Source organism: Macaca nemestrina, chromosome 15 (assembly GCF_043159975.1).
Source record: "Macaca nemestrina isolate mMacNem1 chromosome 15, mMacNem.hap1, whole genome shotgun sequence".
Taxonomy (NCBI): Eukaryota; Metazoa; Chordata; class Mammalia; order Primates; family Cercopithecidae; genus Macaca; species Macaca nemestrina.
This window is the reverse complement of record NC_092139.1, coordinates 45691611-45763699: the sequence shown is the minus strand read 5'-3', so window position 1 is coordinate 45763699 and position 72089 is coordinate 45691611. Positions and strand designations below refer to the sequence as shown.

Below are 72089 nucleotides of genomic sequence, written 5' to 3'. Positions count from 1 at the left end.
AACACTAATATTGCATCCTTCAATCCTATCAAGCTGACATTCAGTATTAACCATCACAATCATCTTACTAGTTTTTGGTCTGTTCAAATTTTCTATATTTTCATGAGTCAGTCTTGGTAGATTGTATGTTTCTAGGAATTTATCAATTTTTTCTGGGTTATAAAATGTATTACTGTGTCATTATTCATAGTAGTCTCTTCTGATCTTTTTCATTTCTGTGGTATCATTTGTATTATCTCTTTTATTCTGACCTTATTTATTTAAATTGTCTCTTTTTTAATCTAGCTAAAGTTGTATCAATTTTATCTTTTCAAAACCCTTATTCTTTTTTCTATTGTTTTCTGTATTTTATTTCATTTATTTGCTCTGATCTTTATTATTTGTTTCCTTCTGATAACTTTGGGCTTAGTTTGTTCTTCTTTTTCTAGTGCCTTGGAGTAAGAGGTTTGTTTGTTTGAGATCTCTCCCATATTTTAATGTAGGCACTTATCACTATAAAAATTCTCTTAGTAAAGATTTTGCTGCATCCTGTAAGTTTTTATATGTTGGGTTTTCGTTTTTGTTCCAAAATATTTTCTAATTTTCTCGTTATTTTCTTTGACCCATTGATTGTGCAAGAATATGTTGTTAAATGTCTGCATATTTGTGAATTTTCGATCTTTCCTTCTGACATTGATTTCTAGTTTCATTTCATTGTGATCAGAAGAGACACTTGGCATGGTTTTGATCTTCATGAATTTGTTAGGACTTGTTTGGGTAATCTATCCAGGGAAATGTTGTATGTGTGTTTGGAAGAACATATTATGCTGCTATTGAGCGGAATGTTCTGTATATGTCTGCTGGATCCATTTGGTCTACAATATTTTTCAAGTCTGCTGTTGCCATATTGATTTTCCATCTGAATGCTCTATCCATTTTTAAACATAAGGTGCTGAAGTCTCCTAGTATTATTATATTGCTGTCTATTTTTTCCTTCAGTTCTGCAGATGTTTGCTATAAGTTTAGGTGCTCTGATGTTGGATTCATATATATTTATAATTGCTATTTTTTGTTAAATTGACCTGTTTATTATTATATGTCCTTCTTTGTCTCTTGTAACTTTTTTTTACTTAAAGTTTATTTTGTGTGATATAAAATAGCCAACCCCATTCTCTTTTGGTTACCATTTGCATAGACTATGTTTTTCCATTCTATTAACAATTACATAATATGTAAATGAATTAGACTCCTCAATCAAACTACATAGAGTAGCTGAGTGAATAAAAATCAAGATCCAATTATATGCTGTTTAAAGAGAGTTACTTTAGATGTAAGGACAGACATGGGCTGAAATTAAAGACACTGCTACTATTATTAATTTTTCAAAATGGAGAAGGTATTCCAACACCTATATATTTACTAAAAACTTCTTAAAGACATAATTCATACACAACTGAATCAAGTCCTCTTCCATTCTTCTTTCCTCTCTTCTTCTCTTCCTCTTTTTTCCTACCTTCCCAGAGGTAACCACATAAATTGGTAGGTGTTTCTTTTACTGCATATGTTTCTATAAACAAAGAATCTCTTTTGCATGTAGGTGTGTTTTCTTTATTTTAATTCTTATAAATAATATCATTTTCTAAATATCCTTTCTCAACTTGCTTTCTTGTACTTAAGATTTCAGTTTGAAGATTCATGTCTTGTATTAGTCATAGTTCCAGTTCATTCATTTTCTCTCTACCATGGCATTTGTCACACGACTTTATCACATTTTTAACTCTTCTTTTGGTAAACATTTAGTACCTTTTCAAATATTTTTTTCTCAATTAAAAACAATACCACAATCAACAAACCTATAAATATCTCCTTGACTCAGAGATTTTATGAATGAGATCACTGGGTCATAGAATACGTAAATCTTCCATGCTACTTAATGAATTAGACAGGCCCCAGTTAATGGCCTCCCTTCCTCCATGCGGTTTTCCCTATAACAATGTAACCCTCCTGTACTCTGAGTCTGAGTTTGGCCATATGACTTACTTTGGCCAGTTGGTTGGTAGCAAATGTTATCCAGGTACAGGCATGAAAACTGTGCATTTCTACTTGCTTCTTTGCATAATTAAACTTCCTCATGTTTGTTTATCTAAAATTGTCAAAAATATATCTAGCCTAAAAGGGTATAACAGATACATGTAAGAAACAGGTGGAGGAGAGTCCACGTGTATCAGTGGCCATCCTAGACCAGCTTTCAGCTGGTCAAAACTCAATCACATGACTTACCTAAACTTGTTAGACATGTCTAGCTAACAGTAGATACTACAGTGAGCCTATCAGTAGCAATAAATAATTCTTATTTTGAGACATTAAATTTTAGGGTGGTTTGTTGCACAGTATTATTGCATGTAAAAGATAACTGATATGCTTGATATTACTGAATATTGCCCTGAAGGAGTTGAACCAATTTACACTTTCACCAAAAGTGCTTTCCCACATCTCGCTAACACTCAATATTATCAGATTTAAATATCTTTGCCAATAAGATGTTATGAAACTATACCTTACTATAGTTGTAATTTTTCCTCCATAATTACTAATGAGCATAAGTGTATTTTCACATGCTTTTTGGCCATCCATCTCTTGCATTTTGTACTTTTCTTTTGTCTCAGCATGAATTGCATGAATTAACAAGAGTTGGAACTACTCCAAGGTCTTTAGAAAATTAATTTGTGATAAAATATAGAAATATAACAAATAGAAATGATTCTCCCAAAGTAAGACCCACTGGATTTTCCTGTATTATCCTGACCAATTGTTACAGAATTTTTAAAAAATAGGACATCATTATGGTACCCAATTTAAGTGTGAAGTGACATTGCTGGCTTTCCCATAAAACAATACTAACAACATTTTGTTTACCTTAGGCAAACAATCACAGGCTGAGTCCACTTATTTCAACATTCTTATTTTTTAATTGCAATACCTGAAGTAATATGCCCAGCTAGTTAACAAAAACACTAAATCTTCCCTATCCAGAACCAGGGACCTTTTTATGAATGTTAAGGATCCCCTTCACCTACTCATTAATTGGCCAATTTTAATAATTCCATATAAAATAATTTTCCAGATATGATTATCACCCATTTAGACACAAAGGCTTCCTGTTTTACATTTAATATATTAAAATAAATATACATTTTTTAAAGTCACATATACATTACTGCTTTTTTTGGATGTACAATTTAAAAAAGAAAAAAGAAAAAGAAAGCTTTTTCCAGATAACCCAGGGCCCCTTTACTAAATAACAGAGTTTTTTTTTGGTTTTTTTGTTTTGTTTTGATTTTGTGACTCTGAAAGTATACAGACATTTTGTTCCCTCACTGGAACCATAAAGCATTGTTCATTCATTTTCTTTCTATGGCACACATCTTGTGTAGTGCTTGACATTTATTGGACGTTCAAAAAATGGCAGTAAAAGTACCAATAATATTAGAAGTCATGGTAACAGAAAGGGGAGGAAGGAAAAATAATAACACTTATAATCTTAGTTTTACAAGTTTTTTTTTTGTTTTTTTTTTTTGTACACCAATAGCTGTCACCTCTATTATCTATCATGTATGCCTTCCGCAGAAAGTCTTTGGTGTGGCTCCATCTTTCTGGCAGAACAGCATGCACATGTTTTTGACTGAAGTAATATGCCCAGCTAGTTAATAAAACCACTAAATCTTCTCTATCCAGAACCAGGGACCTTTTTATGAATGTGAAGGATCCCCTTCACCTACTCATTAATTGGCCAATTTATTTGTGCTCCAAAGTCTCAAATTTCTGACCCTGCTTTTTTTTTCAAAGATTCGGGAATTTTGTTGTGCAATTAATTGGAGAGCTTGTGCATTTCAATGAGACAAACGTTGCTTAGTAAAAGGTAAAGACAACTGGGAACCCCGAGAAGCATGGCATGAGATGGTCATAGTCAGAAGCTCCGTCAAATGGCAAACACTTTTAAATCTCTAATATGTGGTAGGTACTTTTCTAAGAGTTTTACATGAAATATCTCATGTAATCTTCACCAAAATAAATAAAGTAGACACTGCCATTATTAACATTGTATAGACAAGGAAATGGAGACACAGAGAAACTTTCCAAGCTAAAAATGATGGAACCAGTACCCAGGAAAGAAAAGCCCAGTACCCCTTTTTAATGACTGTCTGTGTTTCATGGCATGTTTTTCCCAAATGTCTCCTTGATTTTGATGCTTCATCCAAATTCTCTCTCCTGGGCCAGTGTACCATTCCCCAGCTGCTATGAGAGTTGACTATAAACTGCTCACAGCTGTCTTTTCCAGAGAATTGTCCCTGACCAATGGGGATCACCTTGGGCAAGAATGCCTAGGAGTTATGCTGCTTCTTCCCACTTCAGATGGGAGGGTAGCAGCCTGTAACTACTGATAGACTGAAAGGGGAGCACAAAGGCCTGTTACTCAAGGTGACCAGTGCTACAGTGCATGTATACACCAGAACTCTCCATGGGATCAGCCTGAGGCATAGAGTTCAGCTGAAGCTACAGTTTTGTTTAACTCCTTCCTCTGTCCCGTCTTGCTTCTCTTAGTCCCTTTCTTCTGAATGTCCTTCCCCAATCACTCACTTGAACAAGAATCTGCATCGCAGGCTCTGCTTCTAGGGACTCTGAGCTAAGATAGACCTTATCTCGCCTTTTAGGGTTTACACTCAGTATCACTTCTCCAGTTTTGCTATTTTTTTTTTCCATTTTAATTACAGTTCAGAATCCCCTTGGCTTCACCTCCTTTAGCTTTAAATTAAGATATCCCACATGGTCCAACCCAAGCATCAGAATGCCTTACCTCCATGAATATCACCTACCTGAAGAATTTAATAAACACTTATGGACCAAAAGAAGAGTATCAAATTCAACCAGTCACATATTGTAATAACAATAATAACAGCAGCAGAAAGTGCCTCCTTGAGACTAGCTGAACTTATCAAATAAGAAAATGCTGGCCTGGGAACCACGACTTATACCTACAACCCTAGCACTTTGAGAGGCCAGCCCAGGAGGATTGCTTAAGGCCAGGAGTTCAAGACCAACCTGGGCAACATAGAAAAAATTAGCCCAGTGTGGTGGTGTGTGTCTGTAATTTCAACTACTTGTGAGGTAGGAAGATTGCTTGAACTTACGAGTTTGAGGCTGCAGTGAGCTATGATTCTAAAGCTGCACTCCAACCTGGGCAAGAGAGTGGGACACTGTCTCAAAAAAAAAAAAAAAAAAGGAAAAGGAAAATATAAATCAAATGCTGGAGTCATCAGAGAGAACATACAGTCAACTTATAAGGATTAATTATTAACTTATGCCTTCAAAAGCTCGTGTTAGGTCCAGTGACGGAAAAAGTCACTAGTCTCTGAGTCTACTGGGTGATCTCCAACTCATCCTTAAAGACTTGGATCAATACCTTTTTTTTCTGTGAATCCCAACATAAGCTCCTCTCCCATCCCACCAAGACTGAGCTGACTGGATCTCCTTTACAGAAGACAGCACCTGGTACCCAGTATAATGTCTTTTATATTGCTTGTCACACTGTACAACAATTTTGTTGGCACCTTTTTCCTCCTTGCTTATCTGTGAGCCCTTGAGGCCAGCAGCCATGTTCACTTATTGCTCTATCTCTACCCCATCAAGCATGCAACCCATAAAAAATAACAAATACCTATTTGTAAAATGAGTGAATGATAGTGGAGAACAAGCAGGACTGGAACCAGTCCAGAATTACACGAAGGTTGATATCATCTCTCTCTTTTTCTTGACTTATTTGTTTTATATTTTATTTTTAATTTCAACTTTTATTTTAGATACAGGGGGCACATGCGCAGGTTTGTTACATGGGTATATTGCGTGATGCTGGGGTCTGGGGTTTGGATCCCGTCACCTAGGTAGTGAGCATAGTACCTAACAGGTAGCTTTTCCAACCATTCTCCCCTCTCTTCCTCTCCCTTCCAGTAATTACCACTGTCTATTGTTCCCATGTCTATGTCCATGTGTGCTCAATGTTTAGCTCCCACTTATAAGTGAGAACATGGGTTTTCGGCTTTCTGCTCCTGCATTAATTCACTTAGGATTATGCCCTCCAGCCACATCCATGTTACCACAAAGCACATCAGCTCTCTTGATCATGAAGCAAAGAATGTTTTTTTTAGATTCAAAGGAAGAGAAAGGATCTTCCTTCTATTTCTAATATTATCAGTATATGCCAATCTATGCCCCCATTCCTACTTTAAACCAGGACCTTTTCTTGAACTCAGAAGATACAGTACAAATTGCCATTGCGTTCTTCCCTTGAGGAACTCTTCCTATTTTGCCACACAAGATTTTGCCACCTAAAATGCTGTCTTTCTCATCTACACAAGTCCTACTAGTTCTTCATGTCCAATCCAGATTCTCTTCTGTCCCTGAGGATACTTGAGGACTCCAATTTTGCCTGAGAAGATTTTATTTTCCATCCTGTACTGTAACAGCACTTATTTGGCCTTTACCATCTTGCATTGCTCTAGTATTGTTCCTTGAAGTCTTTCAAGCTCAAATCTGTACACTCGGAGACTGTACCTAAAAGTCTGCTGAGAAAAGCAATTATTATTGCCTTCAACCCGAAGAAAGCCTTCATACTCATCTTTCTTCATCTGCAGAATTCCCCTGTTTTGGTCATTTCTATATCGGAAGAATCAAACGTCTGCACACACAGACATTCCTTCCAGCTGCTGCTGACAATGGAAAAGCTTTGCTGGGATGTCTGATGCTTGCTGTGGAGCAGTGATTTTCCACTTAGCTTCTAAACCTTCAGCTAGCCAATTGGATTAGTTACCTATTGCTGTAATAACACTGCCATGCAAATAAGCATAAAACTTTGGTGGTATACAATCATATGTTCACTGCACTCATAACTGAGTTCAGATGGGTGTTGCCTACGTGGTTTTGCTGATCTTGGTTCTGATTTCTCACATGTCTCAGGGCTGGCTAATTATCAGCAGGAACTACCAGGACAACAGAGCTCAGCTTCATGTGTCTCATCTTTCAACGTGCTAGCATGGCATGTTCTCATGAGATGGCAGAGGCGATAGAGAGCAAGCAGAAATATTCAAGTCTTCTTGAGGCCTGGGCTGGGAGCTAGCAGAGAATTCCATTGTAACTCCCTCAGACTTGGTCAAGTTGGATGCAGGATACCAGTGGGTCCATGCTCTGGAGTGCCTTTCTCAAATTTTCCAAATCCCCTCCAGTGCCTGGGACCAGCTGGAGTCAGCAGTGTAATCTGGAAGGACACGTGCTCAACCCTGAACCTGTTTTCATGTGGGTTCCGGTCTTCTAAGGCACTTATTGTGACTTTTTCTAAATCCCTCTCTGGTGGCTGGGACCAGCTGGAGCTGGTTGTGCAATCTAAGCAGGGCATGCAAAGCCCAGAGTGGGATCCGTGTGGGGCTTGGTCACTGTTTCTCCCTTCAGCACACTTTCTGACCATTTATCCCATGCACGGAGTTGACCAGATGCCCCAAAGATCTCCAGGACTCCTGCCTATGCAGTTGTTCTGGGGTTCCAGGAGGGTGGCAGAGTGAGCAGATTGCACTGACTGGCCAGCAGAATATTTCTTCTTTTATGAGGTTACATGAAATTGAGCCAGCAAGACAGTGCTGACTTGCTACTTTGTGGTGACTCACCTCACATCAGACATGGGACAAAATAAGGAGGTTCTGGGCTACTGATGATCTATAGCCCATCCTTGGGCTTGATTGGAGCTTATCCATTTTGCATTCTGATCATGGTGCCTCCATGAGTCTACAATACCTGAAGGCAATGAGTGTGACAGAAGCATCCTTTACTCTGAGCTTCTGCACTGCTTCCCAGAGTTGTCACACTGTCTCTTTTTCAGACCCCATGCCCATGTCAAGAAATTATCTGGAGTCGGCTGTTCCTGCCTTCTCCAAGGGTTTAGTGACCACTGGTCTCCAATGCCACTAGACCCTTCCAGTTGATGTAACGAAGTAATGGTTTCCCGAATCAGTCTTAACCACGCCTCACAAGAGATTCCTTGCTCTTGTGGAACCTCTCTACTTGCTCCATCTAAGAGCCCCTCACCTACTCTTCCTGCTGGTGTTGAGAAAAAGACAGGAATGAGATCAACATTAAGAAATCACCCTCTAGGATAGTTATTATAGCATAAGAATTCAAGATAAAAAGTGATTGGAAGGTGTGTTGTTCTATTTTTATTCTATAAAAATCCAAATGGTACAAATATGACCAGAAAACAATTACACCTATTTTCCTGCATAGTTTGGTCAAGATTTACAATTGTGATGCTCTTCAACAACCTTCAAGAGAGTCACTAGAAAACAGGACTTATGGTGGCATAGTGGGGGATGCACCATCATGAGTAATAAACTCATCAGCAGTAAATATGTGGTATTAAGGAACTGCAGTCAAAAAAGTTCTATATCATTTCAAGTTATTAGCATACAAACAGATTCTGAATGGCCTGTAATAATCTCAGTAATAACAGGGTTGTTACCTGTTTTATCTTGTTGTTGTTTGTTCTTTTACATTGTTGTTGTTGTTTGAGACAGAGTCTCACTTTGTCACCCAGGCTGGAGTACAGTGGTGTGATCTCAGCTCACTGCAACCTCCCCCTCCCAGGTTCAAGCAATCCTCCTGCCTCAGCCTCCAGACTGGCTGAGATTACAGGTGTGTGCCACCACACCTGGCTAATTCTTATATCTTCATCAATGTATCACTGTATTCTCACATAGGCTCATAAATTTTGTAACACATTTTTTAAAATCTCATTATCAATATAAACTGAGGTCCCCCACAGAAGAATTGCCAGAATCACACACACATTCATTGTGTCTCTGAACTATCACTTTATTAGCCAAAGGAAAGCAGATGGCTGAGCCCATATCAAGGAATGGAACAAATCACTCACCTCATGGTCTAGAGAACACTGCAAAGTTGTCTGGCAAAGGAATGGATACAGAGAGGAGTGAAGAATCTAGATAATTATATTGCAATCCTCCACATCTTATACTGACAGTTGATTTGCTTTCTTCCTAATTAACATCTCAGGACTTTGACATCTTCAAGTCGCTTCACTTGTTTTGAGCACTTCTTTACAATGCAGTGGGTGTAGTACTGCCCTCATGGGACTGAGCTTCTGGCATATTTGTTTCAGAAGTTCTCTTTTTCTCCTTCTCCTCCCCTCCCCCCCTCCTCCCTTCTTTCTTCTCCCACATCTCCCCACTCCCATTTTAATCATACCTATTTCTATTTCCAATTTCAACAACTATTTGTTAGGTTCCTATTTATGCCGACACTGTTCACATACTGGAGACACAGCAGTGAAGAGGTGAGCCATAGCTGCTTCTCTCATGCCTAGCACAGGAGAAAGACATCTGAAGATGACTGCAGCCCTCTTGGGGGTGACGTTAGCTATCTATTATTAGCCTATACCTGAAGTCACAATTATACAGTTGATGTTTTAGATTGAGTGCCTTGGAACTTAAATTAAAGCATGACCCACATATTTAAGATGCTATATTTAAAGTTAAGATTGGTTTCTGTTCTTAGTCTGCAGTCAATCACATTTTCTCAATTTTCATTCTCTCTGTAGTAAAGAAGACACACGTTCACACACACATCAAAAAGAATACATTTAATTATGAATATGAACACAATGTCACATTCATTTCAATCTTGTTGAAAACCTGCTTAAACCTCCCAGAGGATCCCTCTTTGTGTCACAACATCATCTTCCCTGTGACAGATTTCACATTTTTTTTATATCACGGGGTAATGACTAAATTGCTGCTCAGGGAAACAGTATTTGGCTAAAGGAAAAAAAAAAGTTATTGGTGCAGGGGAAAGATTTGTGCCAGTATGAATGCCTAGGCCAATTTCTGATCTGAGTAATAGAATACAAATTATGTAATGAATCAATATATTCTCCACACCTTGGCAGAAAAGAAAAGGGACTGCAGCTATCCCAAATGTAATACGTGGCAGAATAGAATACGACATCAACTCATGGAAATTTTCTACTACATGTGTCCCATGCAAAAAAAGGGAAAGTGCCTTTTATGCCAAACATATATATCAGATAATGACATATAATGAAACGCACACATCTTCTGGGGGAAAAAGAAGCTATTACATTCTATTGAGAGATATAATGTATCAAAGAACTAAAAGGCTCCCTTCAACGCCATAATTTTCTTCAAAAAGTATTCTGGAAGCATTACACCACTGTAAAATACACCCATTAGGACTAATATTATCTACAATGATGTGAAAGACTATACACCTTTCGCAGATTAAACTTTAATGCAATCCTTCACATATGTTCCCTTGCACAATGATAAGGAGAGAATAACAAATTTGGTGTGCCATAGTCCATACTGCCAGAACTTTCTAATAGTTCCACATTTCTCTACAGAAGCTTCATGACTTTTTTTAATCCATCCACTCATTGCTATTGAACAAATATACATTAAACAACTACTATATGCCACGCATTCTTTCGGGATTGAAGGTAAACTGGTGAAATATGAAATCTCAGGCCTCATTGACCTAGAGCTTTTAAACGTATAAACAAATACATTCAGAGAGCAACTAAGTGCACTACAGAAAATAAAACAGGGCAATAGTGTAGAGAGTAGTGGGTAGAGACAGACCTGAATTAGATACGGGGGCCATGGAAGGCCTTTTTGAAGAGGTCTTCAGACATGAAGGATGAAGAAGATAGCTGTACACCTGTACATATGCACCTGCAGCTTCCTTCAGAGGTCTTCTCTTGGGTTCCTGGAGCCACTTGGGGCACGGAGTTAGAAGTTTATGTCTCCTAAGGGGAGCCAAACCCAGTGACTGACTGATAATGATATATGAAAACTCAGCTCCTTGAACCCAGAAAGAAAGAGCTCTGCAGTGCCGCTTGCACTCTTGAGAGTCTCATGGGATCAAGCCAAGGCTGAAACTTTGCCTGAACTCATATCCTTGGTTGGTCCTTCTTCTTTCTTGAACTGCTGCTTCTGTAACCTCACTGGTTTCAAGCATAGTTTAAATAAACCACCTTCACTCCAATCCTCATTGCAGGATATGCTTCTGGAAGCAGCCCCAGGATGTCCTCCACACCAACATGAGTCATAGAAAACCCGTAAGGGTCCGGGTGTGATGACTCACACCTGTAATCCCAGCACTTTGGGAAGCCGAGGCAGGAGGATCACCTGAGGTCAGGATTCAAGACCAGCTTGACCAATATGGTGAAACCCTGTCTCTACTAAAAATACAAAAATTAGCCAGGCATGGTGGCGCGCTACTTGGGAGACTGAGACAGGGGAATCGCTTGAATGAGGGAGGCAGAAGCTGCAGTGAGCCGAGACTGTGCCACTGCACTCCAGCCTGGGCAACAGAGTGAGACTCCATCTCAAAAAAGAACACACAGAAAGAAAACCTGCCAAACATGTAATGTGCCTTGTCCTGACATTCTTGAGTGGTGGCAGAGTCATGGGGAAAAGCACAGATGATGATGGGCTGTGGTCCTGGGTTTTCTACAATGTGATTGTGTAGCCCTAGACAAAGTCACAGCTCTGGGCTTCAGCACCTCATTTATAAAATGGGGAAATGGGGATTGTGGTGATTTCAGGGAACTTTTCCTAATCTAAAATAACATATTACACGTATGCATGTGTATGAATGAGGTATTAATACATATTCACATATGCTACACGGCTCTAGAAAGATAGCGGTGTTATAACCTATGGAGCTGTTGGGGAAGACTTTTCTAGGAAGTGGTTTTTGCTTGGTTACTGCTATGAGAAGAAATGCAGAACTGGTTAAGGACAAAGGCAATGATCAGAGGTCAGGAGTTAGAAGGGTTGTGATGCAATTATGGTGGTTCCACGTTAGATCTGAGTATGATTGAAAGGCAGACAACTCAATTAATGAAGGAAGAGAATGAGGACTGAAGTGAGAACACACTTTAAAAATGTGTGTTTTCTACATTTTTCTGGAAGTAGAATCTGGGAGAAACCATAAGATAAAAGGCCACATCGCGATGTTACTGAGCCCCCTCACTTGAACACAGTAATTCTGGATGCTCCATACCTAGAAAGCATCTTTTCATTTTTTAACCATCATTTTAAAAAAATTTAACTAGATATGTTTTTAATTGACATATAGTAATTGTACCTATTTATGAGGCACATAGTGATGTTTACATACATGTAAGATTCAGTGATCAGATCAGGGTAATTAGCATATCCATCATATCAAACATGTATCATATCTTTGTGACAGGAACATTCAATATCCTCCTTTAAGCTGTTTTGAAAATATATAATATATTATTTTTAACTATAATCATCCTAAAATGGTATAAACACTGAAACTTAACCCTCCTATCTAGTTGTAATTTTATATCGTTTAACAAATCTCTCCCAATCTCTCCCTCCCACCCACTTCCCCTTGCCCTTTCTTTCCCAGCCTCTAGTACCTTTTAAAGCTGAAAAAGGGGAAAAACTGAGAACAAGTAAAAAGAAACTGAACCTTATACTATGCAGAGGACATAACTCTTCATAAACAGATGCTTAGAACGTATTATTTAATGTTACCTTAACAACCATTACAGTTACAAAATATACATATATAATTAGCTGTACGATATCAGTGACAGAGTCTGGTCAATAGTGAGCTGCAGATTTCCAATTCTTCGACGTGGAGAAAATAAATTTCAAAGGGATGCAGTGAGGTTATAGAGCAGAAAAATAGTTGGCACAGGAAGCAACACAGCATGTAATGCTTTAGCATTGAACAGTTGGGTTTGAGCCTCAGCTCCCATCCCTTGCTGGCCGTGTGACCTCAGACAAGTTATCTAACTTCAAATCTGGTTTCCTCAAATGGAAGATGGGACATTGTCCATACTTCATGTAATTGTTAAAAGGTAAGCACTATTTCATGTTTTATAATATATGTGCCCAATCAAGATCAATTCTCTTTGGCCACCTTTTCCAGCCAAACTTTCTGGAATACATAGATCAACGAGCACCCCATCTGGCATTTACTGAGCTCCTTCTCCCTTCTTCTGCCTTTTTTCTTCTTATCCTATGGCTAGCTCTGTCCTCACTATTCACCTGGTGACCCCCAACTCCTTGAGAAACTACCAATCTTGATAAGTTGTCTTTTTAAGTTTATTTTCTGCACTTTTCCTTAGAGCATATTCTGGCATTCCGTCCTCGCTGAACACACGGTGGTCACTCAACACTGCCACTCTGGTCTCAGGGACTCAGCCAGGCATACCCATGTTGGAGAGGGCTGCCTGGCATCTATTTCCCAGCCCCTGCATCTACTTCAAGTGAAAATCATAACATAGTTCTTTTTTCTTGTGCTTCTTGCAAGCTTCTTGGTATAATTTCACCTAGGATTAAAACGCAGACACACACATCTTTATATCCCCAGGCATTTTGTGTTCTTATCTAAAATTAGTGCAGTTGCTGCTATACTATTTTAGGAAATACAGGCTACCCTTCACTCTTTACATCCACCAGCTTAGCCGGCTGAGTATCCCTGTGCAGCATGGGGTATATGGATTCACTACCAAATCCTGAAACCACCAAGCTGCTCCTTCTATTCCAGTTGATCAGCATAGCAAATGTGTGATTGGTTGGGTGCAAGAGCCAATAGAAAAGACAAAGATGATGTGGATGTGAAGATGCAGATGAGACACTAAGAAGAGGGTGTCTGAGGTCTGGTTCCTTAAAAGCAGAGCCTGAGATGGGGATGCTTGGCAAGTGGTGGGGTACTCTCAGGAGGGGCCTGCTGAGGAGGGAGAAAAAGCAGAACAGGACAGGGAAAGAAGGTAAGCAAATATTAGCTTTAGATCAAATCTAGGCTCATCCTGGTCCCACAGGGAGTTTTAAAGTGTGAATGGCACCAGGATCACTCTGTGATTGTTTGAAAGCTGCCTCAAGGGAAGGGCACAAACTATAGACACTTGCAGCAGCCTCCTGGAAGCTGAAGGTAATTGCTTCAGAAAACGAGGAAGCTGTGAGTCAACACCCAACACACAGCAGCTGGGAGGAGACAGGTCTCCATCTTGGCTAAGGGGACTTGTACAGGACACCACCCCTGGTGTGAAAAATAACAGGCACATTAGAGCAATAATAATAATAATAAAAGCTATAGAATGACTATAGAATGCATAGAATTCAGGGATTATATTTATACATTTGTTCAATTTTCCACCAATAGTATTGGTTCTTAGGTGAAATATGTGCTCAATAAATGATTAAACTAAATAGAAATTATAGTATTATAAAGTGAGCTGGAGAAAAAATGGTTATTAACTTAAAAAGGGGATCATCTGAGTTAATACCACATGGAGATTTTGAGTTCCACAGCAGTGGAAAAGTATACCTTGTCAACTGGTAGAATTCTGTCTTGTTTCACCTTCTTTAACCACCAGCAGCAGATATACTATGTGGTAAGGAAGAAAGGTTTTGGACTTGGTATAAAAAAGAAGGGAGCTGTAATCTCATCTTGGTCACCTACTAACTTTATCTCAGTGGATTAGACTCAAATGAACAGAGTCTCAGTTAATTCAACTTAAAAATTAATATTTAATAACTGTGCCACCTAACTCATGGTGTTCTTGTAAGGTTCAAGTGAACTAATGCAGCACTGAAATGCCTGTGTCTTTTTTGTTTGTTTTGTTTTGTTTTGTTTTGTTTTGAGACGTAGTTTCACTCTCGTCGCCCAGGCTGGAGTGCAGTGGTGTGATCTCAGCTCACTGCAACCTCTGCCTCCTGTCTTTGCCCCTTCTCCTCTGAATCCTTCAAGCGATTTTCCTATCTTAGCCTCCTGAGTAGCTGGGACTACAGGCACATGCCTCCATGCCCAGCTAATTTTTGTATTTTTAGTAGAGACGGGGTTTCACCATGTTGGTCAGGATGGTCTCCAACTCGTGACCTCAAGTGATCTGCCCACCTCGGCCTCCCAAAGTGCTGGGGTTATGGGCTTAAGCCACCGCACCTGCCCGATACCTGTGTCTTTAACGCACATGGCAGACTCCAACTCCTAGGGTTAGGGGCAGGAGTGACTGTATTGACATGGTAAGAAAGCTAGATAAGGAATGGGATCAGCTGGCCTCATGGGTTGGCACAAGCTACTTACAAACCATAAGGATTCCCTTTCATCATTTCTTGTTCCTCTTCCTATGTCAGCTTCATTCTCATGGACTTTACTGCTTTTCTTGTGAGACTGGAAATATGACAGAGAAGAGCTTTGAAGTTCATTAACTGAGAGGGAAGAAGCAACTCTTGGTTCTCACTAAAAGGAAAAAAAATACTGACTGTGATTCTCTTTTTATTGCACAGATTATAGACCCTGGGAAATGGGGTCAGTGGGGCACAGTGTTTAGCAGCCACTCTATGACTTTCATCTGAAGTCAGGAAAAAAACAATTTTCCAAAGGAAGGGCTGATCCCAGGAGAAAAGAAGATTTGGTGTGGGAGACAGAAGATGGATATCTACCGGGATACTAGACATGGTATCAGAAGATATGAGCTTAAGTATCTTTTTATGTATTGTGTCCTTGAGTATATATCAATGAATCTATCCAAACATCCAATAAAATGGGGATACTGATATATATATTACGAGGATTTCTAAAGATTGAAATGGATAATTTATGGGTGAAGATGCTTTGTAAAATGTAATATGCTTTGCAAAATGTAATGTGCTTTCAAAATTATAATAAGATGTCATTATGAATTGTGCACTAAATACAGAGCACTTCTCAGGCATATATGCATTTTAGATTAGCTTTTTAAATGGTGGGAAAAAAAGAAAACGTTTAATGGCTGCCTTTTCAAAGCTTGCAGCCAAATCTACCACACCATAAAAACATTAAAAATATGCACTCTAAGGAAACAGCCTTGGCTGAAGGTGGCACTATCTTCAGTTCGTTGCCTCTTCAGAACAGTTGTTCTCTGTAGGGAGTGACACAAGGTACCGTTTAGTGAGGTGTCAGCTCTGTAGAGTTTTCTCCTTTCATTCTCCGAAATCGAAAGTGATCCCCACATAAAGGATTTGCAGCTGTGTTGGGAAATGAGCTAGTCACGCCTCAGCAATTTATGGCCAATTTTCCATTAATAAGAGAGAATGGAGTGTGGTTCAATCACTTTACAATCCAAACACTTGTTCTTAAGAATGGGGGAGAGACAGTACAATAGTTTCATTCTGTTTCTGAAAGAGCATTAATTCAATATTGTGTATCTTTCAGGAAAAACATTTAGATGGCTCTAAGTGGTAGGAAGGTAAGTTTTACAGGAAAATATTTTGAAAGCCATGCATTAGAAATACCACCTGAAGTGCACAGGCAAGAGATGGGCCAGAGGGCTATGAGCACAGCCCAGGAAAGTGGAAGGGTTAGGAGGAAAAGAGAGACAGAATGAGAAGTGGGAATGGAAGTTTCAGGGCATAAATCCAAGACAGGATCTCAGTTTAGAGTAGATTCCCTATAGTAGGGCCCAGAACCACAAGTTCTAGGTGAGGCAGAGCTAGAGGATAGGAGACCAAAGTAGAGCCACAAAAGGTACCAAAGACCCAGGATGACGAGTTTGTAAAATTCAGGGCAAATAAAGAGTTAAAAAGGTGAACTGGGACAGAAGGACAAAAGCAAGACACCAGTCAAACTCTGGTCCCAGGGACTTGTAACACATTCCCCAACACACGTCTTTCTTGGGCTCACAAAGAAGAAGGCAAAATGTTGGTTGCAGGAAAGGACCCTGTGTGTAAATATAAGGATGAAAACTGCTTAACAGTCAGCAGACAGAGAGACCAGATGAGATTTCCAAAAACAGTGGAATATTTCTTATGTAGCTTCTATTTAGTACGCTCACCAGATCAATTTTCTCAGTTCTGTCTTTACAGCATGTTGATGGGTGATTGTCTTACTTTGGATCCCCTCAGAAGATCTAGAGACAAAGATTTGGGTGTAAGTTGTTGATTTGGGAAGCGATACCAGGAATACTCATGAGAGTGGAGAAGGGGAGGCAGAAGGAAAGGGAACCAAGAAAAGGTCTATCAGTGAGCAGGTGACTACTGTGGACAGCTTGGGGACTGGGTAGAATCTGTTTCAGAACAGTCCCAAGGAAGTAGAAGAATGCTGGACTATTTACCCATCAACACCTGTCCCTCATGAATCTTATGCCTGAGAGTCCCAGCACCACAGTAATTCCAGACTTCCCTCAGGTAGACAGGCATGGGCACTTGAGGAAGGAAGACAGCAATGCTGCAGTGACGGCAAAAGTGGGCCCAGGAGCCAATGATGGCTACAGCCAGCTTCCACTACAGTGACCCAAACATTCCCACTCCTCGGCCAAAGCGTCTCTCTAGTAAGCCCAGGCACTGCTCTTCTGCCTTGATAACAGGGTTACTTACCAAGAGTCTACTGGGTTTATTACCAAATATATTCAAATTATAATTGTTATTGTAATTATGAAAGAAAATTAATTTATGTAAATTGGATTTATGCAAATCAGTGAAATTTGAGTGCACAGAGAAAAAGGTGTTTCGGTGAAGTAGAAGTTGGATATGTGAGACAAAGTAGCAAACAAAAGCCATGTTTGTTTATTTCTGCTTGCCAGGGTAACTTCACAAAGCCCCTGATTCTGTGACGATGTGCAGCTCTCCGGAAAGATGCTTTGAAGACAAAACAGGATAGAGCACATGGATCTCTCCTGTCTCTTGCCTGGGTCACTGTATTCCTCAAAAGATAAATGACCCTAGTCCTTTCTTTTTCATACACAGAAGATTACATGTGACAGGGTTAGTGACTGTGCTTCTATAAACTATAAGCAAATGAACTTTAGTGATGTAAAACCAAATGTATTCTTACACCCAAACCTTGATGTGATTCTGCTTCAATATAACTTCTGAGTAACTTTGATGTGATTTTGCCCATACTGAGCCCCCATGACCTGGATATAAGCTGTGGGCTGAAACACTGGGCCAGACGGTCTTAGAGGACTGCTCCCAAGCCGGAGGCCTCGGCCTACAGTCCTCATTAAGACTGCTGAATACAACTAACTTGAATCCTTTAAAAAAACAGACTTTTTTTTTCTGTTGTCGGCAAATGCTTCAGAATGGTCTGATGAAAGTGAGCCAATAAAAACGGTTTGTTGAATTAGGTATGGCTGAGAAAACCGTGAAGGTATTGGAGAGAAATTGTAACAATCAAGAAAGATGATTCAATCGGATTGCTTTGCAAGTCACTTTCATTCTTGCTCCAATGTAAAGAAACTGAAGTTGGGTGTCACAGGGGATACCTTAAAGGTATGATTTATTAAGAGAGACAACACATAGCACCAATTAAGGTACCCAGAGTCAGAGAAGAGACCTTCGCTGTACATCAAAGATTCGCAAATGAATGTCAATTTGTGTTTTAAGTTAAAATAAAAATGTTTAAGGCACATATGAATCATTTTCATGAGCCCTTACTTTAGATAATTTTTTAAGTTAATCTACCCATTGCTAGCTTTGCGTTTGTTGCAGGAGACATGCTTCAACTCCACTCTGAGGAAAACACTCTGAGACTATAGCATGATTCCTCACACACAGTCAGCTGCCTGGAGTGTTTTATTTTAAGCTTCTCAAGAAAATTGAAGTACAAAGGAACAAGTGCTTCCTCAGCATCTTGGAAATTGGGATTAAGGGTCAAAAAGGTTGAGATTTCATGCTGAGAATGGTTGAGCCCAATCACAAAAATCTATGGGAGGAAAAAAAGCTAACAAAATTAAATGAAGATTTAGGAAAGTAAATATTCAAGCTTCACTGCTGTACCTCAGGGAAGCATTGTACTGTTACCAGGACACGACAATATAGCTTCGAAGATTAAAAAGGAAAGAACTGACAAATAAGCTTTTAGCTAATTTTCGGCATAAGAAAGATGTCAAATTCTTGGTAACATCAGATCGCAGATGCTTAAACTCCAGAGACTGCTTGGAGTTCCTTCTTCTTGTTGTCATTTAACAGTTTATTTAATGCTTTGGGTACTTGGACACTCGTCACTTAAGAAAGAGTCATTGTGTGGCTTTCAAGATTCAGAATCACTGAGGTTGAGTACCAGGCTTTGTAGGTTAGAAGACTGTTTTTGTATCATGTATGTATACACTGGCTTACTGTGGATAAGTTCATATTACCTTGGAAATGTTCTAACCACATCAAAGTAAGCCTAACCAATATTTTTTTTGTAATGATAAATTTTCAAATCAACAAGGTAAGCACACTGTAGCCTTTCTCCTAGAATACAAATCATCCGTTATGTAATTAAACGAAATTATAAGATAACACCATGTTATATTTCTGAGCTTGTGTGCATAAAGAAGAAAATTTCCAGTAAAGTTGAAAAGTGTATTTATTTATCCCTTATTTTGTTCCAGAAATAATTAAAGCCAAACTATAAAGCAACATAAAGTGCAGCAAGAGAACAGAAACATCTGTGATTTAATTCCTCAAAAATATCAAAGAACTTACAGGATTTGGATTTAAATATCAATTAACCTTCTTTGAACCAGAAAATAGAAACACAACTTCTCTCTTTTTTCCCCCTTTTAGCAGTGTACCCCACCACCCCCAGCCCATTCTATAAGTCCCAGGGTCTAGGTGCAAATAGAAGGTCCCCAGTTTGACTGGCAGCCTGCCCTGCTCCTTACATGTCTTGTCATGTCTCTGTCAGCACCATGAGGGGTCTTCCGTGCCTGTGTGTGCACCCCCAGCCTGCACGTCCAAGCCGGTTTTCTCACCACTCACCAGCAACCTTGGGAACCCCTCAGCCCTGGGGTGTTCTCACTGACTGTGCCTCTGCATTTGGAGATGGACTAGATGATCTGTCCAGGCAAAGGATCCTGGGGTACTGGTGCGGTAGGCAGAATAATGACCTCCCACTCCCAAGGATGACCACTCCCTTTTCCCCAAAACCTATGCAGATGTTACATTATATGACAAGGGGGTATTCAGGTTGCTTATGGAATTAGGTTTAATAATCAACTGGCATTCAAATAACGAGATTATCCTGGATTATCTGTGAGATGGGGGTGGCATATAACTGAAAAGGTCTTTAAATGTGGAAGAGGGAGGCAGAAGAGTAAGAGTCAAATTGATGTGATGGAGAAAAACTTGAAGATGAAGGAAGGGGCCAGGAGAAACTGAAGGGGCCTCTAGAAGCTGGAAAAGCAAGAAAAGGAATTCACCCTGGAGTCTCTAGAAAGGAATGCATACCTGCCAACACACTGATTTTAGCTCAGTGGGCCTATTTTAGACTTCTGACACTCAGAACTGTAAGATAATAAACTAGTGCTTTTTTAAACTCCTGAGTTTATGATAATTTAGATAGCTGCAATAAAAAACTAATATACCTGGGTGCCTGCCTCTTGGTCTTACAAGGGTGCACACCTTGCAAAGAGGTGTCCAGGTCTGGGTAGGCACATCTTTTTGCCCTCCAGACTCCCTGTCTTGACAGAAAACATGTAGCCAGAAGTGAGCTGGTATGTGTGTGGGTGCAAGGCCCTGCATGCCTTGGTCTAAAGAAGGTAGGTATTGCTGTGTGCAACAGAAATAAAAATGCATCAAGGAAAGAAGAAAGCCTTACTGGACATTGTTAAAGGGAAAGCCCAGTTCCACCCTGTGAGAGGGATTAGGTAGGCCAGCTTGCTGGAAGGGGACAAGCCCTCATGCCCCACCCCTGTTCAGGCCAAGGGTTTGACTTCTGGGTTGGAAAAAAGTCATATTCTGCTTTGCGTAATAGAAAAAGCCTGAGAAAAAGGGATTCTGAGAGAGAGAGGTGAGAAAAAAGCTGGGGAAGGAGAGAAAGAAGGGACTGGGACAGCGAAATGGTATAAAGAGCACTCCCGTAACCCCAAAACCTGGTTAAATTATACTCACTAAATACTGTGATTGGAAACTACTCAAGGAAGGGAGCTCTGTGCCTGCAGCAACATGAGATGGCAATGTATGCTGGAGAGCAACATCCAAATCCTCGAGAGGCAAGTTTCTCACTCTTCCAGCTCTCAGGACCTTCAGCTGCTGATGGTGCAGGCCTGAGTGCCGTCTTTGGAAATGCCTTCACCAAGTTCATGCCCCATCCAGGGGACAGCCTGCAGCCACTGAATGACACATGAGGTTAGAAGGCCTCTGTGCCCCAGTCTGAGACAGCTCCGGAGGACTACGACAGCTCCAGAGCGCCCCTTAGGGTCAGCTGTGGCTTCTGTGGCAATGGCATAGCACAGCAGCCCATTCTCCCCTGGCCCCACCCTGCCTCTTTGACTCCCCCACAGGGGATTCCAAGAAAACTCCCCAGTAGAACTGTAAAGAAATCTGAGTCTCAGTGTAGGCTTCCTGCAGGAACTGATCTACAGCCGAGATAAAAACAGAGACAGAGACATGACCTTAAAGACCATGAAGTCAGAAGTTGGGAGAGAATGGTCATCAGTTAGAGAGGTTTGGATTGCAACAGACTGTGAAATGGGCGGGATTTGGACCCTGGAGGGCCAGAACGACCCCAGGGTTGTCGGCAGCAGTCACAAATGCTTCAGATACATGTGTCTACTCGGGGCCACCCAGGCTACAGTAGACAGGGCATGAAGGAATCACCCCGTCTTCATCCTCAGGTCACACAGTCATTTCCAGGGCCTCTCTATTTCTTTGTGTTTGCCTAATAAGTTGCCTCGTAGATTTTTATTAAAAGGTAAAATGGCTAGAAATTAGAAGTCGTGGTGAGACATTCTTAAAGAGGTGAGGGAGTAACGACATATGCGCAACTGGCCTCTAATGTCTCCCTTCTTTTGGGGACTTAAAACCCTACACAAATGTCCTTGGAACTGGCTATGTTGCCTAGATAATCAGAGTGTACAATATTTGTGAAGGAAAGTCTTTAACGAAATTCAGATGCCTTGATCCAGTAGACGTACTGATTATATTTGAGGGAAATAGCCCATTTATTTTTGAGGCTATGATCAAAGCATTATTTATATTAGGGAAATAAACCATTTATATTTGAGGCTATGATCAAAGTATTATTTATAATTCTCAATTTTTGGAAATCAGAAACTTCAGTGATCAAAATCAAACATGAATTTTTTTTTTTTTTTTTTTTTTTTTGCAAATTCTTACTCATCCACATGATGGTCTTGTACCTCCAATGGGAAATTCTGTTTTTGAAGGATTTGGAATGGTGTGAGGACACACACAGAATGTTATGCAAAAATAGAAACAAAATTGTTTACACAATCTGGCCTTAACTTTGTAAAAATATATGAATATGCATTGTTAGGGTTTTTCAAAATGGGATAACTGAAAACATGCAAATGATTTGTTTAAAAAGGCAGGCTCTTTTCACAATAATTGTTAAGATCTTTAAGTGTAATTTTAAGGGCTGATTTCTCATATATTTTAATCCACTGGAAGAACATTGTCCATATTTTAAGTAGCTCAATCTTAAGATATGAGTCAATATGTGAATAAGTATTTAATGATGTTACTGTTTTTATTCACAACAGTGCTCCTTACAGAGGCATCAAGATTGCATATATTACAATAAACTCAAATGCAGACTCCCTGATGGCTAAGTCACATTCAGGAAAAGTCTGCAGTAGAGAAGTGTGATTTAGGACAGTAAGTGATGACATCATTAGTCTATGGTTTAGAGCAGTGGTTTCCAAAGTCTAGTCCCCAGACCATAACATCCACATCACCTAGGAACTTCTTAATGTGGACTTTCAGGCCCAATTCCAGCCCTACTAAATCAGAAGCAATGGGGTAGGACACAGAAATCTGGGTTTAACAAGCTCTCTGGGGGATCATAATGTGGGCTAGCATTTGAGCACCACTGGTCTAGATGAATAATCTTTTCCTGAGATTTATGAACTGGTGGAAGTTGGGGGTAGGAAGGATGAGATGATGGAGAGTTGGGTATGGGACCTCAGGTCTGCTATAGTTTTCAAGGCAGTCAGTCTAAAGCTCTCATTAGATTCTCAAAAGTGTTTACAATCCATAGAAAAACAAAAACACTCAGAAAAACAATAGAAACAATAACAAGGTCAAAGACATAACCAGTTAGACAATCAGGAACCTCTATTTGTCTCAAGGTCCCAGTGACTGTGACGTGGTTTGGGAGGACAGATTTAGATGCCTAACTGAAACAGCTTATGGCAATTTATTGCATTTAGTTCCCAAGTAATGGCCTCCCTATACGCTGTGAATGTAAGACCAGTAGTAGAGTGGTCTCTGCTGTTTTGGTCTCCTGATCTTTTCTAGTAGGAACACCTTTGAGTTTTGGAGCCAGGCCTGCCCTCTACTCCATGTGATAGATATATCACTATATCCCATCTTCACAGGTCATAGGAATAAATGTGTAATCTCCAAAAATAGATATTCATCAGTTTTGTATAAGTGGCCAAGAAATTTCACTTGATCTGAAATGGGCCAAGTTTCTTCCTCGGATTTTGTATGTACATCATTGGAGACAAGAAGTATCCCCTTTTCTCTGAAGTTATTAAGCAGAGTTAATGTGAGCCTGTACCTGTGTGTAAGGCACTTGCTATTCCTGCATTGCATAGGAGAGAATGAAGCCACTGAAAATCATAAGAAAAAGAGACAGAGATGGCTAGTGGATGCACATCTATCCTTATAGAGTATGTGAGTGTGTGTGTGCGCGTGTGTGTCTGGGGTGTGTGCTTTTGTGTTGTGAGTTGTAGGAGTTGGCAAGTATATGAAGTTGTGTATCTGCCATCATCAGGGTATGGAATAACTTCTTCACCCCCCAAAATTCCTCTACATCCCTCTGTCATCAACCTCTTTCGGAGCCTGGCAGCCATTGATCTGTTTCCTGCCTCTACCATTTGCCCTTTTCAAAAATGTCTTATGGATAGAATTATATGATATGTGATATGTCAAGTCTCATTTCTTTCCATTAGTACAATGTATTTGAGATTCGTCCATGTTATTGTGTGGAACAATAGTTTCTTCCTTTCTATTGCTGAGTAGTAAGTATCTCATTGTACATATGGATGTGCCAAGGCTTGTTTATTCCCCTCTTGAGAAGCATTTGGTTTGTTTCCAGTTTCAGGCAATTATGAATAAAGCCACAAGCATGTGCATTCATAGGTTTTCTTCTCATTTGGGTAAATATCCAAGAGTGGGATTGCTGTGTCATATGGTAAAGTCATGTTTAGTTTCATAAGAAATGGCCAAACTGTTTCCCAAAGTGGCTCTTCCAATTTGGTGTGATGAAATATCTCCTTCATATGGAATCCTATTTCAATTCCTGCCCAGATTTTAGGTTAGTTGGAATTGTTTACAAATGCCCTACATATAAACAAAATCACTGAAACATTTCCTCACTACTGAAAGCGAATAGTGTTCAGTGTGGATACTTCATGTACTGTCCACATAGAAACAAAGGAATGGACTGGGTCATTGCTCAGTGTCCATTGCAGTGACATGAATCTCTGGAAATAAAGACAAAGTGAAAATAACCAAGAGTGTTTAGTCTGGTCCAGTCATACTGTAACAGAAAATTCTTCACTTCACACAGATCTATGAAATGATGAACAACGACACAGTTTAAATTAGAAAGACTTTCTGAGACAACAAGTAATCTTAACTTAAGGGGGAATTTTAAAAAGGCACTAGGATAGACAGACAGATGATTGATAGATAGATAGATAGATAGATAGATAGATAGATAGATAGATAATCTCCTGACATTTCTTAACCACTGCATTACCCAAGAGTTTTCTATTGTGGACAATAGGAAAGAATTTACAACATAAACAGTTAGAACTGATCATATTAAGAGCGCCTACCAAGGAAAGGCTATGAAGGAGAACAAGATTAAGAAGAAGTATTCTGGTAGAGAAGTAGGGAGAATTGACTGCGATGAGAATTTGCAGTCACTGATGTTGCTAGATGATGTGTGATACTTCCTCTGCCCTCTGAGGTCCTACAAAGAACAATGGGTAAGCCCAGTGGCAGGCTGGCAATTTTCCCCCATGAAGGCAATTTGCTGCTCCTTGTTTTTCCTCTGGCTGGTAAGTACCTAATGAACCTTTACATAGGCAGCGTCTCTCTCCCACCGGAATAAAGGTGCTCACCTGCTTTAGTCAATATGTAAAAAAAAAAAAAAAAAAAAAAAAAAGGCCTGTACATCTTTCAGGCCCAAAAATGTTTCCAAGAGTCACTGATATTACCATTATACAAATCTTGCAGTGGTGACCGTATACCCAGGGTTGTATTAGGCAACAGATGGGGCTAAAATATATTTAGTATATAGTACCTAATCTCAATGAACTTACAGCCTGTTACAATCAAGCTAAGGGGAAGAAAAATAAACTTCTGTGTCTGGGTGATATTTGAAAATAGAAACTTGTTTCAAGTATTCATTTGAAGACATGAATAACTGAATATACTTGGAGATACTCACCTATGGTTTTCTCCATATTATTTCTCCCTTTTCCTTCTCTCATTCAAGTATTCTCAGAGTGAGATGGAGGAGGGAAGGCCAGTCTAAGGGCATGATACAAAATTGATTCACACTGGAACGCGAGAGAGGAGATTTATCTGCCAGTTTCACTGGGTTTGTTCGTGTGTGTGTGTGTGTGTGTGTGTGTGTGTGTGTGTGTGTTGGTGGGGTGGCTGTCTTATATGAGAACTACACAGATGTGACTTTTGTCTCCAAAACCAAAATCCACTGAGGGAGAGGGGACTTGAAAAAATGAATAGAGAGTGACCTGAAGAAATAGGAAGACTCCCTTTCCAGATGAAGTAAATAAAATATACTCCCTAAGATTTGGAGGGAGAGAGAAAGACGAATAGGTGCAGGAGTGTCTGGAGCTAAAGTCTTCATTAGATTGGTAGGGGGTGGGGAGTGAGAGGTTAGCAAGGATGAATAGAGAGTCTCCTAGCCAGATGTTTCTCCAACACTCTTGAATAGAGAGCTTCAAAAATGTCAGGTTTGGGAAGAAATAAGGAGAAGAAGTGGGGAACCAGGCTAACATTCACTTCACCTTCTGGTCCTGAGGTGCAAACAGCTTCAGCTTCACTGGCTTTGCAATATATCCTTATATTTCTTTCTCTTCCTTGTTTCACTTCTCCCCAGACCCCACTCTTCTTTCTCGGGATCACTTTCTGCATAAACTACCTGCACTCAAGCCCTTTCCTTGGGCTCTGCTTTGGGAAAGGAGGGAAGAAATCCAGATTAGGACAAGAGTAAAGGTGAGTATGATCTGAGAAGCTTTCTGATCCATTCTGAAGATTATTCATTCCTGTTTAGACTTCTGCACCACAGGCCATCCATTATTCCTATTCCATTTGTTTCCTAAGACTCTACTCAACCTAGAAAGTACCCTCTTGGAAGTCAAACTCAACTCGCTGATCAGATTTTCCATCCTTCTTGAACCTCTCTTCAATACTTGACAGTGATGACTTGACAAATCCTTCTCAAAGCTTCTTTGCTGACCAGTGTACTGGACTTACCACATTCCTTTTTTCTATTTCTCCACATGCTTCCTTTGGCTCTTGTTCTTGTTCCTCTTACCCTAGTGGTTGGGCTCTTAAACCTGACCACTCTCTGGACTACCTCCATTCAGTTCAGTGTCATGAGATCCACTACTCTCTCTTCTTATGAGTGGGCTTCAAATACTGATTTCCTTGCATACCTTGAAGGTTCTCCTGAATTCTAATCCCATATTTACACCCATTTGGTGAACATTGCATCCTAGATGTCTTATACAAACTCAGTATAACCAGAACTAAGCCAACAATTCACTCTGAACTGGAAATGAAAAAATTAAAAGGAACAACAAAAAGGTAGGTATAAGAGGAAAAAAAATGGAAATAAATGGCATATTTAAGGTCTAATTTTAGGAAACAACAAGAAAATAAAAGACACAGAGATAGAATATTCCAGGCTGGTAATCTGAAAAAATGGTAACATTTTGGGGAAGAATTGGGGGAGTCAGAAAGAAAAAAACAATTTTAGGATGAAAGATGAAGAGTTCTATTTGGATCATACCAGGTTTCTGGTCAGAGTGTCTCCTCTGCTCAGTTTTATGTGTTTCAGAAGACCAGGGGTCTTTCCCTGTTTTTCTCACTAATCTTTGTCAGATGTTACCTCTTTGAGTTCTACTCTCTTTAGTTTCATAGTGACTTCTTCGGGAAAATGTCACCAACTTCTAAGGAAGCCTTTCTTTTTTCTCCTGAAGCCAAACTTGTTACTGTTTTAACTAAAACAGAAACAAATATGTATAATAATACATAAAGTAGAATCAAAAATAAAAACAATACATATTAAATATACAACACATAAAATTAAACACCAAAAACTCCCAACTGGAACTTTACAGCCATCAAATCATCTAAAACCACTTCTTAATCTCCAGAAATGACTTAAAGGTTTCCTTTATATTAGTTTAATACTTGAGATGTGCTAGGGAAAAAAACAACACTCTTTAAATTTTTCAACCAGATAGTATAAGGTGGTGACTGAAAGGAAGCTACAAACTCAGAGAAGAGACTGACAGCACAGAGAAGAGCTTTTATTTTGTTTTTAAATCCTGGAAGGCTCCTTCTGTTTCAAAGTCTGAAAACAACCACCTTACTAATAGCCCTTTTTGCTTGTCACCCACCTTTGTGCCACAGACGCCTGTTAATTTTTGTCTTGGTAACAAAGAAAACAGCACCATTGTGCTACTAATAAAACACAGTGTGAATTGCTTTTCTTCTGAAATGCAATGCTTTTAATTGACTTTATTTTCTTCCAGAAAGAAATAGAGATGCACAATCATGATGAGGTCTGCCCTCATTAATGGAGATGCATCACTAATTTGAGATGAAAATTGAAGTCTGGTAAATATCCATCTTGTAGCTATCCAGCCTGCGTCATACATAGAATCTGGTGTGCGAGTTTCTCTTACTCCTCGCTCAGTGTTCCCTCCTGGGACCCAATAAAGGACGTGGGAGCAGGTAAAAAGCAGAACATTATTCTGTAGCTTTTTCCCGGCTGCACTTTGGAAAACAGATTTGCAGGCTCTGAACCAACAGGCAATAAGTCACTCAGCCCATTTTCTCAGAATTACCGCTGCACTGTTACTGTTTGCTTCCCAATAACTCTATAACCATGGACAGTAACAAATGTGCAGAGACATTTTCTTCTCTGCACTCAGAAAGCTGTGCCTTCACGAATGTCTCTTCCTTAGCTATTTCCTAATCCAATTTTTTCATGTCAGAGCTAGGAATTTGTGTGACAGAGATTTGGTGCATTTCCATAGGGCAATGCTCAGCCACAGTTACGTTAGTTCCAGGCAGCTTGAGTTATAGCTTCACAGATTAAATCTGTGATAATTAGCTGGATTCTTAGGTCTGGGAGTGGTCATATTAATGAGAGTCCTAGATTATACAATGAAGCCTGAGGGACCAGTGTTAATGGTAAGTCTTGCATACATCCTTGTTATGAGCTGTTAAAAGAATTACATGATAAAAATTTCATCCACTCATCCACTCAACAAATGTTTATTGTACAGCAACTTTTTGTTTAGTGAGCACCTACTATATGGGGATATAGCTGTGAACAAGATCACTAATGTTCCTGCTATTGTGGAAATTATATACTAAATGGGAAATAAGCTTAAAATTAATTATACAACTAAACAAATGCATTTACAAAGTAAGTCCAGGCAATGGTGCTATGAAGAAAACCAAAGAGATATTGTGATAGAGAGAGACTCTGGGGAGTAGCCAGGACTGCTTAAGAGGAGGTGGCTAGGTAAGGCTCCCTGAGACAGCCTTCAAGCTGATGTGACGGTTTTAAGATGTGGCCTCCCAATTCTTTGATACTCCTCCCTTCAACAGGTGGAGTGTATGTCCCAGCCCTTTGAATAAGGGCTCTCTGACTTCTTAACAAATGGAATATAGCAAAAATGATACTGTGACAATTCCTGGGCTCAGACCTTAAGAAATGGGCAGCTTCTATTTCTTGTCTCAGGGAGGACACAGCCTCTTGGAACCTGGTCACCACATGGTGAGAAATCCCGAGCAGCGCGCAGTGAGTGTGCTATGTTATATACAGGTCTGCCCTACACTGTGGTATCCTGCCACATGTGACTTCCAAAAGTGGATATCACCTCTATTGTTGTCCTATCACTCCTACCTAAAAATGCCACTTATCAAGACTGTGTAGAAATGTAGCTACTGAGACTTAATGCTGACCTCCAGGCCATTTTTTTACATATGTGATATCCATCAGTCATAATATTTATGTTCTATATAAACACACTGTTCTGTGCATAGAAGAAGGGCACCATAATCTTACTAGTACTGGGATGTAAACTTTGAGTTGCAGGCAAGCAATAGGACAGTGTAAAAAAATCCCTCAGGGTCAGGTGAGCACTTGAGCAGCTTTCAGACATATGGCATGTTGTTGACATGTGTGTACTTTTCCTACATTTATGCTTGTCCCTGGGATAAGACAAAAGAAAATCAAACCCAGATGCTTCTCCTTGGAATGTCAGAATTGAATGCTTTGTCAGGATTTTAAATGGTGGCTCCAGGTCTCTTTCATTTCTAGGATGAGCTGATTAAGTCATTTTGTTTCATGAGCAACGAAGGGTTTATGGTTGATTTTTCTCCTGGCAACAGTTAATTCTCATGAAAAGACATCACGTTCTCCAAACCGATGGAGAACAGCAATAATAATCCATCAGCCATTATTTATTAGTGATGTGTTGTATAACAAATACAACTCATAAATTTAATGAAACGCAACATAATTAATCATTCACCATTTATAATGAAGGCCCATAGAAGTTGATCTGAACATTTTCTTCTCACCATCTGCTTATTACAAGCTTAACTGTGACTGCCTTTTCTATCCAGTGACAAATCCCCTTTTCTTCTTTGCTTCCTAATTACTAATCCTCCTTTACAATTCTAAGGAAAGTAACTGCTCTGTCTGTCTGTTGCTATGGCTTCCCAGCCTAAATCAAGTTCTCCCTTTCTTTTTACTGAGAGTAACCTGATATTTCTCTTATTTTCAGGCAGCAATGTGTGCAACTTTCAAATGACAATTTCCAAATGGTCTAAGCCAATCAAATAACTCATTCTGTTTGGCTGTGATTTGAGTAGAAGTAGATAATAAGATGGAAAGAGAATTATGCTGGGGCATTTGGGTAAGATTTTCCACACTGAAGAGTACTACTAGGAAAAGAAAGCCTTCCTGATGCCCTTTGTCTTGCTCAGGTCAATGTCTGCGACAATGTGATGGCTGGAGCTGAGGCAGCCATCGTGGGTACATGAGGACAGACATCTCTCATCTTGAAGAGGACAGATGAGAAGGGAAGAAAGTGCCAAGCTGTCATTGCTTTCTTGAGTTGCCCAACCAATCCTGAGACTACTTGACAACAAGATTCTTAAATAAATAATAACCCTCTTGATGAATTTGATCCATGTTTATTCAGGTATTTGGATGGATGAATTTGAATTTAGCAAACTACAGATGAGAAGGAAACAGCAGGACCATACCTAACATTTGTGGAACCCAGAGCAAAGTAGAAACAATGACCCACAAACCACGTACTAAAAATTTACAAGTTAGAAATTAAGGTATGAACTGCTAAGTTAAATATGTTCTGTCCTCATGTCTTGGAGAATAGCATGCCATCATAACAACCTGAGAAGACAAATTGAAAATTTGAGTGTTTGGACTCCTTTGGGGGCATCATGATGGAACATGGTAATACAAGGAGATCCTAGTTCCAGTCCCTGACCCATGACTGGGCCTCTTCCCTTTCCATTCCCCAACTCTGTCCTACCTGTGGGATGTCTTGAGGGAACATATTCACACACTTTAGCCTGCACGTTCAAGTTTCATCCAATTCGCCTATACCTCCAATAGACATACTTGATTACCCTGTGGACACCAATGTATGCACAGCTGTGGAAGGATGGACTGGGGAAAAGGCACACATGGCTCTGAAACCAAATCCTGGCCCATTAGAAGGAAATGTCAGAGTCCTAGGCACCTGAAGAACAGCCTGAACAAAACAGCTTGGAACTTTGAAACACAGCAGGAGAGAGGCCTTCGAACACGTGTAACTTTTTGTAGGGGCCCTTCCTGTCTGGGTCTAAGGTGATACTGGGAAAGACCCTGTCAAGGGAAGATGTTCACCCAAACATCACCAGGAGACAGGCTGACATCTTAAAGCCCCATCAGCATGTTGGTCCCAAGAAGTATTTACAAGGTAACTGTTCCCTTTCTCATCTTATTTGTAAGATTCAAACTTCAGTGATTTTCAGTAAATGATGAGAAGTTGTTCTTAGATGTAAATCCACAGAGATGAATTTATCAGGAAGCCAATGAAACTGAAACTCAAGGCTACTCACTGGCACAGGTTCTGAGGAAAAGACTCGACATCTTCACACAATACGGAGGCAGCCATCTTGTGAACAAGAGGGCAGACATCATCATCTGAAGATGGCAGAATGTATTTTTGTAATATGTGTAAAGGTAAGATATTTTTAAATTCTTAACTTGAAACTCTCCTCCTCCAGCTCCCAGGCCCAATTTTACGTAAAATGGTGTAACCACCATGCAAAACAGTTTGGCAGTTCTCTAAAAAGTTAAACAGGAAATCAGCATGTGATCCAGTGATTCTACTCCTTTATGCCCCAAAGAGTTGAAAACAGGAATGCAGACAAATACTTACACATCAATGTTCACAAGAGCATTATTCACAAGTTAAAGGGTAGAAACAAGTCAAATGTCCACAGACAGAAGGATGGATAGATGAAATGTGGTCTGTACTTACAATGGAATGTTATTCAGCTTTTAAAAGGAATGAGGTTCTGATACCTGATACCACATGGATGAACCTGGAAAACACTGAGCCAACTTATGCTGTGCAGAATAGGTAAATTCATAGCAACAGAAAGTAAGTTAGAAGTTATCAGGGGCTTGCTTGCTTGCTTGCTTTCTTCCTTTCTTTCTTTCTTTCTTTCTTTCTTTCTTTCTTTCTTTCTTTCTTTCTTTCTTTCTTTCTTTCTTTCTTTTCTTTCTTTCTTTCTCTCTTTTTTTTTTTCTTTTTGAGACAGGGTCTCGCTCTCTTGCCCAGGGTGAAGTGCAGTGGCAGGATCATAGCTCACTGAAGCCTTGACTTTCTGTGGTCAAAATTATTCTTCTACCTCAGCCTCCTGCCTCAGCCTCCTGTATAGGTGGGACTACAGGCCAGGCACCATCATGCTTGGCTAATTTAGCTTTTAAATTTTTTGTAGAGATGAGGTCTCACTATGTTGCCCAGGCTGGTCTCAAACTCCTAAGCTCAAGGGATCCTCCTGCCTTGGCCTCCTGAAGTGCTGGGAATATAGGTGTGAGCCACAGGGCCCAGCCCATGTATACTTATTGCCACTGAATCTTACACTTAAAATGGTTAAAATAATACATACTATGTTATAGATATTTTATCATAGTAACAAAGGCTCCCAAATTGTATTAACTTGATGCTCCACTAGACTGGATTTTTCTTGTTTGCCCATGATTCAATCCTATCACATATTCATTGAACATTTAAGAAGCACAAAGCACTGTGGGTGTGCAAAGAAGACAGGGAGTGCCTTGAAGGCACACCACCATCCTGACCCTCACTTCCCCAAACACTGTTGCATTAATGGGAGTTTTTTCAGTCTCTTTTAATACGTTGGACATGATGCTTGACCTCAAAGAGTTTTGCTCTATGTCGAAGGACAACCTACACAAAACTAACTGTAATGCAAAGATGTATCGGGGATTTAATAATATAGTGTGCATAAGGCATTTGGCATGGGCCTGATGCGTCTTTGACACTAAAATACAGCTTCACCATGATGCACTGCATCAGCAGCCCCACCCCACCTCCCACCTTCTGCGAAGTTTATAACAAAATCTATGGGAGCACAAAGGAATTCGTTTTAAAGTCTGTGGTTACATGTTTTGTTGATTATATGCTCACTGTTTGAGAAAATACCAAAGAATAAAAATGGCATTTAGTGTCTCCCAAAAGTGCTAGCGTGGAAGGAACCCAGCCGTAGGTGTAAGTCAGTCTTAGGTCTGCTTTTGGCTGGGTTTCCCCAGAAGATTCTTTAAGGCAGGGCAGCAGGGGTTTATTTGCAGATGGTCCTAGGAAACACCGCTGGGGAGCAGGGAAGGAGAGGAAGCCAACGTGGGGTGAATTGTGACCAGGTCACCAACGTGGGCAGCAGAGGCTCAAGGCCACTTGGGACCTCTGGGAGATAGATTGGAACACACTTTAGTGTGGCCTCACTTGCAGGAATAAAGCTGGTGTATTTATCCTCCAGTTTCCATCTATCATTGGCTGAAGGCTGCTCCTGGAGGTGCTGACTTCTCAGCACTTTCAAACTTCTCACCTCTTGGGCCAAGAGAAAGCCCTCAGGTAGAGGAGAGCAGGTGTCTGCAGACTGATGCCATCAGTGTATGCTGACATGGTGAGGACCAAGGGGATCTGGGGGTGGGAGCCCACCAGTGTCTGTCTCCACCACCAACTTGGATAACCTAGGATGCAATTAAAACAAACAAACCTCTCTCTTAGTTTCCTGTGGCTGCTAAAACAAAGTACCACAAACTGGGTGGTTTATAACAGCGGAGATATGTTTGTTTCACAGTTCTGGAGGCTAGAAGTTCAAAGTCATGGTGACAGCAGGGACAGGCTCCCTCTGAGACTTGGGGTAGAATGTTTCCTTGCCTCTTTCCAGCTTCTGATGGTGGCCTCAGTCCTTGGCGTTCCTTAGCTTAAAGCTGTATCCCTCCAGCCTCTGCCTCTGACCTCACATGGCATTGGTCCTGTGTGTCTCTGTCTCCTCACAGCATTTTCCTATTCTTATAAAAACACCTGTCACCATGAATTAGAGCCCACTCATATGAACTCGTCTTAACTTCATTACCTCTCCAAAGGCCCTATTTCCAAGTAATTCACAGGTATCAGGTGTTAGGTACACATCATTCAACATATCAGTTTTGGAGACGCAATTCAACTGACAACAACTCCTTTATTCTCAATTGTTCACTTGAAAAATGGGGATCATCATTCCTATTCTATAGATTTGTTTTGAGTAAGGAAAAGAAAATGCTGAAAACATCACAGAACAATCTGTAAGAATCATGTGAATCCTGCTCTGTGATAAACCCAGGGAACCTGGAAATAAAAGAAAGGGGATTTTCCACTAATAGTTCAACTTTTAAGTGAACAAAGAAAGCAGAAATACACAACATCAACAAAGCATAATGGGTGGCCTAATTGAAGCAGTTGCCTCTCTAAAGAACATCTTGATGGGAAATGGTTTGTTCAGTCCTGGAAAGAGGAATAACAAAGATGGACCAAGAAGACTGCCTGATACCATTCAGACAGGGCACGGGACAGAAGATGCCCTGGGCTGGTCTCCAAAGAGTCTTGCTCTTATGGATAAGGCTCTCACTGCTTGAGCCCTTGAACTTCAGAACCTTGCCCTTGACTCCTGGGGGTCTTGCTCTCCGCTCGCCCGGTCACCTGCTGGGTCTGATTGGATTTTCACTGTTGCCTGCCTTCCCAGGGAGATTCTTCCAGCCGTTGCACATCTCTCAACTGCTTTGCTTTTCATTATAAATTAATATACTGGCATTCTGATTTTATGCCTCAGTCCTAGGAACTTGCCTCTTTACCCCTGAGAAATTCATCTTTTCTTCGTGGTGCTGATTCTCAGATTGAGGACACGGTGACTTTAACTGGGTACCCAGGGGAGAGGCAGGCAGTCAGGCTCTTTCAGGTCAGCATGCCTTTTCGTTGCTTTTGGATGCACCTGCCTTCCTCCTGGTATCTATTCTGGTGCTTCTCCATCTTCCATGTGCACTGAATGCCCTGGGAGTCTTGTTAAAATACAGATTCTTCTGTCATCAAACTGGTGATAAGGATCCACTTGGTATATGGTAGGCATACAACACCTCTGGAATAGAATCTGAAAGTCTGTGATTCGAGAAAATTCATTGGTGTTCCTGATGCTGATGATATGGGGTTCATGCTTTAAAAACCATTAGACTTTGCTCCTCAAAATGTGGTCTAAGGACCAACAACATCAGCAGCGTCTGGGGGCTTGTTAACAATGCAGTTCTTTAGTCTCCAGTCAGACCTACTGAGTCAGAATCTCTGCAGGGGTGGGACCCAGTGATCTGTGTTATGAAAAACCCTGTCAGTTCTCATGGATATGAGAATACCAGTCTAGAACTTGTGCCTCACTAATATTACAGCTTTGTTTCCCCCTTGTCTGCCATGAAAGATTGAGGGAAATAACACATGCATGTGACAAAATTGTAGTAGCATCAGTGAACACAGGGAACAGGAATATTTGAGGGATCAGGGGGTTCTTTGTGATGGTATTCAGATGAGTGAGTTTCTTCATGCCACGAGAAGGAAAAAGGGGAGAAGGAAAAATCCTAGAACCATGGAAACCCATGGAGCATGTAGACGGTATGGCCAGGGGATGCAGACCACAATCTGAGATGAAGACAAAGACTCACAAGCAGAGAATTAGGAACCCTCACTCACCAGAGCAGGAAAATAATTTTCCTGAGGACTTGCAAGATTTTGCAAGAAGGCATTTCATCTCATTTTCCTTTCAAATGTTTTTCTGTGCTTGCACTGTGAAGCTTTATATTCATAGAATATTTAGAAAATATAGAAAGACACATAGAAAATAAAAATTATCCGCAATCCTACTTCTCAGAAATGACTGCTCTATACATTTGATATTTTGGTATATATTTTATATCCTGCCTAAGATACACATATAACTATATATATCTGTATAGTAAGAAATATTTCTACAAATATACATATATATACCCACATACCTATACATATGTTATATATAAATATAAATATATACACATATTTAAGGTTTATATTATGTAGGAATATATATTGATACTATATATAGTATATATAAAACATTCATACATGTAATAAATATGTAAGAAAGCGTTTAAAATAAAAATATACATATATGTACATACATAGCATCATTTATATAAAACATGTATTATCTATGCATTGCCTATTTTTGTCTACTTAAAACATATGTGCTCTTATACATAAATATAAAACATACAAGAAACCCCATAAATATATACAATTTCATAGCATACTTTTTTACACTTAATGCTATATTGTACTTCACCCATTTAAGCAGGACATTCACAAGGTAGATATCTAAAATTCCCGGGGTATCCACCACTAACCATCTCCCATTCCCCACCCCGCCCCACCCCGCCCCACCCCACCCCCGACTCCCACACACAACTAAAAGCTATAAACTTTTGTGGATTACATGAAGACTCAGCAGAAAGTGAAGAGGCAAAAATCAACCTGTCCTTCCTCTTAGAAGCAGTGAACCAGGTAATTGCACAAGGAGAGCCAGCTCTAATCCCAAAGTGCCGGGTCACCACCTCTCATATGGACACCCGTCACACCCCAGCCCAAAAGCTCTGAACCAAATTAGGAGACAGGAAATCCAGCCTCTCTAATGCTTTCCTGCATGTCTCAGTTCAGCCATCCCAGTTCTCCAGTGTTATACAAAGACTAAAAATTCAAAGTAAACTGAAATTAATTTTGTTTTGAGTTTTTTTTTTTTTTTTTTTTTTTTTTTGAGAATTTCAGGTCCTCTCGAGTAAAGAGAGGATCTACTGTGGTGTATTAAAGAGCGTCAGAAATCATGGTCATGAAACTATGCGCAGGAAGACCTGTAAGATTGTCCCAGATCTATCACAAAATTGAAGCCCTCTTTTCCCTTTGTTTTCATCAAGAAGTCTATCCAGGTAGAGTCTAGAAAATTTTTAACAAAATGGTACAGCCTATTTGGATGCTTTAAAAATAAATGATTTCACAGAGCTCATTTCCATGTTTATTCTATTGATTCAATTTAAAATAAATTGTAACACGGAACTCATAATAAGCCAAACAGTCCAGGGATCATTTTCATTTTTGGAATAATAAGTCTCACTTTTTTTTTCCTCTACTGCTGTAATTATGAGAGAATATAAAATTAGATTTTAATTAATCAGCAAGGGTTTCTTTCCTCCAATCATTGGAAATTTCAAGGTTGTAAAACTACCAAGTGGAGAAATCACAGAGTTTCAAAAATAGCTGGAAAAAAACAAATGATTCTTTGCCCTGATGCTTTTTTTCTTTTTTTTTTTTGGTCAGAAGTTAAAGGTAGTTCAAAGCAAGGTTCTCAAGCTAAGTGGAAATCTCATGCAGACACAGACCGGTGTTGCTGTAAGCAGAAAAGCTTTTGCTAAGGACAGAAAGCACCCATTCTCCTTCCCAAGACTTGAGAGGGGCATTTAGACACTTCCCTTGTCAAACAAGCTTGGACCAGTGGACTTACTGCCCAAAGACACCATTTCTGTACCACGATCCAACTTGGTATGTGGTAGGAATGCAATTGCAATACCATTGCTACACTTCTCTGCTCTTTTTCCAGCCACCCAAAGATCTCTTTGTCTCAGGTACTGGGATTATAAGACTTATTAATTATGGATCAACCTCTAATTTGAAGGTATGAGTCAAGACAGCAGGGGGTCTCATTAGCATAGGATTAAAAACTGACTCAGAGACTAATTATTTTGTAACCATAAAAATTCAGGCTGGATTTAGTTTTGAGCAAAGCAATTTCTCAGCAATGAGCACATCTGTAAGGGATATTTTAAGATACACATGCCATTTTTTTCTAACTCTTCCTGTGACTCTACCTCTGCTTAATTTTTTCATTGCTGATGCTTACATGCGCCTATGTATGCTTATATAGGCACATATATCAGGACACAGCAGGCGAGAACAGTTTATCAACTGATGAAAGGAATCTCTATAGGAAAGCGTTGACTAAACTTGGAAACCTGGTGTGAACCAGAAAGACACAGTCAAGCCCAAACACTTGTGAAATGCTAAGTGGACTTCATCTATTAATGATTGCTGATCAAAGCTAAACAGACACATCTCAGTAAGTGAATAGCTTTGTTTACCTGAACTACATCTCATTAAGGGGAGAATGTAAGGTGTGAAGTCTCTACTAGGAGCTACCAAATGTTGGTCTGAAGAGGCCTGTGGATCGCTGACACATGTTCACGTATCTACATCAAAATAAGGAAGAAAGATGTTTTCAAATGCTAGATTGAGTCAATTAAAATTTTCTCATTTTTTCACGTAGGTTAAAATGCCCATTCTTTTATACAATGATGATCATGGTAGATGTTGGTATTATAGTTGCTGCTATCATTATGCGATTGGGGGTTTTTTGTCTAATTTTATTCTTATGTTCTAGCTTAATGAAATGAAGTCTGGGAGGTTTAGGTTGGCCTCTATATATATTGTTTAAATTATACATATGGGCGCCAGGCACAGTGACTCACACCTGTAATCCCAGCACTTTGGGAGGTCGAGGCAGGTGGATCACCTCAGGCCAGGAGTTTGAGACCAGCCTGGCCAACATGACAAAACGTTGTCTCTACTAAAAATACAAAAATTAGCTGGGCATGGTGGCACACACCTGTAATCCCAGCTACTTGGGAGGCTGAGGCATGAGAATCGTCTGAACCTGGGAGGCAGAGGTTGCAGTGAGCTGAGATTGTGCCACTGTACTCCAGCCTAGGGGAGAGACCGAGACTCTGTCTCCAATACATACATACACACATACATACATAAAACTATGGTTTGTTGTCAGTTAGGAGTAATTTTGGCTGTAAGTAACAGAAAGTTCATTCACTGTGGCTTAACCAATAAAGATTTTTGTCCCACAAAATGCAGCATTTGGAGGTGGAGGGCTATTGGCACCGGTTTGGTGTTCCTCACTGGCCGCATGCCAACTTTATTTTGTTGGTCTCTTCCTTTATGTATGTATGGTATGGCCCCAACAAGGCTGCTTCAGTTCCAGGGATCATATCTGTGCTCAGGGTCAAAGAAGGGGAGAATACAGTGCTTGATATGCAATTAGGTAGAGAAATAACCTTCCCAGAACTGATCCTCATCCCTTGCAGCCTTCTGCTTAGTCCCGTCAACTAGAAATGTGTTATAGTGTCACAGGCTCGCTCCTAACTGCAAAGTAGTCTGAGAAAGTGGTCATTTACCTTTTCTTAACTTCTATATTGGAGAAAGGTGAAGAAAAAGTGGGTCAGGAACGGGTGTTTTGTTGGTTAGCCAATAGCGCCTGCCATGGCCAGGAAATCAAGCAGTCTGACCCACATCACACTATTTTACAAGCCCTTAGTTTAATGATTGTCAAAATGTTTCCTGAATTAGCAGCATAAGAGTCAACTGGGAATTTAAGAAATGCTCATTCTAGGATTCAACCCTAGACCAACTGGATAAAAAAACTGGGGGGAAGGAGTAATGATCAGATGATTCTGATGCACGTTCACATTTGAGAGCCATTGCCTTAGCTATTGATGGCAGTGGTGGCTCCAGATGGCAGCCCATCTGGAGCAGCCACTGCCATCACGCTGGCTGCAGCAGGGAGGTGCGGCCATGGCTGCACACTCTGTGGAGCCAGTGGGAACCAGAGACAAGTGGGAGCCCCACTTCTTCCAAGTTGATGGGGTGGGAGCTCCCCTGGGTGCAGCTGCAGTCACCCAAACCACAGCTGCAGACCCGGGCCTCTCGCTCCACAGAACAGGCAGGACCACCCGAGCACCTCCTGTTGCAGAGCTGCAGCGGCCCAAACCATGGCTACAGACCCTGGCATCCCTGTACTCTTGGGGGCCTGGGAAGTCCCCCGCTCTGCTCTTGCAGGCTTAAAAATGCCTGCTCCCACTGCCTGGCTGCTTCTTCCTGCTGTCAGCATTTGCTCTGACCTCAGAGCAAAGTCAGGGGCGAGCTTGGGCACTGTCACAGCCCGGCTGTGTGTGCACACACTCAGGGCAGTGCTGACACTCCAAACTTCTGCTGCCTCATCCCCCTCCAGACTTTGGGTGCTGACCAGCATAGGAGGGAACCCGACGGGCAGCTGAGGGCAGTTCAGTGCAGGCCTGCAGATGCCCATTGGCACCTAAAGCCTGGGTGCCATGAACAGCAGCAGGAGGAAGACAGGTTCCTGGGAGGAAGGGAGTAAGTCCCTGATAAGGCCCCACCTCCAGGCCAGGGAGAGCCTGAAACCTGGATGCGAGGCTGCCAGTCCCACGCACTGGAGAGGGAACCTGTGGTGCCTTTTCTGGGCCTGCCCATGGACCAGTCGTCACATACTTCCTCTGCCCTGAGGCCCATAAAAGCCTCAGGATCAGCCAGAGTTGAGCAGATGTTGGGATGACCAGCTGCAGAGAGGAATTACCCAATTCAAAGCCTTCTCTCTGCTGAAAGCTACAGAGGTCAGGATGACCTGCCTGCAGATAGGAGCTACCCACTCTAGGACCTCCTCTCTGCTGAGAGCTGTGCAGACAACGAGACAACCAGCTGCAGAGAGGAGCTGCCCTCTCTTCTGACAGCTTGTCAGGATGACTTCCCTAGCAGAAAGGAACTACCATCTCTGCTAGGAGCTGAACACTTGTCAGGACACCCTGGATGTAGAAAGAAGCTTCCCCCTGTGGGTTTCATCTGAGCTATTCTATCGCTCTATAAAGCTCCTCTTCATCTTGCTCATCCTCCACTTGTCTGCATACCTCATTCTTCCTGGTTGCAGGACAAGAACTCAGGACCCACCAAATGGCAAGGCTAAAAGAGCTGTAACACAAACAGGGTTGAGACATGCTCTTTGCTTGTCAAATTGCAGGAAAAGAAAAGGAAAGAAGAGCTGCAGCCCATCAGGGAGCCCAGACCTGGTAGCTCCCTGAGCCAGGACTCTGACTTCCTCTTTGGGGCCCTGCAGTTCCTGGCATCTCCAAGTTTCCAGATGCCATCGTGTTCCCCGGTGTCAGCCATAGAAGTCACTTGTGATGTGCCTGGTCCAGCTGAAGCCTTGCAGAGAGCTGGTACCTACCTGTGTTGGCACCTGGAGTTTCCTGACCTGCTGCAGCAGCCTGTATGTCTAACTGTGCACAGTGGCCAGACCCCATGCTCACTCACACACCCCTCACCATTCCATGCCTGACTCACCCTTGGCAGACATGGGATCTAGGCTGGTAGTGTGAGCCAAGAGCAGCCTGAATGGGCAAAATGAGTGTGCCAGAGCAAAACTTGGGCAAAGGCACCGCAGGTCACAGATGTTTCTAGCCAGAAAAGCTACACCCCAAAGATCCTGTAACACTATTGCCCCAGAATCGTTTTCTGGCAATATTTAGCTAGAAAGGTGAGAGCATGTTGTCTAGAAAAACATCAAATGATCACCTGTGGGCAGCGGGTGTTTTAAATTACTCATGGTTCCTTTTGCCAGATTTAGTTGAGCTATCAAGCACCAGTTTTCAAACTAAAGCTTAATAATTACCTTGCTGGGCCCTACCCCTGAGTCTCTAGTTCAGGAATTCTAGGATGAGGCCTCCATAGTTACTTTTCTAATAATAACCAGGTGAGGCTGGTAATTTGCTGGTCCCAACTGTAACACTTGTGTGGGTTGCAGGCCAGCAGCATCAACATTGTCAGGTGGTTTGTTGGAAATGCAGACTTTTCTGGTCTCATCCCACACCTATTGAATTGGAATCTCTGGGAGTGGGGCCCAGCAATCTGTATTTTAACAAATTATTAAGGTAAATATGATGCACGCTAAAGGTTGAGAACAAGTATTCTAGATTAGTGCCTCTAAAACTTTCTTATATATGTGAGTTAACTATGGGTATTATTAAAAATGCAGATTCTAATTTAGTAGGTGTATTAGTCTGCTGGGGTTGCCAAAGACTGGGAAGCTTAAACAACAGAAATTTATTTTCTCACATTCTGGAGGCTGAATATCTGAAGCTAAGGTGTCGGCAGAGCTGATTTTTTCTTAGGCCTCTCTCCCTGGCTTGTAGAAGGCTTTCTCTACCCTCTGTCTTCATGTGATCATTCATTTGTGCATGTATACATCTGTCTACAAACTTCTTCTTTGATTAGGACAGCAGTCATACTACATTAGCCACCCCTCAGGACTTCATTTTCACTTAATTACCTGTTGAAATGTCTTATCTCCAAATATGGTCACATTTCAACGAACTTTAACATATAAATCTGGGGGCTGCAGGGACACAATTTAGCCCATAATGGTAGATATGAGGTGAAGTCTGAGATTCCGTATTTCTAATCAGCTCCCAGCTGATGCAAGGCTTCTGGTCTGTGGACCACACTTTGAGTGACAGTGACAAGACTCTACATCTCACACTGCCTGGGCAAGAACTGATCCAATCTCATTTAAGGAACTCTTTGTATAATTCATGCATTGACCATTTATCTTTTATACATCTTTACACTTTAATGCAGTACATAATATAATAAACCTTCCATTATCTGATGTTCTCCAAATTGATTCCTCCTGTAGTTCATATAATTCTTAATTCAATTGTCCTGGGGACTCTCCTTGAGCAATAGAAATTAGAATGTTGGACTGCAAGATCAGAATTCTAAGTAACTTTGACAAATTGGAGAACCGTTACATTATAAATGAAAAGGATAAAGTCCAATAAGGATAAGGGCAAGACAGTGCCCTTAGGTGTGAAAAAGAAAGGATACACCATGAGGAGACCTAAAAAGCACCCAGGAAGTGGAAATCCAGAATCTCATCACTCAAGGTGAGAAATTATACTAACAATGAGCATCCAAGCAAGAAATTACAGAGGAGCAAGATAGCAAATGCCTCTTTGCTAATGCAAAGCCCCAAGTTAAGAAGAAATATATAACCATGTATTAAAACGACTCAGCATGTTACTGAGTTTTAAATATTATACTTAACGATAATTATGTTTGCACGGCTCTGAAACTGATTTTGACATTATTTTTTACTTAGGTTATACCTGCTATATACTTAATTTCCTTAGTCATTATGAAAATCAATGCCAGTTGCACACTATAATCATCTGGATAACTTAAAACCATCAGTGTCCAAGCCCACCTGTATTAATTTCCTAGCGCTGATATAGCAAAGTACCACAAACTAGGTGGCTTAGAACAACAGAAATTTCTTGTTTCACAGTCCTGGAGGCTAGACATCTAAAATCAAGATGTTGAATGCTCCCTCTTAAACCTGTAGCAGAACCTTCCTTGCCTATTTTGACTTCTGGTAGCTCCAGGCATTCCTTGGATTGTGAAGGCATAATGCCAATCTAATTTTTACATGGTGTTCCCCCTGTGTCTCTCCACATTGCCTTCCTTCTGTGCATGTCTGCGTCTGTGTTCAAATGTTCACTTTTAATAAGGGCACTAGTCATATTGGATTAGGATCTACTCTCATGATCTCATTTTAGCTGGATTCCTTTATAAAGATGCTATTTCCAAATAAAGTAACATTCTGGGGGTATTAAGGTTTAGGACTTCAACACATTTTTTTTTTTTTTTGAGTCAGGGTCTCAATCTGTCACCCAGGCTGGAGTGCAGTGGCATGAACACAGCTCGCTGCAGCCTCAGCCTCCCATGTAGCTCTGACCACAGACATGTGCCACCATGCCTAGCTAATACTTTGATTTTTTGGGGAGATGACGTCTCACTGTGTTGCCCAGACTGGTCTCAAACTCCTGGCTTCAAGTGATCCTCCTGCCCGGACCTCTCAAAAGTGCAGGGATTACAGGTGTGAGCCACCACACCCAGCCAGGACTTCAACGTATCTTTTTGGAGGACACAATTCAGCCATAACACCACTCCTGAACAATTACATCAGAGTTTCTAGGGTGAAGCCCAGACATCAGTATTTTGTAAGTGCCCCAGAGATTCTAATACTCTGCTAGGGCTAAGAACTGCTGGCCTGGGAGAAAGTCTGCAGCAGCCACTGTCATCAAGGAAAGCCACTGGCACTGATGGTAGCTTAAGTGAATGTGGAGTAGGGCTTTATCCACCACGTCAGAATTTTGGCTGAAGCTCCAAAGCTGAGGCAATAGATGATAAATTATGTACATTCTAGAGTGGGGGTTTTCAATCTTAGATGCACACTGCAATAAAGCAGAGCTTTAAAAGGGCACTGAGGCCTGGGTGCATCCCCAGAGATTCACATGTAATCAGTCTGCGGTAGGACTTGAGCATGGAGAATTTTTAAAGTTCCCCAGGAACTATGCAGTCAGGATGAGAATCACTGTTTATAAAAAAAAAAAATTTTGCCACTGGCCCTCTAGACTGAGACAAGAATGCAGGGCTCCCAGCCTGACTTAGACTTCACTCTTCCCACCCACCAGCTTACCTTTTTAACATGTTATCTTACAACACCCAACTGAAGCTCGTTCAATATTCTTTCCATTTCTCATATACCAGTGAACAAACCTTTCTCATCTTTAAAAACAGGATGCTCCCGTAACCCTACTTCCCTATAAATTACCCTCTCTCTTCTCACTGTCAGGCAGAGCTTCCTGAAATATTATTCTAAACTCATCTTTGTCAAGTTTTCACATCCCAGGTGCCTCATAAGACTCTGAAACAGCTTCTGCCCTTACCATTTCCTTGAATCTGAACTTGCCAAGGTCACCAACAGCCTCCTTTTGCCAAATAACAAAAGACACAGTCAGTCATCATCTTACCGGAGCTGTGCTATATTCAAGACATTTGCCCACTCCTTCCCTCCCATGTGCTGTTCTTCTTCTAACTTCTATTGAGCCATTCCTTTCATTTTCCTTTGGGGGATACTCTTGGTCACTTGTCTATTAGTTACATTTTGGTGTCCATCTTAGGCTTATTTTTGTCTCATTGCGGATTCGGTTGAAGCATGCAAAATTATGTTTTGCATAGGCCAAAAGTGGTTAAATGTTGGTCATATCATATGGTTTAACCTGATGTCCTATCCCATTAATTGTTAACCACACCACCCATGGCTGTAGCTACTGCCTGTATGATGGGCTGATACTCAGATGGGTTGTTAAAATACTGCCATGTCTCCTACCCATGGGTGAGTAGCCGTTGCCCATTGTCCTCCTTCCATCAGAGCCATCCCACTGCCCTAACTGCCCTGTCCCTTTCCTGGGACTCCTGACATCTCTCAATGACCTGGTATCTAAAGGGAAGATGCCTGGCTTAACAGGGGTCCTCTGGGGCCCTTGTTCAAGGTTATAGACAGCATCTGTTTTGATTGGTCAGTGTCTATGTTGTGCTGATTGTTAAATATATTTGTGTTACCTCTGTCTGTATATTCATGATTTCCCAATGTATCTATTCAACTCAAACATATTTTCTTAGCCTCAGACCCATATTGTCATTTGGCTCTTCCTACTTTGTTCTCATATAGACACATCAGAGTCAATATGCTTAAGATGAAACTCATCAAACCTCTTCTTAGTAATAACTTTTACTTTGGTGGCCCCAGTGATCTACATCTCCAGGCATCCACACCCTTGTGTAGTCCTCTCTCACACTGACTCTGCCCTTGGCCATGGGACTTGCTTTGGCCAATGGGCATTATTAAATGTGATAGAAATTGAGGCTTAATAAGAGCTTGTCTTCTTGGAATGCTTGCTCCTGGAGACTGCTCCCAAACTATAAATAAGCTTAGACAAGACTTCTGTGTGATAGGACCACAATGAGAGGGTGAGGCACTGGGCAGGAGCCTGGTGGCCCCAGAGGACACAGTACATCTTCACTCCACCCTGTCCAAATGCCTGGGCTACAGAATGATGAAAAGTAGAATAGTTATTTTAAGCTTTCGTATTGGGGTTCTGCAAAGAAACAGAACCATTAGGAGGTATATAAATACAGAAAGAGACTTATTATAAGGAATTGGTTCATGTGACTATGGAGACTGAGATGGCTCAAGGTCTCCAGGGTGACCTGGCAAGCTGGAGACACAGGAAAGGCAATGGTATAGTTCTGATCTGAGCCCAAGGCCTAAGAATCAGCAGAACAGATTAGGCAGAACTGATGGTATAAGCTCCAGTGTGAAGGCTAACAGGCCCAAAACCCAGCAATATCCACTGTTTCAGTCTGAATTTGAAGGTAGAAAAAAGTTGATGATTCAGTTCAAAGACTCTCAGACAGTAGGAATTCTCTTTTACTTGAGGAAGGGTTAGAATTTGTTCTATTCAGGCCTTCAGCTGATTGGATGAGGCCCAACCACATTAGGGAGAGTAATCTGCTTTACTCAGCCTGCTGATTTAAATGTGAATCTCATCTAAAAACACCCTCACAGAAACACCTAGAATAATGTTTGACCAAATATCTGGGCGTCCCATGGCCCAGTCAAGTTGACACAAAAGATTCACCATCTTAGCTTCTAAGCTCTTTGGTGGTTTGTTATGCATCAGTAGATGACGGAAAAACATGAACTCCTTATATAATATGATACAATACAATGCTGATGTGTATAATACAGACTCATGCCTTGACTCACTTTAAGAAATGACATTCACCTACTACCTAGTCCAAAATCTAATACATGACCCACTTTAAGAAATGACATTCACCTAGTACTCAGTCCAAAATCTAAGACTCTCCTAGACTCATAGTTTCCCTTCATTTGTACTTGATCACCAGTATTGTTTAGTTTTACCTCCTCATTATTTTCCAAAGACTCTTTGAAACTGCCACTGCCCTTTGTAGGACTATCACTGCCTTTGATAGGACAGAGATGGCAAATACTTGCTGGCGTGCTATCACTCCTCCCTTCAATGGCCATGGTGAACATAGCCAATCCATCAGGGCCTGTGTTCAGCTCACCAGGAAAGTAGCCACATAATTCTCCTCAACACCCCACTCTAGGCATTTACTACAAATCAATCACACAGTGTGCAACATATTTGCTATCCCTGTCCCAGACCCTCCTGATTTATCACTCGTATTAAGGCAAAAGACACTTTGCTGGTTGCACCAACTTCCCCTATTACAACTGGAGTCAATTTATCTTCCACCGTTTTAGAAGGATTACCAAATTAATCTTTCTAACATGCATTTAGAGTTTTCCAGGTTGCCAAACTGTGCTCACTTTGGGACTCAAGAGGTGTTTAGGTGCATGGTAGTTAGATTGATTGCAAAGCTGGCTCTAATTCTCTATCCTTATCTACCTCTATGTCCTTTGTGATGTGGCTTTGTGGTTTCTCTCATTAAGAGATAGTCTATTCCCCCCTCTTTTCAATCTGGGAGGGCCTGGTAACTTTCTCTGAACTAAGAAGTGACATTGTGGAGATTCTGAGCCTAGGTTTTAAGAGGCTTTGAGCACTTCTGTCTCTCAGAACCCTGTTACAGGCATGAGAGCAAACCCAGCCTAGCCTGCTCAAGGATGAGACGTGGAGTGGAGCCAGTATTGTTAAGCTACGCTCCCTAGAGATGCCACAAAGCTGCCTAAGCACCCAGAGCTGACCACACATAGACTTGTGAGCCACAGACCTCCAGCAGCCAGGAGGACTCATGCGGTTATAAGACTGTCACACCATGTTCCATGGCCATAGGTAACTGATACAAAGTTTATATCAAGGACCTGCGAAGTAGGCCCACCACAGCTCTACTTGGACAAGAAACTAAAAAACAACTGCAAAAGAAGTCATGCAACTGGTCAAAGAGACAGATGCAACAGCCAACATAATTGATAGGTGGCTATTACAGAAAAACCTTTACAAGGCTATAAGAACACAAGGGGGCACCTGCTGATGCCACAACAATGCAGCCAGCACTTTCATCACCGGTGAGAGACAAAGCCTGCGTCAGCACCTGAGTACCCCCAGAATCTTCAAAGGGCTTTGGCCAGCATCAGCGGCCTGAGCAGCTGATATCCCTGCAGGGAACTGACGCAGGGAAAATGGTAGTCACCACACGCTAGCGAATAAGACTGTGATGGTGAGAACGTTTGAGTTGCTGCCAGGGGACTGCCAGAAATAAAAGAAGGCACCTTGAAAGGTCCTGCCAGAGAAAGAATACCTTGTGATAATACATATTTAATTTTTACTCTAACTTACCCCACAACCTGCTGTGGACCTAGGAAAATAATGTATATAAGTCTATTCATAATTGTTCAAAAATTATTTCCTTTGCCCTAAAAAAAAAAAAAAAAAAAAAAACTAGTTAAGACTGAAATACAAATTTATTCCTCTCTCACCTCACATGCATTCACACACAATTTCCACCTGCATCATTGCTACTCATTTCTACTTTTTTTTTTTTTCACTTTCCCAGCACCTCTGAGATCGTATGGTTTCTTATTTCCTACCATATCAGCTGGAGAGGTGAATCCCTCTTTTTCCAAAACAGCATCTCACAGTCCCCATAGTTTCCCTCCTCACAAGACACATGACTTTATGCAAAAAAATAGCAGCCACTATTCTGTTATTCAAGCTACCATGTAAACAAGGGGAAGGTGGTTTCTTCTCTCCAGCAGCAGCAGGAAAATTGAACTTGTAGTAGAATGAAAAAAAAAAAAAATGTCCACAAATTCTTTGTCCTGCCTATAAAAGTAAAGTCTTCTTCTGCATCCTTGAATCAGTGTTTGGACATAACATTTGCTTTGGCCAACACAACTTCAGCAGCAAATGAGAGAAGAGGCTTGAAATGTGCTTGCACATTTTTCTGTGTGCTGGAAGTCTGAGACAATTTGGAGGAGCTCAAGCTTGCCTGCTGAAGGAGCTAAATGGAGGAAAACCAAAGCCCCCAGCCTTTGTTCTGCAAACCACCAGACATGTGGGCGAGGTCGTCTGAGCCCCTCCAGCTCTGGCTAAGCTGCCAGAGGGGCAGCAGCTCCATGACTGAGCCTGGGCAAGACCAGCTGAAGAATGGCCTGGTTTAGTCCAGCCCATGAAAGGATGAGCAAATAAATGCTTTTGGTTTCAGCTATTATGTTTTGGGATAGTTTATGAAGCAAAAGCTAATGGATGTGTCACTAAAAATAAGGTATACAAAGTCAGAAGCATATGGTGCAGTGGGAAGTCCTACCACCTCCTCATACAGAATGGGCTTTCCAAACCACAGCAAATTGCAGAGGGGATAGGAGCAGCGTTTGTTTCTCTCTCCATCATCAGAATCTTATTTTAAAAGCCCACAGGGGAATGAAGATGCAATAAACAACAAAAATACAAAATAAAATGAGAGCAGAAGTTTCTTTCAAATCTTAGAAAAAGGAATAGGTATATTTTTTGAGAAGAGCAGTTAAGGTTCTGTAAACTATAGAACTATTTATGTTTTCATAAGCTGTTTGGTTTAGAGAAACTCCTATTTCAATTTATGTTTCACCTCTAACAAGTGCATGTTATAAGTGGATTTTCCAGAATACCATATGTATACTGGTCATTTTTTGGTCACCTTTTCCACATATTATACAACTATTTACCCACATTTCACTGCTTTTTCACCTGTAACCTATTATTTTTCCTTAAAGCATTCAAAATGCCTTTTGAATGAAGACTTGATATACATGAAATTTACTTATTGATTTGTTCATTTTGATTTTAAGGCAAACCTTAAATTCAGCTGATCGCAATGACCAAGCTTTTTTGTTTTCCCTTTATACCTTATTCCACATGGCAATGAATGGAGTCATGGCAAGACAGGAGGAAGTGGAAAATAGAGGTGATAAAACATTTTGCAATTTTCCAAGTGCTAGAGATAATCTAAGATACGTACATTTTCTATTGAAATAGTTTCCCCCATAACAATATACACTCTTATTAAAACCGTATTTTTGCTGACAGAGCCCAGAGTTGCTTCACTCAGCATCCCACACATAGAAAAAAAAAAAAACCCTCACTGCTATGATATGAATATACTTTGATTTTCTTGATCTCTTATTTTTTCTTTTTTCTTTTAGAGCTCTGCATTCTTCCTTGACACTTCCAAATGACTCTGGGACTGACTGCATTTGAACCAAGTTATTTGAATTTTGATCTATACCTTTAATAAGGCACGTTGTTTTGAATACATTAGTTTGAATAGTAGAGCCAATTGACTATTTTTTTTTAATGTGAGTAAAGAAATTAATGGGATTTAGAGATTAGCTTGAATATCTTCTTTTATGTGACCTAGATAATATGGAGTCTTATTATTACTGCATTCCTAATAATAAAGCATATAGAGTTTTCCAATGAGTTAAAACAATAGCTGTATAAATATAAAACATATTACTCATATCTGTTGTGTACTTAGCTGTCTATTATTAATATTAATCATCTCTGCTTTCTTCCAGGGAGCTTAAAGTCCCATATATTTTACAATCAAAACTGTCAAGAATTATAACACTACTCTATGTGATCTCTATAAAAGGAGATATAAATGTCAATCAAAAGGGCCATTGGTTGCTTCATTTATATTCAAAGTGCTTCTGCCCATAAATTACATTAATGGTTTATATTATTTTTACATAGTCTTGGATGAACTTGAAAGCATGCCAAGTCCCTTCATTCTTGTAACCTCTGCTTGAGAAGGAAGCAACCCAGGCAGGGCCTTAGGATCTCCTTTGCCCCATACACTCCCTAGACATGGAGAAGAGGCCACACTCTGCCTGTCTCCAGGCAGTCCCAGATTCAGTGCCCTCATAGAGGAACGTGATGGTGACTCTGCATGCGAAATTGACACAAGGAGTACATCCAGGTCACTCCTGTAACCGTGTACACCAAGTTAAAGCTGTTCGGCAAGGCCATGGTTCTTATTTCACTTTACTTTTGCCGGGGAAAAGCTTTGTCGAATGCTAAATACATTGAAATGTCATCATAAGACCATTTCAGAACAGACTCTTTTTTAACTTCTAGGATGATGATGGCATCCAGGGCATTCCACCCTGATTCCAACTTGTGTTCTTTAGTAAATCATATTTAAATGAAATTCAAGAACACCTCCAATTTAGAGCATCCTTGATTAATCCATTTTGAAATGTCACTACTGTACTCCAAGCACCTTCGGAGAACGTGCTAGCAAGCACAAGGTGATGACTCCCTGTTTAAAGAATGATGCTGAAATAAGAAAGGTCGTTCCTCAAGGAAAGCAAAATTACCCAACCAATTGCACAACAATATTTGATGCAATTGCCTTCCTGCTTTCTTCCCATTTTCTAAGGTATCTATTACTTGAATTGTGAACATTGAACCAGACTGGGGGAAAGCCACCTTCCCACTGAATTACAGGTCAACCCCTTCAGACAACAGACAATGGCAGGAACATCAAGGGGACGCCCACAGGTTTACTGCCAGAGTTGTGTCTTGTCTCCTGGGCATCCCCTGGGATTTTCTTCTGTCTGTTCTTCTAACTTCCTGGCTCTAATCAGAAGCAGGAGAAGTACTTTTAGAGCAGAATTTAATAATGTCCATATTGGCTGGCACTGTAACTTTGTAGATGGGGCAGGAGGATGCATTACGAATAAGTGACTATGAATGGAATGCTGCTGGCCTATTATTGATTTTTTTCCAGATTGAGAAATGGTTGCTTCAAACTGCTGTATTTAGTGAATCACTAATTAAATAATCTTATAGGCTCTATGTACTTGGTAGTGTGCTAAGTACCCAAGGACCAAAGAAAATGTGGAAAATGGCCACTACTGTTTCTTGTCTTACGAGGGCAGAAGTTCATTAACTCACTCAGGCAAGTATTGATTTTTGCTCCCACTATATGCCAGACACTCTCCTGGCTCTGGGAAAAGAGCAATGAGTAGGTTGGGCACGGTGGCTCAAGCCTGTAAGCCCAGCACTTTGGGAGGCCAAGGCGAGAAGATCACCTGAGGTCAGCAGTTCGAGACCAGCCTGGCCAACATAGTGAAACCCCATCTCTACTAAAAATACAAAATTAGCCAGACATGGTGGCATGCACCTGTAATCCAGCTACTTGGGAAGCTGAGGCAGGAGAATTGCTTAAACCTGGGAAGCAGAGGTTGCAGTGAGCTGAGATCGTGCCACTGCACTCCAGCCTGGGCATGCACCTGTAATCCAGCTACTCGGGGAAGCTGAGGCAGGAGAATTGCTTGAGCCTGGGAAACAGAGGCTGCAGTGAGCTGAGATCGTGCCATTGCACTCCAGCCTGGGCAAAAGGAGCAAAACATCTCAAAAATATAAATAAATAAATAAATAATGAGCAATGAATAAAACAGACAAAAGCCCTTGCCTTCATAGAAGTTTACAATTTAATGGAGGACACAGTAAAAACCAGAATAAATGAGTAAAATGTATAGTATGTAGATAGTGCTGAAAGGGGTTAGGAAGCAGAATGGGTTTTAGTTTTTGTCCAGGGAAGACCTGCCAGAGAAGAAAATATTTGGGTAAAGATGTAAAGGAAATTAGGAGTGAGTCACATCACATGCATACCTAGACAAAGAGGAAGCACTGGCAGGAAACATGCCTGAGGTAACAGCTGCAGCCACAGGTTTCGCATTCCTAAAACAGCCACCACATTTCCCATCCCACATGACCTTTAGAGCCTTGCCATCCCCCACCCCTTTCAAGAGATGAAGTCCATGTCCCCTGTCCTGGAACCTGGACAGGCCTTTGAGATTGCCTGGACTGGTAGAGAATGGCAAGTATGACAGAAGGGATGCTATGTGACTTCCAGCTAGGTTGTCAAAGGCAGTACAGCTTGTGTGCAAATCTCTTTCTTGGAAGACTCATCTTTGGAACACAGCGTCCATGCTGTGAGGAAGCCTAGGCTGCACAGAGGCCACATGGAGAGGGATTGGGCTGAGCCTCTGGCTGACAGCCTGCAGCCATGGGAATGAGCCAACTCTTAAGGAGATCCTCCAGCCTCCAGCTGCGCCCCTCAGCTGACACCGTGTACAGCAGCAATGAGGGACCTCTGATCAAATTGCAGAGTTGTGAACAAAACAAATGATTGCTGTTGTTTTAAACCACCATGTCTTGGGGGTGGTCATAGCACTACGTAATTAAAACAAGCAAAGAAGATGCTGTGGCTAGAAGGAGCTAGGTTAAGAGACAGTGGGAGGAGAGGAGCAGGCCAGATCCTGGAGGGCTTTACGGACCGTCAGAAATACTTTGGCTGTCACTCTAATGGCAAAGTCCCTAGACCAACAGTTAAATGCTGCTCACTCTCCAGGTCCTGGGCATCATTAAGAGGACAGCCTCCAGGGGCAACAAGTCCTTAAACAGCCTTGGGCAGAAGCTTTTTCCAATAGAAGGAGTCTTCCTTCTACCTCCCATGAGCACCATTTTGTACTCATGGTGACAAACTCACACACCGATCTGACCAGTCCTTTCCCTGTCACAAAACTAATATTTTCCTCCACAGTAAGCACTAAGAATTCCAAGAACATGCTGGCCTCCTGGGTTACGGAGACTTCTCAGCATCCTGCCTTTTTACATTTCAGCCACTGTAGACTTGTAAATGCCCAAATAAGGTGAGAGAAAGGGGACTTTCTGTGTAGGCTTTAGACTTCGTTTTCCCTCTGGCTTGAGAAGTCTCTCATTTGTTGACTTTTAAGGACTACAGCATGGGCCATCTGTCACAGAGACATTTGCTTCATTGTGTGGGAGGACAGGCAAATGCAGTCCCAGAAACAAAGTGTTTTTCAATGCTGAGAGGCTCAGAAAGATGAACATTAAAAGAATCCATCATTGTCAAGGTTTTAAACAGGTTAACGCATCCATGTGAGGTGCAGTATCAGCCCCCACTGGGAGCTAAGTTTATAAAAGTGCTCATTTTGGGAGTTCGTACAACCCGATAGCCTCCAGATAAGAGGACAAGGAGAACCCCAGCAATGATGGTGTTGAAGGTGAGTCTAGAGGTGAACGGGCCGCTGTGCTCTTCCCTGCTCCTCAGAGTCACAGAAGGTTAGGGTCATGTCCAGTTGACCCTGGGGACAACTCCAGGGCTTTGTGATGGAGGTCTAGGATTACCCAGAACAAGCATTTCGGCACTCAGTTTTTCACTTTGAGGGAACTACAAACAGCAATACATTTTCAAATGTTACATTGTGTCCCTGGGCAGATTTAAAGAGAACATTTGGGTAGGTGGATTAGCAACAGGATTTGACGAAATATCCTTTAGACTTAGCCAGTTAGGAAGAAATAAACACTTCTGTTCTTGTTGTTTTGTTTTGTTTTAACAAACTCCAGATCATAGATAGGGTGGCAATGTGCTGAATACCGTTTCTGGAAAATGTCACATAGAGTTGCCTTGAAACCTCAACATTCTCAAATGCGTTGATATGAAAGAGGGTCGTTCAGGCTCTGAAAGGAATGCTGGACAAATAGAATAATGGCTTGCTTTCAAGTTTTGGCTTTGTTTTCCTAGAATTGAAGTCATGTGGTTTCATCAGAGAGATGCTAAGCCTTTCTTAAGAGAATGCTGTCAGAGAAAGTAAAAACTAGAGGGTTCCCTTCAGATCTTCTCATTTTATAGATGAGGACACTAAGCCTCAGAATGGTTACACAACTCACCCAAGACCCTCAGCCACCTGGGGGCCAATAATCACACAGGTTATGTCCTAGGATTGGGGGCTGTTAACACTGTTTACTGCAGCTGCCGATAGCATGAGTCAGTTACTCACATCACCAACATCAGCACTGGTGTGAAGTCACTCAGTAATGATGGTAGCGGACTTCCAAAACATGCCTTAGGTACTCGATGGTAGGACTATGACTTGTTTCTCTTAACTTCCCAATGTCTAGCAAATTGCCTTCTGTATAACAGGGCTAATTTTAAATAGATAAATGTACGTATGCTGGATTTCAAACACACTTGAAATATTGAATTGTTTGTTCTTTCTTATTGCTGAAATGCCAATATATTAAATAGTTATAGAGGTTATGGAGCATCTTCTATGGGCGACATACTGCAGATACAGCAGTGAGTAAAGCAGATGAATCCCCTGGCCTCATGGAGCTGATCCTATAGTAACTGTGTCCAGCAATAGCTGAACACTCAAAATAGCAAAACTGACTCAAGCCACCACACTCACAGGCCCAGCAGATGAGGCAACTTTACATACCTAAAGTCAGGCAGCTATTTCCAACAGAATGGTGTCAGTAGGGTCAGATACGTTATGCAGTTGTTCAGCACTCAGAAGGGTTGATGTGGCCAAAATAGTCTCCGGAGACCCAAAAACATCTGATCATTTTCATGAGGATACGGTAGGACTTGAAAAATCAGAGAGGAGAGGAGATCCTCCTCAGAGGGTGGAGCAAGAGGGAGGAACATGAGAGCACATATGAAGGACCAGGTATGATAACCCCAAGCCAGTTTAGGCCCTCTGTAGGCCTTATGTAGGAGAAATAGGGTCAGATGGTGGAGGCATCAATTATGGAAAAAAATATCTTGTTGTTGTTGTTGTTTTGAGATGGAGTCTAGCTCTGTTGCCCAGGCTGGAGTGCAGTGGTGCGATCTCGGCTCACTGCAACCCCTGCCTCCCAGGTTCAAGCAATTCTCTGTCTCAGTCTCCCGAGTAGCTGGGATTACAGGTGCCCACCACCACGCCTGGCTAATTTCTGTATTTTTAGTAGAGACACGGTTTCAGTATCTTGGCCAGGCTGGTCTTGAACTCCTGGCCTCGTGATCCACCTTCCTTGGCCTCCCAAAGTGCTGGGATTACAGGCATAAGCCACCGCACCCAGCCCAAACAACATCTTTAATATAATATTTACTTTGAGAAATAGTGGGAAAGTGGATGGTAGCTGTAAACTCTCTCTTGATGCGTTTATGTGCAGATCGAAGACATTCTAGCGAACACTCACCCATTACGCTTCCATCCTCCTCAGAGCAATGCCTCTTCAGGTGAGGAAACCCACTGAAATACAGTAAGGCTCTTCTGATATGGGTTGTCAAATATGAGACAGTAAACGTGCATAAACACGTTCCCAGAACATAATCCACCTATTAATATTTCACATTAACACTCCATAGTTAATACTTCAGAAAATAAATTTTAATTTGTCTCTCTATCTGTGGATCTACTCTCTGTAAATTGAGACCAGAGCAAAAACATAATAAAACTGAATTAGACTTTTAAAAATACAGATATTTACATATTTTATATACTTGTGTCTATGCTATGGCTATAGGTCAAATTTTAAGTATTTCTCATAATGGAGGAGTGTGTATGGAGCAGGGTGGGGAGACAATGAACTGAGTTGTGAATTAAATGTCTACATTTTAAATTAATCACTTTGATAACTGCAAAGTTAATGGTTAGGTTTAAGTGATCAATCGATTGCACTGTTGGCCTTAATTATTGGCCTCCCTCTAGCAATGACATTGGCCCTCTGACTTTGGCATCTCTTCCTTCTCTGACTCTGGGCTAGCCTTTTGACTTGCTCTGACCAACAAAATATGATGGAAGTGAAGACCTGCCAGTTCCAAGCCTAGGACTTAAGAGACGTTGTGTACTTCTGTTCTGTATCTCGGAACCCCACGCTGGGCTAACCTAGAAGTTGAGAGATCCCATGAAGCAGAGTCTCTTTAGATCTAGTATCTCACCTAGATCGATTAGCAACCAGCTGTGAGAACCTAGCCAACATCTCTCCAGTCCACGCTGACCATCCATCTATCTAATCTACAGCTGAACTCAGATGCATGAGTAAGCCCGACCCAGCCCAGAAACACTATCCAGCTGACCCTTAGCCTCAAGAGTAACAATAAATGCAGGTGTTTTAATCCACTGAGATTTGGGCGATTTTTTTGCATAACAACAGTTAACTGATACAGAGTAAATCCTGGCTGTACATCACAACATCCTAGGAATTTTAAAATATTTTAATGCCTGCCCCATTTCCTCCCTACCCCAAGATTCTATTTAATCACCTGGGTACTGTTTTGTTCTGTTTAAGTTTCCCAGGTGATTCTAATGTGCAGCCAGAGTGAAAAACCTCCTGGACTAGAAATTCCCCCCTGACTCCTCCAAATATTAAAATTCTAGGTGAGTGGGGCATTTGTTGTCTCAGGTCTAGATGATAGTAAGGTATGTTTGCTTTTACATATACATCACTGAGAAGAACAAGATGAATCCGTCTTCCTGCATGCAAAACAATTCCCTAATTGCCCACCAGTTTCTCTAGGAAATAAGAGTGATTTCTGACTCAAAAGTCAATCTGCAAGGCTATGACTTACGGGGTGGATGATAGAGCTTTTCCCCTGAGGGTCCGTCTACCTTCCTTTTGGATACTGGCCGATATAAGCCCTTTTGCTACTTAGTTTCGGCTGTGACTTTGGCAAAACCAGGAACAAAAGGGATATGAGCAGTAGATCACAATTGGGGTTGGGGGTCGTTTAAGATATTATACGGTTTTTACTTTCTATTTAAGTATAAGTCAGAGAATTGCTCTTGGAGGTAGCGTGGCCACATAGGGAGAAGAGAGATTTTTTTAAAGTATTTTTTGAGAGACAGTAAGAAGGTCTGTCCAGTAGATTCCTTGGTGCACTCAGATTCTCTTTCCTGGACAAGTGTACCCCTCCCCAGGCTGCTGTTAAGTGTTGGCTGCCAGTGGTTCATACCTGCCCTCTTTGCCAGTGACTTGCCTTCAGCAGACAGAAGTCGCCTACCTGGAAATACAGATATACATCGCTTAATGAACAGGATACTTTCTGAAAAATGCATCGTTAAGTGATTTCATCATTGTGTGAACATCACAGAGTGCACTTACACAAACCTAGATGCCATGGCCTGCTACACACCTAGGCTATATGGCATAGCCTATTGCTCCTAAAATACAAGCCTGTACAGCTTGTTACTGTACTGGACACTGTAGGCAATTGTAGCACAATGGTAAATATTGGCATATCTAAACATAGAAAAGGTACAGTAAAGATACAGTATAAAGGATTTTAAAAGGGTACATCTGTATAGGCCAGTTACCATGAATGAATCTTTCAGAGCTGCGAGTTGCTTTGAGTGAGTCAGTGAGTGAGTGGTAAGTGAATGTGAAGGTCTAGGACATTTCCTGTAACTACTGTAAACTTTATAAACATTGTGCAACATCTATATTATATTTATTAAAAATATTCTTTGTTCAACGATAAACTTAACTTACTATAATTTTTGTCTTATAAACTTTTTAATTGTTTTAGCTTTTTGACTCTTCTGTAATAATGATTAGCTTAAAATATAAACACATTGTACAAATGTACAAAAACATTTTATTCCTTTATGTCCCAAGTTTTCCTCTACATTTAATATTTTTATTCTTAATATTTTTACTTTTTAAACATTTTTGTTAAAAACTAAGTCACAAAGCACACATTAGCCTAGGCCTGCACAGAGTCAGCACCATCAGTATGTTTATTTTGCCCACTGGGAGGTCTTTAGGGGCCATGCATGCATGGAGCTGTCATCTCCTTGATAACTATGCCTTCCAGAATACCTCTTGAAGGACCTGGCTGAGGCTATTTTACAGTTAACTTTTTATCATAAGTAGAAGGAGTGTACTCTAAAATAATGATTAAAAATTATAGTATAGTAAATACAGAAACCAGTAACATGGTCATTTATCATCATTATCAAGTATTATGTAATATACATAATTGTATTTCTAGACTTTTATGCATGATTGGCACTGCAGTAGGTTTGTGTACACCATTGCAAACATGTGAGTAACGCGTCGCACTATGAGAGCTGCAAAGTCACCCGGCAATGTCAATTTCTCAGCTCACTATCATATATGTGGTCCATTGTTGACCAAAACCTCCTTATGCGGTACATGACTGCACCTGGGAGGTTGCAGCTGGGTAATCACTAATGGAAACAGGGTGCAAATGCAAATACTTGGCCCATTTTTCTCAAGGCGGAACAACCCTCTGGTGCCATTCATACTCCAGAGCTCCACGTAGGGTCAGGTGGAGGTTCGACGTTATTGGAAAGCCTTTTATTTGCTCCCTTCTTTTCTTACCCTACCCAGCCTCACTCCTCTTTCTCCTGAAGCTCTCCTTGAATGACTCACTTGTACTGGAATCTTCATAGTAGGCTCAACTTCTAGGAACACGACCTAGGAAAATCTGCTTTCCTGAAAGGTCTCTAACCATCCATCAGAAGTTCTCTCAACGTTCCTCTGTACCTATCCTTTCTTCTTTCCCACTTGCTCTCAGGAAGAGGCAGTCCTCCTCCACAGCAATGGTAATCACTTATGCACGTTCTAACGTCTGTCTTTTCAAAGCACACAGATTGTTGCAGCACTACCATTCTTCAGCATCTTAAAGGTCTTTTTCTACTAACCCTTCCTCTGACTTCATGCACCCCAGGTAACCTCCATCTTAAGCAGGACCCTAGTGAACTGTCTCAGCCTTAATGCTCTACTCCTTTCGGCAAAGCACTCAAAGTCAAAATCAAGCCCTATTTTCTCCTGGAAACCTTCTCCTCAACTCCAGCCCACACTGATCTCTTTCACCTATTTCTTCATGTAACATCTACTCAAGCAACTCAGTCCTTAAGGAAGTCCTTATGTGCTATCTTTACGCATAACACCTGCCTTCACCATTTATTTTATTCAAATGTCTTGTCTCTAGCTAAATAGCAAGTCTTCATGGAGAGAGACCATATTTTTCTTATAATTTCATATTCCACAGTACTTCATTCAATAGACATGTATCAACTGATTATCTATACTATCTATACTGATTATCTATACGATCTATACTGATAGAGTCATACTTAACATTTCATAGTGCAAAGGATATACAATGTAACCTAACTGTCAAAGCACAGAAAATGTTAACTAAGTGGTTGGGACTTGCCGTTTTGGAATAGCACATCTTTAGCAATTAGGTTCTCTACAATAGGGAGCCAGTAGACTGACATTCTTTAATGCCAGTTTCCCAGTTAATTGTGAAGATAGATACATGTTCCCCACTTTGTAAAAGCTTCTGTTGTTTCACATAATGGCTTTAACTATAATGGAAATGAGGCAGGACAAATCAATTTTTAGCCTTCAGCAAGTTAAGTTTGTCAATATAAAATGTAAACAGCAGCTGAGATTGGTAGTAAATACTACAGGTTTATTCCAATATTATAATACCTCTCTTTTCTCCTTCCCAATTAAATTTAAAATCTTCTGTAATTAACACGATTTATTCAACCTGTGTAAAGGCCATCTCTATATCATGTACTCTAAATCCACATGATGCAAAATGATTTAAAATTTCAACTTTTTGCAAGAAACAAAATATGACAATAAGAAACAAATGCGACCAAAGTCTAAAATGGAGGCTTTGAATTCTTCACTGCCAGAATTTTCATTCCAGAGATGTTAAACGATGGCAATTAAACTCCAATGAGCATCCTTACCTTGGATTTAAAAGTATATCTCAGAAAGGAAGACGAATTACATTAATGAAATAGTGAAAATATAATGGAGTTGCACTCCACAGTTGAGCAATCCAAAGTTACTTTACAAAAAAAAAAAAAAAAGGAAAGGAGAGGAAAGGAGGGGAGAGAAGGGCAGGGGAGGGGAGGGGAGGGGAGGGGAGGGGAGGGGAGGAAAGGAAGAGAAAGAGAGAAAGAGAAAGAAAAAGAGAAAGAGAAAGAGAAAGAAATAATTTTTAGAAAGTCAGGCCGAGTGCGGTAGCTCATGTCTGTAATCCCAACAATTTGGGGAGCCTAGACGAGTGGATCACTTGAGCCCAGGAGCTTAAAACTAACCTGGGCAAATTGATGAAACCCCATACCTCAAAAAAAAAAAAAAAAGAATTAGCTGGGCCTGTTGGCATCTGTCTGTAATCACAGTTACCCAGGAGACTGAGGTTGGAGGACGACCTGAGCCCAGGAAGTTGAGGCTACTGTGAGCCAGGATCCCATCACCACAGTAGGATCCCACCACTGCACTCCAGCCTGGGTGACAGAGAAAGAACCTGTTTAAAAAAAAAAAAAAAAAAGAAAGAAAAAAAAAAAGGCACTCTGGGTTGTTGAAATGGCTGTGACAAAGCACAAATGCCAGTCTAATAGATGAGCCCTTAGTTCAGCACTCTGAGCCTATTGACATCTTTTGCATATTTTTGATACATCCTTGGTTATCTATCTTGCCAGCTCCCCGCAGATTAAAATCAACACATTATGAAAGGCAGGAGAGTTTCAGGAGACTAGCCAGTCACCAATAAAGCCATAACTGGAAACTGGAGATCAAAGGGAAAAACACTGCATGACATAAAAAGTGACATTTGCTATTATGGTTGTGAATCATCGAGAAAAGACAGGGTGAGCTTGCAATCTTTGTTTAATAAGGCATAGAAATGGGTAATATGTTTTTGAAAGGCTTTCAGCAAACTTTTCAAAAATCTGTCAAGTGAATAAAAAACCACTTTGAAAATCTGAAATATTTATGACTGTTGATTGTATGGGTCAGTTTCCATTTCAGGTACTCTGACATATGTCCTCATTAACTAAATAAATGTCCCCAAGATGTCTCAGGCTTCCTATTAGACTTAGAGCCAAAAACTGTACATTAAAAATAGAATGGTCTTAATTATTAAGAATAGTTTATTCCTCGAGAAGAGTGGATGTGGGGGAGTGGGGGAGAGACATACAATATGAGAAAGACTAATATTTCTAAGTAGGTTGTAGTCCCATTTTTATTCAGCCAATATAGAGACAAATGGATCTCACAAGCCATTGGATAGAGCTGAGGAAATAAAGGAAGACATATATCCTTACCCCAACTTACCCCAGGAATTTCCTATCTAAATTGAACTATATTATTTCAGGTTTCCTTTATGAATCAAAATTGTCAGATCTCTAAAATAATATAACCTGCTCTCCACCCCTGCATGACCCGTAAGTTTATAGCCATATCACAGTGAAAAAGAAGCAAACAGTTGTTACAGGCTGAGGAAGCAGCACCTTTAAAGACACAAAGGTATTTTAGTGCTTGGTGTAGTTGTAGCTAAATCAGGGAGTATAAGTAGATGAAGGAAACCAAAAATATTTCACCCCAAAATACACTTCTTTGACATATTTTGGGATGACTATTCAGAGGGCCTGCAGACAGGAATAGCCCTGAAAAACTGCCTTTTATGGAGGAGATTTGCAACTGTAAAGAAAAATTGACTGAGCACAGTGACTCATGCCTATAATCCCAGCACTTTGGAAGGCTGAGGTAGGTGGATCACCTGAGGTCAAGAGTTCGAGACCAGCCACACCAATATGGTGAAACCCCATCTCTACTAAAAATACAAAAAGAAGCCAGTGTGGTGGCATGTGCCTGTAGTCCCAGCTACTCAGGAGGCCGAGACAGGAGAATCACTTGAAACCGGGAGGCAGAAGTTGCAGCGAGCTGAGATCGTACCACTGCACTCCAGCCTGGGTGACAGAGCAAAACTCCATCTCAAAAAAAGAAAAATCTACATTAGTGAAATAAATAGCCAAGCTTTTCTCTGAGGCGCTTCCCTTATCTGGATGTAGAAAAAATTAACCAACCACAAGCTACCATCTATTCTTTCTGAGAGCTGCTACCTGTGACCACCTTTGCCTGATGCCTTTTTCTCTCTTTCCCATAACCTGCCTTGCCATTCCCCAAGCCTCTTCTTTCTGTAACCTCATGATGATATGAAAGCATCAACCATCTGGAACTTTCTTTGAGTTTTCATATTTTCTATGACTCTTGTGCACAGGTGTGCATGTTGATAAATATTGTATGCCTTTTCTCCTGTTAATCTGTCTCTTGTGCATTGATTTTCAGTAAAACTTCAGAGAGGAAAGAGGAGATTTTTCCTTGGTCCCTATAAACAGAAAATACGGGAGAAGACTTCCAGAGCTACAGAAGTGTTTGTGACAGTGGAGTATCTATGGAAGTCACTGATATGGTGGGTTCTGCTGTATTTGGTACCCAACAGAACAAACGCAAAAGAATAAGAGAGTTGGGCAAGTAGATTTTGAAGTCTCAAGTTTGGATACCTGGGATAAAAGAGGCACTGTTAGTAGGCACAGGAAAGCAACCACTGGGTGGTAATGACAAGGGCAGTCTTACTTATGAGACCTGAGAGGTCAGCCCGTACAGCCCTCTAGGGAGTTTAAAACATTAGTTTGTGGCAAAGGTTTCATGACGAAGACACCAAAAGCAATTGCAACAAAGGCAGAAATTAATAAATGGGAACTAATTAACTAAAGACCTTCTGCACAGCAAAAGAAACTATCAACCGACAACCTACAGAATGGGAGAAAATATTTGCAGACTACACATTTGACAAAGGTCTAATATCCAGCATCTCTAACAAACAAATTTACAAGAAAAAAACAACCCCATTAAAAAGTGGGCAAAGGACATGAACAGACACTTCAAAAGAAGATATACATGCCACCAACAAGTATATGAAAAAAGCTCAACATCACTGATGATGAGAGAAATGCAAATCAAAACCACAATGAGATACCATCTCACACCAGTCAGAAAGAATGGCTATTATTAAAAAGTCAAAAAAGTAACAGATACTAGCAAGGTTGTGGAGAAAAGGGAATGCTTATACACTGTTGATGGGAGTATAAATTAGTTCAAGAATTGTGAAAAGCAGAGCGGCAATTTCTCAAAGCTAAAAACAACCACCATTTGACCTAGCAGTCCCATTACTGGGTATATACCCAAAGGAATATAAATCATTCTACCATAAAGACACATGCACACGTATGTTCACGGCAGCACTATTCACAATAGTAAAGACGTGGAATCAACCTAAATGCCCATCAATTGTAGATTGGATAAAGAAAACATGGTACATATACACCACAGAATACTATGCAGCCATAAAAAGAGACATCCTATCCTTTGCAGGAGCAGGAATGGAGCTGAAGGCCATTATCCTTAGCAAACTAATCCTGGAACAGAAAACCAAATATCACATGTTCTCACTTATAAGTGGGAGCTAAATGATGAGAACACATGTACACATAGAGGGAAACAATAGAGACTGGGGCCTAAAGAGGGTGGAGGGTAGAGGAGGGAGAGGAGCAGAGAAAAATAACTAGGCTTAGCACCTGGATGACAAAATAACCTGTACATCAAACTCCCATGACATGAGTTTACCTTTATAACAAACCTACACATGTACCCCTGAACCTAAAATAAATGTTTAAATAACAAAATAAAAACAAAATATTTAAAAAACAAAATAAAAATAAAATGTTTGAAAAACAAAATAAAAGATAAGTCATCAGTTTGAAACTCTGGAGAAAGACCTATAAGTTGGTATTATTTACCTAGTAATGATCATCTGGGTTAGAGCAGTGCCACTCCACATGCTGTCCACTGACCAGTAGCATCATCTGGAAGAATATGAGAAATTCACTCTCTCAGCTCTATACCAGACAGACCCACTGAATCAGAGTCTCTGAAATGAAGCCCACAATCTGAATTTTAACAGTCTCCAGATGATTCCACGTGCACTGAAGTTTGAGAAGCACTGGGCTAGGGGGCCAATGAGATCACTGAAGGAGAACGTGTACAGCCCAAAGAAAAGAAATTTGCATGTTGGAGAATTTCTTTAGGGGCAAAAAAGTGGAAAAGAAAACAACACACTAGAAAGACTCTCAAAGGAGTATGATAAAATTATGGTGCATTTCATTGTGAAAATCAGGGCAAGATACAATTACTGTGTACTTATCTTAGGCTTCCTGATAAACTGTTAAACTACTTGTGTGAAGAGATTCATTAGGGATAAGGTAAGCATCCGCATCAGTAGCTCCAAGAATAATATTTTATTTTTTGTTTACAAATCAAAAATCAAGACTGTTCTCTACAAAACAGAGCTTTGATTTTGATCACTTGGAGATAAAACACATGCATGAATGGTGGCGCTATGAATGGCAATATTCCAGCAGGATGGAAGATCTTTTCAGTACATTTTGCCTTCTTTGCCAAGAACATGTGTAGTTAATCCCACACCAAACAGACAAATCATTCATCTAAGAAGCGGCGACACAGTAAACACGAAATCTGCAGTGGGTCCCAGGAGGAAGAAACGAAAGAGTTCGCTGCTCTTGCTCACCTGTAACTTATCAATTTTATTATTTCTCACCCAAATATTGAATTAGAGTATTTTAATAACTTTCCTTGAGCAAATAAATTTCTCTCTAATGTAGACTAATAACAGGCGCAAAACAAGTTCTCCGTGGTTCCCGATGCTGAGAGAAAATTACTTCCAGCCATTATAGCTCAGTAATGACAGCATTTAGTGTATACCCCATCAGAAGGCCTTCACAAAATCACCCAGGAAGTACCTATATTCACAGAGCACTGGACGAGGCTCATAATTCTGGAGAGAAGTGACTGGCTTCATGCACGGCGGTGGCTGGCACCCTCAAGGCACAGGACTTGCTTCCCTAAACTGATGTGGGGAAAGGATATGACATCAGGGTGGGATGCCACTCCCAGTTTATTTTCACTCCACTACAGAACCTTGTAAGTTCTATTTCAAGAACTGAAGAGGTCTTTATGTCGTGAACAAGTTCTTTTTAGCAGCATCTGTGCTCACTGATGTAATGTCATGGTTAAACATACTGAAGTTGGGTGACATCCCTACGTAAGCAGACAGAATGTTGGCTCTAATATCTAAAGAAGAAAAGTATACCTTTTTATTATTTTATTTTATTTTATTTTGAAAGAGAGTCTTGTTCTGTCACCCAGGCTGGAGTTCAGTGTGATCTCGGCTTACTGCAAGCTCTGCCTCCTGGGTTCAAGCAATTCTCCCTGCCTTAGCCTCCCGTGTGGCTGGGATTATAGGCGCCCGCAACCAGGCCCGGCTAATTTTTGTATTTCTTAGTAGAGACATGGTTTCACCCTGTTGGCCAGGCTGGTCTTGAACTCCTAACCTCAAGTGATCCGCTCGCCTTGGCCTCCAAAAGTCCTGAGATTGCAGGCATGAGCCACAAGACCCGGTCAGAAGTATACATTTTTGAAATATATACAAAAAGAAATGAATGGGAACACTTTCTAGTTATTTATATACTTCCCTAAAAAACCTTGCCCTTTTTCCTACTATATTCAATGCTTCACACAAAAAGGAAAAAGCAAAACTTGAGTCCAGAAAAAAAAACCAAATACAAACACAAAATTTTAACTGTAAAAAAAAAAGACACTACAGGAGAATGTTATGAAGGTAAGGTCGAGAATCAGGGAGATGTGGGTTCCAATCCTAACTCTGACACTTGCTCACTCTGCGACTTCAACTACACCGCTTACCTGGAGAAGCCTCAGTTTCTTGATCTGAAAAATGGGAATGAAAATTCTCTCTCTCAACAGGAGTGTTTTATGGATGAGATGAGATCATGCATATATAGTGTTCGATGCTCAATAAGTTAAAGCTTTTGGCAGGGTGTGGTGGTTCACGCCTGTAATCCCAGCACTTTAGGAAGCAAAGGTAGGAGGCCCATTTCAGCCTAGGAAGTTCGAGACCAGCCTGAGCAACATAGGGAGATCCCACCTCTACAAAAACTTTAGACAGCTGGGCATGGTGCATATGCCTGTAGTCCCAGCTACTCAGGGGGCCAAGGTAGGAGGATCACTTGAACCCAGGAGGTCAAGGCTGCATTCAGGCATGAGTATGTCACTGTATTCCAGCCTGAGTGACAAAGCGAGACCCTGTCTCAAAAAATAATAAATAATAAATAAATAATAGATGATAGCTTTTGTTTTTATCAGTACAGGTTCCTCATGGTCCTACATGAATGGCATAGTAGAAAATGTGGCACTGAATTAAAATTCTGCTTCTACCATCCATTAGCCAGAGTTTCTTGAATAAGTCCCTTGACTCTCTGGTTCTCCTCTTTCTCACTAGCAGAGAGAACAGAGTGGATTATACTGCTCTTAAATTCCTTTCATCTCAAATATTTCATGTACCAATACACTTACCAATTACCGTGAGATTTCCTGCCTTTGAAGTTAATTATAAAATGATCTCTTATGTGTAAACCATATGAAAGAGATTTTATAGCTGTGTTTCAATTTTTTTGAATTTCTAAAGCTGTTTTGTTGAACAGAAAGCTGTTTTATTAAACAGAATATACAAAGAGAAAGATGACAAATCAAAATTTTAAAATAATGTAACCTATGTAATCACCATCCAGATCAAGGACTAGAACTTGACCAGCATCCCAGAACCTCTGATCATTCTACTCTTTTTTATATACAGGAAAAGTGCCTATTAAATACATAGAAGACACAGTTAACATAGAGGTTTTGCTTCTCATCAAAACAATGACTGGCTGGGTGCAGTGGCTCATGCCTGTAATCCCAGCACTTTGGGAGACTGAGGTGGTCGAACCGCTTAAGCTCAGGAGTTTGAGACCAGCCTGGGAAACATGGTGAGACCCCGTCTCTACTAAAAATAATAATAATAATAATAATAATGATAATAATAATACAAAAATTAGCCAAGCATGGTGGTGCTCACTTGTAGGCACAGCTGCTTGGGAGGCCGACATGGGAGGATGGCTTGAGCCTAGTAGGCAGAGGTTGCAGTGAGCCAAGATTGTGCCACTGCAGTGTAGTCTGAGTGACAGAGCCAGACCTGTTTCAAAAAAAAAAAAAAAAGACAACAACAATAAAACAACAAAGACTATTAAAAAAAAAAAAAAAGCCAATTGGATAAAAAGCATTCTGGATGGGAGATACAAAACAATGGATCAGCATAAATAATCTCCACATTGAAACCTACCAGAAAGCTAATTTCTAGTATCTTGTTATGTCCATACTAATTTGGCCACCTAGAAAGCATCCAAATGCAATAGGCTGTTTAGAATAAGCCAGTTTCTTTAAATAACAATTACCATTGTTGGTTTCATGAGGTCCCTCTGTTGAGCCTTACTGTGCTCCAGCCAGCTGCTTGCATTTTTATAGTTTGCTTCTATTTGCAGGGCTTTTTTTCTGGCTGTCTGGTGGAAAGATTTTCAATACAGACAGACCTGTATGCATTTAAAAATGGCTGTTAGTACACTGAAATAGAGCTTCCTTGCTGGCTGTAAATAGGTATTATCTTTTAAACATACCTATATGCTGAGTTCCAGAGAGTCGTTTTCGATGTGTGCACACTTTTCTACATTAGACGCTAGCGTTAAACATAAATAGACTCCACTAAAGTCACAATAACAGTTTCACAAGCCTGACAGCTAAAACCGCATACAAGAGAAATGTTTTGTAGAAAATGTAAACTCCTGATTTTTCACTTTTGCTTTAGCTGAAAAAAATTAACATAGAAAAGAGGAACTTTTAGGTACTATCAACAGCTGAGGGGGAAATAGAATGCTATTTCTTTGAATTTGGAAGAGACAAGGTGAAATATCTTTGACTTATTTATCTTGCTCAATCCCATTGCCCCTACTACCAGGGCTACAGTAGGGAAGAAAAGGAAAGGGAGAGGAGGCAGGAGAGTGAAAAGAGAAGAAAGTGCAAAGTTAGCCAAGTGGAGGTGTTAGTGAAGAAGCTACACAGACAAACGGGCCTGGAGAGTGAAGTGGCGTGATAGTTTCAAATTTCATCCCATATATTTCTATTTCTTTTCACTGTCATCTCTTGCCAACTTTCCTCCCCCTGAAACTGAGGCAACCATTGCTTGGGGATGGAGCTAAATTCTGGGAAGAGCAAAGGACTCCGAGCTAAGGTCCTAATTCCAAAGAAGCCTCTGGAATCCCATTTCAGGAAGGAAAGAGTAGTTGTGAAAACTGAAGCTTTCATTTGCAAAACCAGAAATTAAAAAAAATTTTTTTTTTAGTTTAGCGTGCTCAAAAGAGAGAAAGGAATATTTATATTTTTGTTTGTTTGCTAACCAAAAGCCATCGAGTAGGAAAGATTCAGGACAGGGTGTGACCTCGGAGCATTTCCTGAGCCATGGGGACTGAAAAGAACCTTCCTGTACTGGGGGTGGTAGAGAGAACCTGCGAGAATCTGTCAGCAGAGGGGAGACACCCAGCTTTCGGCTTCCTGCTTGGAACTCTGGGAAGAGAATCTTCTAGGAGATCCCACAGTTTGTAGGACAGCCTCATGGATGATAGGCAAGTTCTGTTTAGGCAAAACAGTCAGCAGCTCCCACCTCAGCTTTCCTCATTCCTGCTACCCACAGCACAAGGAGATCCAAAAAGCCCCAAAGGTCAGGCACGGTGGCTCACACCTGTAATCCCAACACTTTGAGAGGCTGAGGTGGGTGGATCATCTGAAGTCAGGAGTTCGAGACCAGCCTGGCCAACATGACAAAACCTGTCTCTACTAAAAATACAAAAATTAGCCAGGTGTGGTGGTGGGCTCCTGTAATCCCAGCTACTCGGGAGGCTGTGGCAGGAGAATTGCTTGAACTCGGAAAGCGGAGGCTGCAGTGAGCTGAGATCGCACCAGTGCACTCCAGCCTGGGCAATAGAGCAAGACTCTATCTCAAAATAAATAAATAAAAATTAAAATTAAAAACAAAAAGCCCCAAAGAATGGACTGGGACCCTACCATCCACCAGGCAAGAAAGATGAAGGCATCACAACTGGAAGCCATGGCAGGATCACAGACACGAGCAGTGGATGCCAGAGTACATCCAGCGACAGGAGCTGATGGGAATGGAGGTGGGGGAGGTTTCCAAAACCCCCTAGGAAAAGGCAGTGAGGTCTAAACGACCAGCATAACTTGATCCCTTTTCATTGCAGATGTGTATCTTCTGAATCCAGCCACCCTTCTGGGAAGCCTAGAGAGGAAGAACCTCTAGAGAGAGGTGGAAAGGCCTTGAACTCAGAGAGGAATGCCTGGAAGCCAGAATCACCTGAATATTGACCACAGAGAGGTTCATTTTAAATCAGAAGGGACTAAGTTGTCTTTCGTGTGAGGCTGATGCACAAGCTGAATTCAGTTACTGATAAGCTAAAGTTGTGCTTCTGCAGATGTTCACATCACAGCAGCCTCAGAGCCTCTTTGGAGGTTCTAGGGAAAGATGCTGCTCCTTCATGTACCCACCTTCCTAGAGAAGGATCTTCTGGGAGGCAGGAAGGCTCAGTAGTTGTACCTAAGAATGGACTAATCAGCCCTCCAGCAAGAGAGGGTAGCACCATTGCTGCCTGGAAATCAGGTGTCCTGTCACCTCGCCGACTCCTTCAAATAGCGAAGGATGTTCAGGAAGCTCCTTTCATGGCTCCCACCTGCACCCCAAGACTGTGCAGTGTCACCCTCAGCTCTGCTCTCCATTTCACTTCTGAGGCTGAATGGGGCAGAAACCATCCCCCACCCCATGGCTGGTTCACCCTTGTACCTTTTCCCAGAAGAGAAATGACTTATGAGAGTCTTTGCTTTGAAGCAGTCTATATGGTTTACAAGGAAGTCACAAGTCAAATGTTTCCCTGCTGGCTTTTTCTTTTTTTTTTTTTTTTCTGGTGGAGTCTCACTATGTCGCCAGGCTGGAGTGCAGTGGCACGATATTGGCTCACTGCAACCTCCGCCTCCTGGGTTCAAGCGATTCTCGTGCCTCAGCCTTCTGAGTAACTGGGATTACAAGCATGCACCACCACATTAATTTTTGAATTTTTAGTAGACACAGGGTTTCACCATGTTGGCCAGGATTGTCTCAATCTCCTGACCTCGTGATCCACCCCCGTTGGCCTCCTGGGATTACAGGCGTGAGCCACCGCACCTGGCCCCTTGCTGGCTTTTAGAAAGGATTCTTCCCAAGGTATCATTGAGACCAGTAATATCACCTGGAAGCCAGTTAGAGTGCAAATATTGGGTATCCCACCCAAACCTACTGATCAGAAACTCGGGGGTAGGGATCTGTTGAAATAAGCCACCCCACCCCCACTCCACCCCCAGCCTATGCATATTAAATTTGAGATGCACTGTCTTCAGAGACCTAAGTGATCCCTCTGTTGAGCTCCACTAAAGGTTGACAGTGTCTTCAAGACATAAACTGTAACATCCTATGGCATCTGAGCCTTTAGTAGCATCTCAGCAGGGATGCTACTTCAGCAGCCTCCAGTAACAGCTCAGCATCTTCAGCCATCCAGCAGGAATCTCAGCTCATCCAACAATTATTAAGGATCTTCCATGCCGGGAACTCTAAATTCTCTATGACCACATGCATCTCTCCTATGGCTTTGTGATACGAGAAAATAGACAAGGATAAATGTGTGGTCCATTTCAATGCAGTCCACTTGCCTAAGCTTTTATTCCAGAAAAGAGGGAGCCACCAGGGCTTGGGAAAAATATTTAGCTGCCCCAGCCTTGAGGCAAAACATATTCCTATCCCTAAGAGTGGTCTTATTTCCTAGTACTTATTGGTACTCAGTGTCTGGTCCATGGACCAACAGCATCAGCATCACCTGGAACTTGTTAGAACTGCAATCCCAGGCTTTGTCCTGGACCTACTGAAGCAAAATCTGAGTGTTTACCAGAAACCCAGGATATTTGTGTGCTCAGTAAAGTTTGAGAAGCAATAGCCTAGCTTGGTGGATCTATGCACACTATAGTTACCTGGGAATAATTACAAAAACACTAGTGTGCCCCAGAAATTCTTATTTTATCTGTCTGGGTGAGTCCTGAAAATTCTCCCAAGTAATTCTGATGTGTAGCTTCCATTGTTAGCTAAACCAACAGACTTGGAAATGTCCAGTCTCCCTGGTTAAAATCTGCAGGGGACTTTAAGGTGTAAAGAAGGGGGAGAGGTAGATGGATATGCCAGACTCATTACAAATATTAGCTCATTGACTCTATGAATAACACTGAGAATATGTTCCCAATAGATTCTTGTCTTTGTTTTGTGCTTTTATAACAGAATATCACAGACCGGATCATTGATAATAAACAAATTTATTTGGCTCACGGTTCTAGAGATTGAGAAGTCCAAGATCAAGGCACTAGCAGAGTCAGTGGCTGTTAAGGGCTTTTCTCTGCATCCAGAATGATGGCTTCTTGCTGTGTCCTCACATAGTGGGAGGGAAAGAGAGAGAGAGAGAGAGAGGGAAAGACAGAGAGAAAGAGAGAGAGAAAGAGAAAGAGAGAGAGAGAGTGGAGGAGGCTGAATTTGTCTTTTTATAAGGAACTCACTCTCATAATACCTGGCATTAATACACTCATGAGGGTGGAGCTGTCAGGACTTAAACCCCTCTCAAAGGACCCCTTCCCAGTTCTGCTGCATTGGGAAC

The 72089-nt window shown here is 41.1% G+C and overlaps 3 long non-coding RNA genes across 3 annotated transcripts; 1 reads left to right on the top strand and 2 right to left on the bottom strand.

Moving 5' to 3' along the window:
• Positions 1-9269: 9269 nt before the first annotated feature.
• LOC105481510 (uncharacterized) lies at positions 9270-17672 on the bottom strand. Its single transcript, XR_011613514.1, has 3 exons — positions 16919-17672; positions 15190-15345; positions 9270-13435 (listed from the first exon to the last, which is right to left on the bottom strand). It is a non-coding gene; the product is annotated as an uncharacterized lncRNA (long non-coding RNA).
• Positions 17673-25246: 7574 nt separating this feature from the next.
• On the bottom strand, positions 25247-60316 carry LOC139358507 (uncharacterized). The gene is made up of 3 exons (XR_011613510.1): positions 55011-60316; positions 35636-35736; positions 25247-27298 (listed from the first exon to the last, which is right to left on the bottom strand). It is a non-coding gene; the product is annotated as an uncharacterized lncRNA (long non-coding RNA).
• On the top strand, positions 56877-69731 carry LOC139358508 (uncharacterized). Its single transcript, XR_011613512.1, has 3 exons — positions 56877-56933; positions 62677-62800; positions 69609-69731. It is a non-coding gene; the product is annotated as an uncharacterized lncRNA (long non-coding RNA).
• Positions 69732-72089: the final 2358 nt, after the last annotated feature.